This window comes from Suncus etruscus, chromosome 2 (genome assembly GCF_024139225.1).
Source record: "Suncus etruscus isolate mSunEtr1 chromosome 2, mSunEtr1.pri.cur, whole genome shotgun sequence".
Taxonomy (NCBI): Eukaryota; Metazoa; Chordata; class Mammalia; order Eulipotyphla; family Soricidae; genus Suncus; species Suncus etruscus.
The window spans coordinates 49669233-49730418 of NC_064849.1; the positions used below are offsets into that span (position 1 = coordinate 49669233).

At 43.5% G+C, this 61186-nt stretch overlaps 3 protein-coding genes and 3 non-coding genes across 6 annotated transcripts in view; 2 read left to right on the forward strand and 4 right to left on the reverse strand.

Annotated features, from left to right (window-relative positions):
* Positions 1-828: 828 nt before the first annotated feature.
* Positions 829-11502, reverse strand: PNN (pinin, desmosome associated protein). Its single transcript, XM_049766583.1, has 9 exons — positions 11325-11502; positions 10604-10675; positions 9874-9942; positions 8482-8554; positions 7342-7436; positions 7101-7176; positions 5125-5280; positions 4910-5048; positions 829-3242 (listed from the first exon to the last, which is right to left on the reverse strand). Exons 1-9 carry the CDS (start codon positions 11435-11437, stop codon positions 1840-1842), a joined length of 2196 nt encoding a protein of 731 aa, XP_049622540.1. The 5' UTR covers positions 11438-11502; the 3' UTR covers positions 829-1839.
* Positions 11503-13867: 2365 nt separating this feature from the next.
* On the forward strand, positions 13868-31168 carry TRAPPC6B (trafficking protein particle complex subunit 6B). The gene is made up of 6 exons (XM_049766891.1): positions 13868-14061; positions 18001-18068; positions 19205-19322; positions 23482-23565; positions 30258-30351; positions 30860-31168. The coding sequence occupies exons 1-6, from the start codon at positions 13981-13983 to the stop codon at positions 30889-30891; spliced, it is 477 nt and encodes a 158-aa protein (XP_049622848.1). The 5' UTR covers positions 13868-13980; the 3' UTR covers positions 30892-31168.
* LOC126003157 (U6 spliceosomal RNA) lies at positions 17577-17683 on the reverse strand. Its single transcript, XR_007493694.1, has one exon. It is a non-coding gene; the product is annotated as a U6 spliceosomal RNA (small nuclear RNA).
* Positions 31169-38591: 7423 nt separating the features above from the next.
* On the forward strand, positions 38592-38698 carry LOC126003178 (U6 spliceosomal RNA). Its single transcript, XR_007493713.1, has one exon. It is a non-coding gene; the product is annotated as a U6 spliceosomal RNA (small nuclear RNA).
* Positions 38699-45991: 7293 nt separating this feature from the next.
* On the reverse strand, positions 45992-46098 carry LOC126003125 (U6 spliceosomal RNA). Its single transcript, XR_007493666.1, has one exon. It is a non-coding gene; the product is annotated as a U6 spliceosomal RNA (small nuclear RNA).
* Positions 46099-54473: 8375 nt separating this feature from the next.
* Positions 54474-61186, reverse strand: part of GEMIN2 (gem nuclear organelle associated protein 2) — a 19444-nt gene continuing 12731 nt past the window's right edge. The window contains exons 8-10 of the mRNA XM_049766809.1: positions 60810-60920; positions 58096-58154; positions 54474-54783 (exon numbers count right to left, since the gene is read on the reverse strand). Coding sequence (XP_049622766.1) covers positions 54744-54783; positions 58096-58154; positions 60810-60920 — 210 coding nt within the window. The 3' untranslated portion in view covers positions 54474-54743. The remainder of the gene's footprint in view (positions 54784-58095; positions 58155-60809; positions 60921-61186) is intronic.

Below are 61186 nucleotides of genomic sequence, written 5' to 3' on the forward strand. Positions count from 1 at the left end.
GGTCCCCCGTGCCTGCCAGGAGCAATTTCTGAGCATGGAGCCAGGAATAACCCCTGAGCACTGCCGGGTGTGACCCAAAAACCACAAAAAAAAAAAAAAAAAAAAAATTTGTGATCATCCTTTCAAGTATTTGTCAACTTTCCCCATCATGGCACAAAAGCTAAAATGTGCAGCACTGGGGAAATAGATGAGAGGCCAGCGGTACATACTCTGTATACAAAAGGACCAGATTTTGGTTCTTGGCATTGCGTATTTTCCTTCCCCTTCACTACTAGTTATAAGGCCCTAGCACTAAACTGTTTGAACCCATTACTGGGAGTGTCTCACAGCCCTCTAAACACTGCTCAATAAGGTCCTCCCTAAAGTAGAATTTCCAATAGAGTACTAAAATCCCTAAATGAAGCTCTGAAAATAAATTGGCCCAGGGATGGAGGCAGATACTTCCTATAGTCTATTAAGTTTTGCTCATTTACTACAATTGTTTCAAGAAACCATTTTTAAAATGTCTAAACAATGTTGAAAATGCTTTTCAGTCACCATTTACTGGTCAAGGGAAGGTATAATGAATATCCAAAGCCAAACCTAAAGCTAGAGTAAATGCTAAATTATGAGGTAAAAAGGGGTGTTTCCAATTAATGCATTCTGAGGTTTGGGTAGAAAGCTTAAAGGGTTACAATACAGGCCTTGCATGTAGGAGACCCATATTCATCCCTGGCATCTGATGGTCCCCTGGGAAGGAGCTGTGAGCAGCACCCTCAATACTGCCAGGTATCCCTCCCCGCAAAGAAAAAAAGTGCTCAGTACAAAGCATCAAAAAGTTAATACAAATTCTTAAGCAGTCACAAGTCTAAGCCACATTTATTTGCACACAGTAATGGGCAACAGATACTCCAAATTTGTACAAATTTATAAAACAACAATGTTAATCACTTAATACACTTGCATATTACCTTGCTTACAGATTCAAGTGTAGATGAGTCTCCTTCATTTTGTAAACTTCCATACAATATTTAAACAAATAGTTTTGAAAACACACTGGCATGTTTCAGTTTGAGCCAACACAAAACTTAAGACAAGACCACAAACTTAACCAAATTTAGAATACACTTTTCTATCTCCCTCCCCTAGGAAGTGATTATTTTAACAGATGTATATGCTTTATCACACAAATAACCATGAAAACAAGTGATGCTGCATCATGAAGGAAATGATAACCAAAACATTGTTTTAATTAACCTAATATATGGTTCAAGAGAAACTGCTTAAAATAACAAGCTCAGAAAAATAGTAAATGATTTTAAGAATGCTCCTCAAAGTTGCAAAGATCTGACTTTGACAACTCAGTAATTCATCTAAGGCAAATGAAAGTGAGGAAACCTTCAAAGACATTCTAATTATGTTCAGTATCTAGTGATAAAAGCTGAAAATGTTATCAAGAGGGTATTTATTGTACAAGTGTCAACGAGAACATCCCAAAGCTAATCAAAGAAATGCACATTTATTTCTACAAAAGCAATATGATACAGACACTTATTAAAATATACAGATTCTTACTGAAGAATGCAGGGCATTTAAAAAAGATGACAAGGGATGTTAATCTTTTTTTATTATTATTATTTTTACATATTTTGGAACCTCACATAATTTTGATAAATAACTCTTACAAAATTATGCAAAAAGTACAAGAATGTCTGGTAAACAAACAGTTTGTATTTTCCAAAAAGACTTTTTACAACATGCAATTCTTAAGGCAGCATCCTCCTTACAAGGAAAGGTTATCCTTTTACTCAAGAAATCTTCTGCTGCAAAGAATAGGCAAAGAAAGCCTGGCTTCTTCCATTAACGCCTTTTGTCTTTCCTGTCTGATTTTCGGTCTCTTTCACTTCTTGAAGATCTTTTGCCTGATCGACTACTCTCTGAAATAGACCTCTTTCTGTCGGATCTGGAATTCTTATCCTTTGATCCTTTCGTATCTCTACTACTACCGCCTTTTGAAGATTTGTGACTTCTTTCTAGTCCTGAAGTATCCCTTCTCTTCCGATCAACACTCCTTCTGTGCTTTCTGTCTCTGTTATGTCCCCGGCCCCTACTCCGACTTCTACTCTCACTACTACTAGTGCTGCTGCTGCTACTATCTCTGCTACTACTTCCACTTGTACTGGAGCTGCTACTGGAACTACTTCGACTGCTGCTACTAGCACTGCTGGAACTGCTTCCACTGCTGCTACTGGTTGTACTACTACTAGAACTACTACTACTGCTGCTTCGACTTCTACTCTTGCTTGTTTTATTTCTAGCTCGACCTCTACTTCTACTCCTAGTTTTGGTTTTGTTCTTGCTCTCTGGATGTGACGTCAAGCCCGGTTCTACTTTCACCTCAGTGGGTTTTAGAGACTCTACAGGAAACTCTTTCCTCTCAGGCAATAAATGCCCTGGCTCCTGAATAACCTGAGGTGGTGGCTGTAAAACAGCTAATGGCAAAGTCTCAGGTTGGGTAACAGGCTGGGGCTGGAGGACTGTGTGGGACTGAGACTGAGACTGGGGCTGTGCCTGTGCCTGAGGTTGAGGCTGAGGTGGAGTTTGGGACTGGGGCTGAGCCAGAGGCTGCGACTGAGCCAGAGGCTCAGGTTGGGGCTCAGATTCTTTCTCTTCTTTGTCCTCAGGCTCCGTTTCCATTTCCAGAGCACTGGCATTCTCTTTCGCAGGAGAAAGAGATTTACATTCTTTATCTGGCTCAACTTCAAATTCCATTTCTGGCTCCAATTCTTTACTAGTTTCATTTTCTGAAGGCTCTACACTTTCAACTTGATTGGTTTCCATTACCTCTTGCTCAGCAATTACATTTTTGACACTCTCCACCATCTCTAGTACATCCATAACTTCTTCAGGCTGACTATCCTGTTGCTTCTCACTTTCCCTTACCTCAGTTTCCTCTTCCATCTTAACCTCCATTTCCTGTTTTTGCTCCTCCTCCTCCTGTTCTTTCTCTGCATCACTATGAATCATACCTATTTCCTTCTCCTCTTCCTCTCCTGCTTCCTCTATTTCTACATCATTGTGCTGATTACCTGTCTCCTCCAACTCTTCCTCTCGCTGAGCCACCTTACCCTCTTCTTGTTCCGCCTTCTGTTCTTCATTACGCACCACCTGATGCTCTTTTTCCTTCATTGTTTGTCTTCTAGGCCTAGCCTCCATTTTATTTATTTGTTCTGCAAATTCGATGCGTCTACCTTCAAATAAAGCTAAAGAATAAAAATTCACATTTGTTAAATATTACAATTAAGAACACTCAAAGACTAATATAAGTGGTTACAAAACACCACTGAATTTATGTAAATATTCTTGGGTAAAAAGATAACAAAAATTTATAGAAATGTTTACAAACTGACAAAAGAGTCAAGTTCTGCTGGAAAACTACATATCCAAGAAATTTAGTAAAATAAAGCTAAGCCACATTTCTTAACTCTGAAAAATCAGGACAGTTTTCTGTATGCTAGTTCAAAAAAAATAAAGTTCTTAAAAAAGAACAGCTTAATGGGCCCGGAGAGATAGCACAGTGGCGTTTGCCTTGCAAGCAGCCAATCCAGCACCAAAAGTGGTTGGTTCGAATCCCGGTGTCCCATGTGGTCCCCCGGGCCTGCCAGGAGCTATTTCTGAGCAGACAGCCAGGAGTAACCCCTGAGCAATGCCGGGTGTGGCCCAAAAACCAAAAATCAAACAAAAAAAAAAAACAAAAAAAAAAACAGCTTTATGGTACTGAACCATACTTTTTATTTGAGCCCAAGTAGACAAATCACCTCTATGTTACTATATGTTCATTATTTCTGTATTTAATTAACCTTTTAGACCCGACTAGAAATACCAGACAAAATAAGTAATCCCACTTAAATATAAGAGCCAAAGCAAAATACAGAAGGTAGGAAGCTTGCCTTGTACATGGCCAACTCAAATTCAATGTTCAGCATTCCATGATTTCCTGAGCCTGATAAAAGTAATCTGAGCTCAGAGCCAGGAGTATGAACCTGAGCAAAGCTGGGTATGGACCCCCCCCCCAAAACAAAACAAAACAACTGAAGGAACACAAAAGCAGAGCAGGAGAGACAGTATTGAGGGTAAAATGCTCAGCTTTCATAAGGCCAACTATAGCTGATGCCTGTATACCACCAGGGGTCACTTGTGAGCACAAAGCCAGGAGGAGTCTGAGCACAGCATGGCTTGATCGAGTAACCTGTGCATCACTTTCCCCTGTCATAAAAACATTAAGAACTTTCTATATTTTGGACCAGAGAGAATGCACAATGGGAATTGGCCTGCCAGGATTCAATTCACACTACATATGGTCTTCTGGGCCCTGTCAGGAGTGATTGCTGAACAGAACGAGGAATAAAATAAGCCCTGAGCACTACACTGATGGGGCCCTAAAACCTAACAAATTATTTCTTTTAAGTTTTAAGTTGAAGCTAGAGTGAAAGTACTGTACATTTGCTTTGCAAGCTAGACTCAGATTAAATCCCTAGTACCACATATGGTCCTGCTATGAGTAACTAACTGAGTGCAGAGTCAGGAGAAAGTCTTGAGCACTGCCAGGTGTGGTCCAAACCAAAAACAAACACTATATTTGATTAAGTCACAATGGTAGGAAACAAATGTGTATTAGTTTATTCATTTAGAAAAAATTCAGGCCCGGAGAGATAGCACAGCGGCGTTTGCCTTGCAAGCAGCCGATCCAGGACTAAAGGTGGTTGGTTCGAATCCCAGTGTCCCATATGGTCCCCCGTGCCTGCCAGGAGCTATTTCTGAGCAGACAGACAGGAGTAACCCCTGAGCACCACCGGGTGTGACCCAAAAACCAAAAAAAAAAAAAAAGAAAAGAAAAGAAAAAATTCAATGTCTCTTTATATACACTTACCATTCATTTTTCTCTGTGATTCTTCTATTAGTTTTTGGGTAGCCGGGCACATTCTTCCAGGAATATAAAATAAATGGGGCTTTGTCTTAGTTCTTATATATTTAATTATTTTGGCATTATGCTCATTCCATTCTTCTTGCTAAAAAAAGGTAAAATGTCAGTGTTTTTGTAAACAAAAAAGATCACCAATTTTAGAATTCTAAAACACTACTTACTAGCTGTGCAAGCTCAACCTTCTGTTCCAAGAGCCGCAACTCTGTCTGTTTAGCACGCCTTTCCTCAAATAGTTCTCTCCTCTCATTTTCAACCTGCTTTCTTTCTTCTTCTGCCTGCACTTCAAGTTTCTGTTCGATTTCCTGGCGCCTCTTTTGCTGTAGAAAAGAAAAAAAACCTTAATTTTCAAAAATAAATAACTTTAGTTGCATTATCTTACATTATAATTCTAGATTCCAGTAAATTTAACACTTAAGGCTGATTCTAATTTTTCAGAAACTGGAGACCAAATCTTTTTCTGTAAAATCTAAAACTCAATGCTAATTAGCCACATTACCAAAAATGGTTCTATTCTAATACAACTTAGGAAAACCTCTGTGAGGAGAGCAGGCCACTTATAGTAATGCTCAGGATTTATTCTGGACTCTGAACTCAGGAATCAGCTCTGTACTAAGGACCACATGCGATGCTGGAGATGGAACCTGGGCTGCCCATGTGTAAACACATGACTGGCTATACTCTATCTGTTACTAGGAAATACTCTTTTTATTTATAAACCTAATAAAAGAAAGCACTGACTTTCTTAACTGCTTATCTTCAGCCCCACTAAAGTAACCAATGAGGTAGTCATGTATTTTTGTTTTTTGGGCCACACCCATTGATGCTCAGGGGTTACTCCTGGCTATACACTCAGAAATCGCTCCTGGCTTGGGGAGACCAGATGAGACGCCGGGGGACCAAACCGTGGCCCATCTTAGGCTAGTGCTTGCAAGTAGATGCCTCTAGTCATGTATTTTTATAAACTTTCAACTGCTTTATGTTAAACGTTTTGTACGTTACCTTGTAGAGCTAATATGCAATAGCAGATACAAAATACTGCCTACAAATAAGAAGCAATTAACTTGCTCAACTCCAGAGACACATTTTCCCTTTTATTTTTCTTTTTTGTTTATTTTTTTTCGGGCCACACCATTTGATGCTCAGTGGTTATTCCTTGGCTAAGCGCTCAGAAATTGCCCCTGGCTTGGGGGGACCATATGGGACGCCAGGGGAACGAACCACAGTTGCAATCTTTCCTTGGCTAGGGCTTACAAGGCAGACACCTTACCTCTAAGCACCACCTCGCCGGCCCCCACGTTTTCCCTTTTAGTCAAACAAAATGGGGAAACTGGAAGATGGAATGCTTTTGGTTAAACATGGCCAGAGTTCCAGAACTTAGTAAGTTGTCTAGAGCCAGATAGTTGTAGCATATAGCATATAGATTAACGTTAGTCTATTACTTCACAGGACTTCAAAAAGAACTAGTCAAGCTTTATCACTTTTCCCTTGCCTTCATGTTAGTATTGCAAGGCTTTTAAAGTACATTTCAATTCTTTTTTTTGGTTTTGGTTTTTCAGCCACACCCAGTGACGCTCAGAGGCTACTCCTGGCTTGGGTGACCGTATGGGATGCAGGGGGATCGAACTGTGGTCCATTCTAGGCTAGCACGGGCAAGGCAGATGCCTTACCATGTGGACCACTGCTCCGGCCCCTCAATTCATTTTTTAAAAAAGTAACAACTGGGCTGGTTCCATAGGACAGATAAGTTGATATGGTGTTGCATGCATTGAACTTTGGTTCAGTCCCCAGCATCCCACATGGTCCCTTGAATCTGCCAGGAGTAATTTCTGAGCACAGAGCCAAGAGTAACCCCTAAGCACTGCCAGTTGTGGCCCCCTCCCATTAACAACTACTTTGATAACCTAAAAGAAGCAAAAGTTTGGGGGCCGCAGAGATAGTATGGAGAAGTATGCAGAAGGACGGTGGTTCGAATCCCAGCATCCCATAAGGTCCCCTGAGCCTACCAGGAGCTATTTCTGAGCATAGAGCCAGGAGTAACCCGAGCGCTGCCAGGTATGACCCAAAAGCCAAAAAAAAAGGAAGCAAAAGTTAAACTGCATAAATATAGCTATATATGTATATATAAATATATATATACCCTTTCAGTAGCAACAGTAGACTCTTGTTTAAACTTTTGGAGAGTGCCCATCAACAAGCCAAATATTCTCCGGTTTCTAAAAAATAGAAAAAAGAAAATTAAATTCAATAGGATACACATCATTCCAAAACTATCATTTCCTATAAGTACACACTAAAAATACTTGAAGAATTTCTAAAATTTTCTTAAAACTGCATTATTAAACACACACACACATCCAACCCACGAATCAGAAAGATACCTTTGCTTTCCCTTTTCATCCATATTTTGATCCTGGATAAGGTCTCGACGTGTGCGTTCTTTGGAGGTAGCTACAACTGAAGATTGCAAAGCTGGCTGCAAGAGAAAAGAAACTCAGTAATTTAACACATGGTAGTTACTATTAAATGTATAAAAATGTAGATTATCTGGAAAATGTAGTTTCAGTCACAAATTACCCTTTTTTCTTGTTTTAGAGCCACATCTCATGTGTTTGGGCTACTCTTGACAGGGCTGGTGGGAGACCAGGTACTGTTGGGGATTAAAACCTGTGCCCTCTGCATGCAAATGTTCCTTTTGAAATATCTCCCTCTGCTAAAGATTTTCTTTTCTTTTCTTTTCTTTTTTTTTTGGGGGGGGGGCCCACACCCGGCGGTGCTCAGGGGTTACTCCTCAGTAACCCCTTACTGCTCAGAAATAGCTCCTGGCAGGCATGGGGGACCATATGAGACACGGGGATTCGAACCAACCACCTTTGGTCCTGGATCAGCTGCTTGCAAGGCAAACGCCACTGTGCTATCTCTCCGGGCCCCAGATTTTCTTTTCTTAAGGGGTGCTGTGCTCAAGGCTTACTCCTGACTAAATGCAGGATCACTTCTGTTGGAGCTCTGTGGGATTATATGTAGTGCTCTGCCTAGAACCCAGATCAGTTGTATGCAAGTATCTTAACTGTTGGGTTAACTGGTCTTCACCCTAAACAAAGATGGCTTCCTATTTACATGTCAAAGACCCACCTAGATTGGAAGAGAAAGTTTCTAGATTGGTCCTTTGCTTGGTTCCCCCTCCCAAAGGTGGGGATGGTCTTAATTTACCAATCTGCCAGCCTCTTCTGAAACGTCCCTGGACATGTATGTTTTATCCCCACCAAGATGGGAAGAAGTTTGTACATAGGTCTATGTCTTCTGCTTGGTTCCCCCTGCCTATGGGGTAATTTCCCAATACTGTGGTCAGGACAATCTCTCTGGAAAGGTCCCTTGACACGTATGTTTCATTCTTATCAGGCTGGTTTGGATTATTTCCTGTGGCAACACCCCACCCAAGATCCATTCTCCTTGGAATTTGGGTACAGCCTGTGGTGCCTTTACACTTAACCATTATATTATCTTTCTGGACCCCTAATTACCTTTTTAACATCATCATCTTCTGGGTCGCTTTCTTGGCGTGATTCTCTCCGAGTCCGACGCTCCCCACCCAGCCTATCATAAGAAAAATAACTTAAGAACAGGAGAACTGGGGCCAGAGTGATAACACAGTGGGTAAGGCATTTGCCTTGCACACTGTCAACTGGGGCTGGATCCCTGGAATCCCGTATGGTCCCCAAGCCTGCCAGAAGCGATTTCTGAGTACAGAGCCAATAATAACCCATGAACATTGCTGGGTGTGCCCCCATCCAAGAGAACAAGAGAAATAAGAGGTTCAGAAGTAAATGGTAACATTTTCTAGCATTCATTTTAAGTTTTATTCTTTCAGTTTCCATCCTATTATACTCCTTCCCCTAAAAAAGAGGGTAAAAATGTATTCATTACACACTGATATGTATTTGCCATGCTAGTTAGGTTATTCTTAAAACTAAAAACAAGGGCCCGGAGAGATAGCACAGCGGCGTTTGCCTTGCAAGCAGCCAATCCAGGACCAAAGGTGGTTGGTTCGAATCCCGGTGTCCCATATGGTCCCCCGTGCCTGCCAGGAGCTATTTCTGAGGAGACAGCCAGGAGTAACCCCTGAGCAATGCCGGGTGTGGCCCAAAAGCCAAAAAAAAAAAAACCCCAAAAACTAAAAACAAGTCAGGGCTGGAGAGATAGCACAGCGGTAGGGTGTTTGCCTTGCAGCGGCTGACCTGGGAAGGACCCAGGTTTGATTCCCAGCATCCTGCCAGGAGTGACTGCTGAGCGCAGAGCCAGAAGTAACCTTGAGTGCTGCTGGGCATGACCCAAAAACCAAAAAACCCCTAAAAACAAGTAGCACCTGTTTCCAGAAAAAGCGTTTTCTCGGTTGTTTTCATGACCTTTGCTAAAATTTGTTATTTACTCCACTACTACAATTTCATACTGTTGCAAAGTAAGGTAAATAAAATGAAAATCTGATGACTATTAATTTATTTATTTGGTTTTGGGGCCACATCCGGTGATGCTCAGGGGTTACTCCTGGCTATGTGCTCAGAAATCGCCTCTGGCTTAGGGGACCACATGGGATGCACGGTCTGTCCTTGGTTAGCGTGTGCAAGGCAGACCCCCTACCGCTAGTACCACCACTCCGGCATCCCATGTTACCATTAAATAATACATTTTATTATTTAAAATAATAAGACTGTTATTTTAAAACTCGTAATTTTCACAAAACTAATTTGTAAGGAAACCAGCTGTTTTAAAAGACTTGAGAAGAGTTAACATTGAGAAGCATCAGACTACTGAATTCCAATGAAGTTCTAGCCCACAATATTTATTGAGCTTTTGCCTGTAATATTTCAGGAAGTAAATATACCCAAGCCTATCTTCAGAATCCTTTCACCACGTACCTATTGACTGCCCCTTCAAGGTCTCTCTGTTTGGCTGGGGGTCCTCCTCCACTATCTGAGAATCCACGCCTGTAATGAAACTCCAGCATAAATACTTGAAATTGAAGATGTTATGTCTTTTTATCACGAGTTAAAACAAATGAGGAAAAAAAAATCTTCGTGGAGCTTGACGATATAGCGGGTAAGGTGCTGCCTTGCAAGCAGCCAACAGTTTTCCTCTCCAACATCCCCACAGGGTCTCCACAATATCACCGGGCGTGGTCCAACCCCTCTCCTTCCCCAAATAAAGTCACTTTAAATTGGGCACTCATTCTTAGATGCTTCTACAAGCCATTAAAAAAAAAAAATTCCTGCCCCTCCCAAAACGCATCGAGTTAACGATTTTTTAATTGAATCAAATTTCTAGTTTTGCATCCTAACAAGAGGATCAGGAAGACAACAGAGGAAATCTGTTTCCACGGGCTGAGCTTACTCATCAAGTTAACGATGTTGAATCTATCCAAATTTCTAATTTTGCATCCTAACAAGGGGATCGGGAGGAAAAGAGAGAAAAAATCTGTTTCCCCGGGGCTGAGCCTAAGCAAATTTCAAACTCTGCCTAGCGTGTCTCCGATTCGCGCGATCTAGGCTCTAGGATCTCAGATCTCGGATCTAGGACGGAGCTGGCCCAACGCCACCCATGCTTTGCCACGTGAGTCCGGGTCCAAAGGCCCCTTCCCTTCTGTCTTACCTCAGCAATAAACTCCCACGTCCTCGACCTCCACCAGGACCAGAAAGGGCCAGCAACCGGGCTTGGATGGGCCTGGAAGAAAAAAAAGACAGGGCGATGAGAGATCCGGCATGCAAAAGCAAAGGCAGGCAGGTGGAAGGGAAGGACGCGTAGAGCGCGCTGCAGAAATGGACTGCGGCGTGGCGCCAAGCCCCGGCCGGCCAGTGCCCGCTTGGCCCGCGGCTCGTGCAGCCCGTGCAGAAGCGGCCGCGGCCCGCCCAGCCCGCCGGCTCGTCTCCCCGAGCCACCTGGCTTAGCTTAGCTTAGCTTAGCCCGCACGTGGCCTCAGTCCGGGCGCCGGGGCCCAGCCGGGCAGAGGCGCTTTGTGCTGCAGTTCCGGGTCCGCAGAGCGAGCGAGGCGAAGGCGGGAAGCGGCCGCCGGGCCCCCGGGAAAGCCAGGCGGGGATGAGCCGAAGCAAAGCCCCTTCCGTGCGCGCCTCATTCATCTCTTCGTGGCACGCGCCAGACGCGGCGAGCGAGCTGGGAGGTTCTGCCTTCCTCGCCTTCACGGTCGCGCCGTGTCGCCGCCCGCGGTGGCACCCACAGGCCTCCGCCTCTCTGCAGCCCGCGGGTTTCTCTCCGAGGGTCACCCTCCCCGCCCCCAATTCACCTCCGCCGGAGGGCGGGAGGCTGCGCCCCGCCGGTGGCGCCAGCAGCCATTTCCATCCTGCCTTTTCCTCACCTCACATCGTTAGGATCCCGCCCGGTGAGCTTGCGAATATTCTCATCGACGTTCTTGAGGCTCTCTTTGGCCTTCTCCAGCTGCTCCTGCAAAGTTCGCACCGCGACCGCCATCTTCTCCCCGCTGCAGGCTTCGAGACGAGACTGCGCTCCAGGCCGCGCCTGCTGTCGCGCCGCGCGAGGAAGGGGGTGGGGAAACGACGAGAGATGATGGACAGCTCCGTCCAGCCAATGAAGATCGGCTTTGGCGCTTCCGGATTCGACCATTCTGCGACTGGAAAAGGGGGATTTGGGCGTCTGAGCCAATGAGAAGCCGGTTGGGTGGGGTTCCGCCCCCTCCGAGGAGCCGCTGGGTGGCGGGACTGCAGAGACTGGGCGGGATCGAGAGTGAGGCTCAGGGTTTAAGCGGACTTAGGCTGGCTCTAGGGACTGGCGTTCTTCAGCGGTGGAGGCCGGCTTTTTCGTTCTTTTAAGCTGTAGGATGACGTCATCTCAGCTAATTCCTTTGGCGTGGTGACGGAGGCGGGTTTAATCCTGTCTCCCGGATAAATTAAGAGAGGAGGAGAGGGTGCGGCTAGGCTGTTGGTGCGCATGCCCAGAGAGGAGGGGGTTGAGCATCTTATTAGATCAAATGTCAATACGCAGAAGAAAGCCACGAATGAAGCTATTGGAAGATAACTTATTCATCTAATCCATTTTTTCATGTTTTTTTTTTTTTTTGTTTTATGGACAAAGCAATTTGCACTGGATATAATTGGAGTCAACATGTGCCAGGCAAATTGACTTAATGCATGGAGTGGATTTTGCTTTCTGGGTTATACCCTGCGGCCCTCAGGAGTTACGGCTAGCTCTGCGCTCAGAAGTCGCTCCTGGCAGGCTCTGGGGACCAATGGGATGCCGGGATTCGAACCCGGGTTTGTCCTATGTTTGCAAGGACGAACTTTCGCTCCGGCCACTCTAGTCAATTATTTGCTTCTATGTGGAAGCCAAATCTCACATCCACCATCAGTGTGTGTGTGTGTGTGTGTGTGTGTGTGTGTGTGTGTGTGTGTGTAAAGCTTTTATCATAACATGTCATGTGAGGGAGACTTCTATGTTCAAAAGAAAACAGGCTTCTCCAGATGGAAGCAGGCAAGCAAAGAAATAGAGATAAGCAAATGAAATACATGTGCCAGGGCTTGAAGAACAAGCCCACACCGTTGAGATAGGTTCTTAAGCACTTCAAGCATTGGGGGTGTGTGGTGTAGAGTGATAGCATAGCAGATTGGCCGTTCGCCTTGCACGCAGCTGACCTGGGTTCCACCCCTAGCATCCCATATGGTCCCTGGAGCCTGCCAGGAGTGATTTCTGAGAGCAGAGCCAGGAGTAACCTCTGAGCACCTCTGGGTGTGAACCAGAAAGCAAAATCACTCCATGCATTAAGTCAATTTGCCTGGCACATGTTGATTCCAGTTGAATCCAGGGCACCCTGTAGTGTTCATTGACCAGCCTGGAGTGATCCGCTAACACTGAGCTGGTGTCAACGCTGAATACCGCCTTGTGTTGGGAGAAAACACACACACACACACACACACACACACACACAAACAATCTCTAGCACAGTGAAATCACGCGCTTTAGTCATTCAGTATATTTTGTACTTAATAGATTGTTTCCTGTTTAATAACTCTTGTAGGCCATTCACAATAAACACCCAGATTCTTTTGGGGAATTATGGACGGGGGACACAGATGGCCTTGCTTAGGATTTACTCCTAGTTCTGTGCTTGGGGATCAGTCTTGGCTGGTTTGGGGATGGTACTGGGTGATGGGTCCCATACACCTTGTGCAAGATAGACAGATGCTCTGTCTGCTGTACTCTTTCTCTCCAAGCCCGGATCATTTTTTTTTTTTGTTTGTTTTGGGGCCACACCCTGTGACTCTCAGGGGTTTCTCCTGGCTCTGCACTCAGAAATCACTCCTGGTAGGCTCTGGAGACCAAATGGGATGCCGGGGATTGAACTCGTATCCGTCCGGGGTCAGCCGTGTGCAAATGCAAACGTCCTAACGCTGTGCTATCTCTCCGGCCCCTCGATCTATTTCTTTTTTAATCTATCCATTTGTATATTCAGGCTTAATCCAATATGGGTTGGAATAATTTCTCAATACCTCTACCATTTATATAGCATGGATTTGTTCACTCAACAAATGTTCACTTTGAGGAACATAAAGTAGCAAGTGGACTGGTTTGAAAAAGCGAATATATTTTTCATTTTTTTTCTAACTCAGAGCTAATGAGCAAGAAATGTCAGAGGAGAACCTTAGCCTTTGCCTACTGCTTCCTGCCTTGAGAGTTTCCCTCCAACCTGGAAGCCAGTTCACCTGGGAGCCAGGGAAGAAGTCTCTCTAGCCATAGAGTTGGCGAAATGCCGGGCTAGAGCGGGCCGGAAGTTGCCTTTGGTCCCACCCACCCAGGGGCCGACTGTGGTTCTCGGGCCCGTCGGATCAGGTCAGGTTTTCCTTCCGCGCTACGGTGTCCCAGAAGCGTTCCGGAAGCCGAGGGAGCTCCTGGGTCTCCTAGCAACGCGGGGCCCAGCTGCGCCTTGAAGGAGCGAGCGGCGGCGCAAGTCTTAAATCGTCGGGCGCTGACCGGAACCCTGAGAAAGCCCGAACTTGGAAATGGCGGACGAGGCCTTGTTCTTGCTGCTCCACAACGAGATGGTGTCTGGCGTGTACAAGTCCGCCGAACACGGGGAAGTGGTGAGTGCTGCCTCACGCTCATCCTGCCCTTTTTCGGGGACACTCCACATCGCCCCCCACCTCAATTTTCCAACCCTCTGGCCCTGCGCCCCAAAAGCCTTCAGAGGTGGAGACGAGCGGGTCCACCTCCTGGTATCTTAGAACCTGTCGGGCCGTTTGCAGATTTTCATGCTTTTTCACTTTCTCATAGATTTTAACTTTGCAGGGGATTCTTTTGACTCTGCAGGCCACAGATTTTTTTTTTCTTCACTTTTATTTTTTTGCTTTCCTGACCGTGATTTATGGTGCACCTCTGACTTTGGCTCTCCTGCTTCATTTTGCTGTCATTTTCCGCAGTGTCGATCAGTATAGATTTGTCCCAGCCTGAGGATTTTTGTCCATTTCTTTCCTTATGTTATCACTCAGTACACAACTCGAAGGCAGAAACCTAATGAGGTTTGAGGTCCAAGTCAAGGAACATTTGTAGACATGGTATTTAGGAGAGGCAATTTTGATTTAAAAATGCATTTAGGAAAAAAGATGCATTTAGAGATCTTTACACGACCACCTGTAGGCGTCGGGAGGGGCTGATACAGCAAGTAACGATGGCCTCTTCCTCCACAAAGTTATTTCTAGTATAGAGGAGCTCAGAAAATTCGTCCAGAATATATCGGTGTGTTTTGTGGGCCTGACACGTATGCTAGTTGAATAAGATGATATAATTGCCGGGGACTCATGGAGTTCAGATCATAATGTTAGTAGGTGGTAATTGGGTAGAGAACCATAGAATTGTAATGAATGTTTTAAGGTATTCCCGATTCATGTTAAAGTCAGAAGCCTGTTTTGTAATGCGATTGATAAAGGAGATTGGAAAATCCATACAGGAAAGGCAACATAGCTAAAAGTAAAGGCATAGAGATATGAAAAAAGAAATGGTTGGTTTAAAGATGTTTAAACATTTCACTATGCAGAGCTGAAATGGAAAGAGTGTGAAGAATTGAGAGCTGAAGCTAGAAATAATTTTGTTGGGGGTCCACACCTGGCAGATCTCAAGGCTTACTTACCTCTTGCTCTTTGTTCAGGAATCAGTCCTGGTAGTAGTCAGGGATCATTTTGGATGCTGGCAATGAAACCTCGGTTGCCAGAGTACAAGACAAACACCCCTATCTTCTGAAGTTAGGTTTGGGCTCCGGAAAGAATTTTGTATGACTAAAGAAGAATGTGGACCTTTTTATATGGGAGAGGGAGAGGGAAAGGGGTAGAGAGAGAGAAGAAGAGGTGAGAAAAGAGAGAGCTCTTCCAAAATACAGATTATTAAGGATTATTTAGTTTCTGAATAAAGGTCTACAGTTGAGATGCTGGAGAGATGATCCAGTGGATAAAGTGTTTATCTGAACACATCTGACCTCTTTTCAGTTCCAGACCCCACACAAAGTCCCAAGTTCCACCTGGAGGGGTCTTTGAGCCCAGAGGCAGGGATAGCCCTGAGCATGGCTGGAATTCCCCCATCCTCAAATCAACTTGTTATATTTTTATTGATGTTCCACATTGATTTTTTTTGGGGGGGGTTTGGTTTTTGGGCCACACTCCGAGGTGCTCTGGTTACTCCTGGCTCTTTGCTCAGAAATTGCTCCTGGCAGGCACAGGGAATCAGATGGATGCTGGGATTTGAACCACCATCCTTATTCATGCAAGGCAAATACCCTACCTCCATGCTATCTCTCCAACCCCAGACAAATACAATCTTGATGGGCAGAGATGGAGAGATAATACAGCAGTAGGGCATTTACCTTGCATGCAGCCGATCCAAGACAGATGCTGGTTTGAATCCTGGCATCCCATATGGTCCTCCGTGCCTGCCAGGAGCGATTTCTGAGCATAGAGTCAGGAGTAACCCCTGAGCGCCATTGGGTGTGACCCCCCAACACAAACAAACAACTAAAAGCAATCTTGGGCAATTATTCATGTGTCTCTGTGGTAATCAACATCTTGTTGGTTGGTTTTAGGACAAGAATAGTTTGACCAAAAAATGTAATAAAGTGTACTCTATGTGAGACTGAACTATGTGGAAACACAGGAACACACAACAGTTTGCTTAAGACACTTGTGATTAGATTTTTCTGTTGTTTTTTTTTTTTGTTTTGTTTTGTTTTGGGGCCACACCCGGTGATGCTCAGGGGTTACTCCTGCTGTCTGCTCAGAAATAGCTCCTAGCAGGCACGGGGGACCATATGGGACGCTGCGATTCAAACCAACCACCTTAGGTCTTGGATCGGCTGCTTGCAAGGCAAACACCGCTGTGCTATCTCTCTGGGCCCAGATTTTTCTGGTTTGGTTTGGTTTGGTTTGGTGCCACACCTGGTGATACTCAGAGCCAGGTGGTGCTCTGGTGACCATATAGAATGTTGGGGATTGAACCTGGGTCTGCTGTACCAAGTTCCCTTAGACCCTATCACAGCTGTGGTCTCCTGAGCATAAAGCCAGGAGTCACCCCTGAGTGCTGCTGGGTGTGACCCAAAAACCAAAAAAAAAAAAAAAAAATCTTAAGAATGAGCAATAGAACAAAAACAAAAAAACAAAAACAAAAAAGGACAGACAAGCGCTAGCCAAGGAAAGGACCACGGTTCGATCCCCCGGCGTCCCATATGGTTCCCCCAAGCCAGGGGCAATTTCTGAGCCCGTAGCCAGGAGTAACCCCTGAGCATCTAATGGGTGTGGCCCAAAAAACAAAAACAAAAAAACAAAAACAAAAAAAGAATGAGCAATAGGGGGCCGGGCGGTGGCGCTAAAGGTAAGGTGCCTGCCTTGCCTGCGCTAGCCTTGGACGGACCGCAGTTCGATCCCCCGGTGTCCCATATGGTCTCCCAAGCCAGGAGCAACTTCTGAGCGCATAGCCAGGAGTAACCCCTGAGCGTTACCAGGTGTGGCCCAAAAACTGAAAAAAAAAAAAAAAAAAAAAGAATGAACAATAGGAATCATGAAGACAAAATCATCCACATACTGCTCAGAATCCATCTCTTTCCTTTATCCTCATAAAGTGAGTTTATAATTTTTCTCCTGGTTTTTATTTTATTTTATTTTGTTTTTTTAGGGGGCAGGGGTCACACCAGGCAGTGCTCAGGGGTGACTCCTGGCTCCACGCTCAGAAATCACTCCTGGCAGGCTTAGGGAACCATATGGGATACCAAGATTCGAACCACTGTCCTTCTGCATGCAAGGCAAAACCTGGCCGCTCTCCTGGTTTTTAGATGATATTGTATCTATTTGCTTTTCTTTTCTCTTTTTTTTCTTTCTTTTTTTGGTTTTTGGGCCACACCCGGCGGCAGGGCTCTGGGGTTACTCCTGGCTATCTGCACAGAAATAGCTCCTGGCAGGCATGGGGACCATATGGGACACCGGCATTCGAACCAACCACCTTAGGTCCTGGATCGGCTGCTTGCAAGGCAAATGCCACTGTGCTATCTCTCCAGCCCCTCTATTTGCTTTTTTTTTTTTTTTTTTTTTTTTTCACAAAAAGTGAAATTCACTTTTTTTTTTAAAATATGAAATGCTTCACGAATTTGCTTGTCATCCTTGTGCAGGGGCCATGCTAATTTTCTCTGTATCATTCCAATTTTAGTGTATGTGCTGCTGAAGTGAGCACAAATTCACTTTTTTCTAATGTTTTTATAAAAAATATATTTACATCAATATTTTTTGTGGGGGCCACACCGGTGATGCTCAGGGCTACTCCTGGCTAAGCGCTCAAATATTGCTCCTGGTTTGGGGGACCATATGGGACGCTGGGGATTGGACCGCGATCCGTCCTAGGCTAGCGCCAGCAAGGCAGACACCTTACCACTCTGTGCCACCGCTTTGGCCCCTACCTCAATAATTTTATCAATGTTTAAAAACAATTTTAGGATGTAAACATTCTAAACATATTTAAACTAATATATGTATATATATTTTTTTGAATAGGAAAATGGACGCTGTATTACTAAGTTGGAAAACATGGGGTTTCGAGTGGGACAAGGATTGATAGAAAGGTGAGCAGTATGGATTTGAAAATTTTCTCCCAGGTAGGTTATGACCAAAAATCTATTTTGAAAGATTGAGAAAAACTTGAGATATTTCTTCTTTACTCTTTAATTAATAAATTAGAATTTCTATATAGTTATTAACTCACTTTTTTATGTCAACATTTGAAGAAAATATTTTATATTTTAAGCATATGTGAAAACTATCTAAAATCATGTATTTTTGTGTTTTTTTTTGTGGTTTTTGGGTCACACCCGGCAGCACTCAGGGGTTACTCCTGGTTCTATGCTCAGAAATATCTCCTGGCAGGCTCAGGGGACCATATGGGATGCTGGAATTCGAACCACTATCCTTCTGCACGCAAGGCAAATTCCCTACCTCCATGCTATCTTGCTGGCCCCATGTTGTATTTTTTAGGTTTTGTAGGATGTTTAATCTAGTGGAATCTTTTTTTTTGGGGGGGGGGGGGTCACACCCAGCAGCGCTCAGGGGTTTTCCTGGTTCTATGCTCAGAAATCGCTCCTGAAAGGCTCAGGGGACCATGTGGAATTCTGGAATTTGAACCACCATCTTTCTGCATGCAAGGCAAATGCCCTACCTCCATGCTATCTCTGTGTCCCCATCTAGTGGAATCTTAATGCATAGGGATGAAAATACTTTTAAGTCTTCCATATATGGAATCATGGAGATAGCTCAAGTTACTGAAGCAATATTTCTTTGCTGGGCCACTGGGTTTGATTTTCTCCATTGCATAGTGCCATTAGCACTGCTGGAGTGATCTCCAAGCATTGGCAGATGTTGGATACCCCACAAAATACATATATAGATTTAGGTAGTGTTTAATTTATAGACAATATTTTTAGTATTTCTATTATCACTACCTGGATTGTTGATCTCTTATAGTTAATATGATAATACTGTGATAGGTTTAGCTAGAATGAATGATACTAAACTTGCAATTTTCTATTAGATTAATACCTATTAGATTCATTTTAACCCTATAATTATATAACATATAAATTTATAAAGATGAGGTCTATTTTACTTGGTGTCTATCGTATCATAACTGTCAATAAATGCTTCAGTTGGAAATCCGATCTTGAAGAAAAAAAATACTCTTATTACTTCTAGTTCTTCTTTTTAGGTTTACAAAAGATACTGCAAGATTCAAGGATGAGTTAGATATCATGAAATTTGTTTGCAAAGATTTTTGGACTACAGTATTCAAGAAACAAATTGACAATCTTAGGACAAATCATCAGGTATTTATGTAGTCTTATCTTTTTATTTTAAGTCTTTTCAACTGAATAAGTGATTTATTTAAAACTTAAAAAAACTTTTGGTCAATTTTGGAATCTTTGTGAATATTACTGATAGTTGTGACTGGGACTGAGGTGTAGTGTAGTGTAGTGTAGTGTAGTGTAGTATAGTATAAGTCCAGTTCTGGCCTTGCACATGACTTGAATTTGATTTCCAGCATCTGGAGTTCTATCAGGAGAAGCGCTGAACACCAACCACTCAATGTGATCTAAAAACCAAAACCAAAAGGGTAGAGCCTGATCCCACCAGCCTCATGCACTTCAATGTGAGTGCCATCCTGACCTGCTGCTGTCTCTGGCACCTGCCTTTCCCTGAAGAGCCTGTCCAATGCATGTAAGTGGAGGTGAGCTGAACCCTCTACCCACCAGCTGTGCACACTTCAACTCAGGTGCCAAACCAACTCACCGCCAGTGCTAGGATCCACCCTGCCCTAAAGAATCGTGAAATATATGTCAACAGAGATGAGCTGACCTGCCCCAGAAGGACAGAGACAGAAGAGCCTGGCTATTCCTTTCAGGACCGTGCACATCTCATAGTTAGTGAACCCCAGCACAACACATAGAAAACACTACACTACAAGAGTGACAATGGGGAAACAACAAAGGCCTCCACCATGCATAGAGAATGAAGATGGCAGCTCTGATGACTAGGAAAGTGCCAACCACCTATATTTAGCCTCTCAGATAAGAACTTTAGAGAAGTATGAAAGATGTTGATAGAACTCAAAGAAAGCATGGAATGAACTGATCGAACCACAAATAAGAATCAAGAGGATATGAAAATAGAAATGAAAAACTCCAAACTGAAATAACAGGATGGAAAAACTTAGTAAGCAAAATGAAAACCTCACTGGAAAGCCTCTCCAACAGAGTTAACAGCTAGAATCAAAAAAGAGCTGGAAGGGCCCGGAGAGATAGCACAGCGGCGTTTGCCTTGCAAGCAGCGATCCAGGACCTAAGGTGGTTGGTTCGAATCCCGGTGTCTCATATGGTCCCCCGTGCCTGCCAGGAGCTATTTCTGAGCAGACAGCCAGGAGTAACCCCTGAGCACCGCTGGGTGTGGCCCCCCCCCCCAAAAAAAAAAAAAAGAGCTGGAAGATGAGATACATGACAGATTCATACAACAGAAGAGGCTGGAAAGAGCCTTAAAACAAATAATTAGGCAATGGAAAAAAAATCCTCAAAGTATGTGACCAAAAGTCACATAATAGAACTCTTTGGGCCAGAGCAGTGGCGTAGCAGTAGGGCATTTGCCTTGCATGCAGCTGACCTTGGACAGACTGTGGTTTGATCCCTAGCACCCCAATTGGTCCCCCAAGCCAGGAGCAATATCTGAGCACAGAACCAGGAGTAACCCCTGAGTGTCACAGGGTGTGCCCAAGAAGAAAAAAAAAAATAGAAGTCTTTGATAAAGTCAATAGAAACAACAGAAGATGATTGGAGTCCCAGAGACCTAGGAAGAAAATCCCCACAAAGAATCAACAGTCAAGGACATCATTAAAGAGAAACTCTCAGTGCTAAAGACTGTATACAACTGAATCCTATATGCCCAAAGAGTACCAGCTAAAAGAGATCTGAAGATTTCTTTATATCTCCAAGACATATGCTAGTTATAAAGATGAATCCCACAGATAGGGATAGAATACTGAAAGCAGCAAGATCAAAAGGGGAAATTACAGTCAAAGGAGCATCCTTAAGATTTATAGCAGACCTGTCATTAGAAACCCTCAAGGCCAGAAAGCAGTGGTGGGATATAGTGACAAAACTCAACAAAATGAATGCTTTGCCTAGAATACTGCATCCATCCAGACTCAACTTCAGATTTGAAAGAAGTATACATAGCTTCATGGATAAAATGTACAATTCAGAAAATTTACAGACTCAAAACCAGCCTTAAAAGAAAAATGGACCGGCTCATGCACCAAAAAAAAAAAAAAAAAAAGGAAAGGTCTACTTTAAGGTAAGACAGACCAACAGATACACAAACTTCTACACAAAGATGATATTAAATTCCATAACAATGATCTCTCTCTACATCAATGGACTAAATTCACCAGTTAAGAGACACATAGTGGCAAATGGATCAAAAAGCTGAATCCAACATTCCGCTGCCTACAAGAAACACATCTGAAAAGTCAGAACAAATATACACTCAAAATCAAAGGTTGAAGGACAATCATCCAAGCAAAAAATTTCCTTAAAAAAGCTGGAAAGAGACTTTATTGTAATAATACTCATAGACAATAGAGATGAGAGCTGGAAGGACTGGCCCACTATATGAAGCTTACCACAAAGAGTGGTGAGTACAGTTAGAGAAATAACTACACTGACGACTATCATGACAATGATAGTGAGAGAAATAGAATGCCTATCTCAACTACAGGGAAGGGGTAAGGGATATGGAGGGCATTGGTGGTGGGAATATTACACTGATGAAGGAAAGTGTTCTTTTTGTATAACTGAAACCGAACTATAAACATGTTTGTAATCATGACCTTTAATAAAGATACATTTTATAAAAAGCTGGAGTAGACATATAAATATCAGAAGACACAAACTTTAGACTTAAAAATGTTATAAGGGGTAAAGATGGACATTTTGCAATAATCAAGGGATATGTGCAACAGGAAGAAATCACACTCCTAAATATATACACATCCAAAAAGGGATCAGCAAAATATTTAAAACAATTGTTGACAAATTTGAAAGAAGACATTAATAGCAACACAGTAATAATGGGAAACCTAAACACTGCCCTGACACCCCTTTATAGGAAAACCAGGATGAAACCTAACAAGAATATAGTAGCTCTGAAAGGCGAAGTGGAAGAAAGTGGGCTATTAGATATATTTAGGGCTCTCCATCCCAGGAAAACTGGATACACAATGCACATGGGTCATTCTCCAGGGTAGATCACATGTTGGCCCATAAAACATACCTCCGTAAAATCAAGACGGTAGAAATTGGGGCCGGAGAGATATCATGGAGGCAAAGTGCTTATCTTGCAGGCAGAAGATCGGTGGTTCAAATCCCAGCATCCCATATGGTCCCCTGAGCCTGCCAGGAGTGATTTCTGAGCATAGAGCCAGGAGTGACCCCCGAATACTGCTGGGTGTGACAAAAACAAAACAAAACAAAAACAAACAAAAAAGAAGATAGAAATTGTATGAACTACCTTCTCAGATCATAATGCACTGAATTTAGAAGTGAATTACAGACACAGAAGAAAAATTTTAAACCTGGATATTGAATAGCTCACTACTTAACAACCAGTGAGTCAGAGATGAAATCAAAGAGGAAGTCAAAAAGATTCCTGGAAACAAATGCAAACGCAGACACAAATGATCAGAATTTGTGGGACACAACAAAAGTGGTACTAAGAAGAAAATGTATAGATTGCAAGTACTCATCAGAAAAAGAAGAGGCCTACATAAATAACAATGACACTGCTTATAAAATTAAAAAGTATTCAACAAAATGAACCAATAATATGTATGCAGAAAAAAAAACTTAGAACAGAAATTAATAAATGGAAATTCAAAAAACAATCCAAAGATAAATTAAAGCAAAAGTTGGTTTTTTGAAAAAGTAAACAGGAGGGGCCGGAGCAGTGGCGCAAGTGGTAGTGCATTTGCCTTGCACATGCTAACCTAGGACGACAGTGGTCCGATCCGCCGGTGTCCAGTATGGTCCCCCAAGCCAGGAGTAACCCCTGAGCACTGCTGTGAGTAGCCCAAAAACAAAAAACAAAAAAAAGAAAATTTATGTTTTTAAAGGTTAACAAGTGTTAGGATAACGAACTTTTAGGATTTGGTTATTTAACTTATTATTGATGTTTATATGCAGAATCAAATGTTATATTTATGTTTAATTAATGGAGCACATTGAACTTAAAAAGAACTCATGTTGCTTAATTGCTATTATAGTTTCTCTTCCTAAAAATTTTGTTAACATAAAAAGTTAACAACCAGGCATAAAATTCTCTGAGCACAGAGTCAGGAATAAGCCCTCAACACCATTAGATATGACCCCAAGTGGGGAGGAAATGGTAAAAAGAAAAGAAATACAAACCATTAATATTTTTTTTCTGTTTTTGGAACAGGGCATCTATGTGCTCCAAGACAACAAATTTCGTCTGCTTACTCAAATGTCTGCAGGAAAACAATATTTAGAACATGCATCTAAGGTATTTAAATGGGGAAAATACAGTATCATAATAGAATTTTGAATTTAAATAGCTTTTGATGGGCCAGGAGGAAGCTTACGTGGTAGAACATGCCTAATAGTTGTAAAGCTTGTATTTGATCTCAGGCGCCATATGTCTCCCTCCTAGTTCCCTAGCCCCACTGAGTGTGGCCCTGAGCATTTCTGAACAAGCATTGCTATGTGTGGTTCCCTAAAACAAAAACAAACATAATTTTAAAAAAATAGAGATCCATATGCAGAAGTGCTTGAGAGACTCGACACTTAAAAGAAGTTTTAGCTAGCATTTTACATTTCTGTTTACCATTTATCACATTTGCCTAAAATAATTTTGGGTACAGAGACCTAAAGGTCTTTTTGATATTAAGGTATTAGAGCACTAGTCTTGCATGCAGCAGACTCAAGTTCATCCTCAGCATCATATATGATCCCCCTAAACACAGCTAAGAACATTCCCTCCCACACCATAACTTAAAATACCATGAGAAAATTATGAATACCAATTAAAAACACTACAATGAAATGCCTATGAAATATAAATTGATGGGTCCTGAATATAGCCTGGGTGCATCAGAAAATGTGTTCTAGCTCATAAAACAGGTACTGTTTATTCAGATTTACTTACTTTGTGGTGCTCAGGGCTTACTCCAGGCTCTGCATTTAGGAATAACTCCTGGGGATTAGGGAAGTATAAGGGATTCAAGAAATCAAATCCAGGTGTTTAAGGCAAATGCCCTACCCACTTCCTTTTGTTATGGCAATTTATTTTTTACTTCTGATTGTATATATGCAGTCTTTAGTATATTAATTACCTTAATTATTTTTTTTTTTTTTTTTTTGGTTTTTGGGTTACACCTGGCAGCGTTCAGGAGTTACTCCTGGCTCTGCACTTAGAAGCTCTGGGGACCATATGGGATGCTGGGATTCGAACCAGGGTTTGTCCTGTGTTGGCCACATGCAAGGCAAACACCTTACCGCTCTGCTATTGCTCTGGCCCTCAATTACCATTTCCTTTAAGAATACTTTTAAAATTAACTTTTTCTGTCTTGTATAATTTTCTTTTGAGGGTTTTTTTTTTTTTTTGGGGGGGGGGTGACTGGGGAGGTTTGGGTCATGCCCGGCAGCACTTAGGAATTACTCCTGGCTCTGCACTCAGAAATCACTCCTGGTAGGCTCGGGATCCATGTGAGGTGCGGGGGGTGGCCTGTATGAAAGGCAAATGCCCTGCTGCTGTACTATCGCTCTAGCCTTTTTTCAGTCTTAATGTGAAAGGAAGTCTTTCACATAGTCTTAATGTAGTCTTAAAATAGTCTTAATGTAGAAAAGAAGTATATATATATTTGGGGTTTTGGGCCCACCCAACGGTGCTCAGGGGTTACTCCTGGCTGTCTGCTCAGAAATAGCTCCTGGCAGGCACGGGAGACCATATGGGACACCGGGATTCGAACCAACCACTTTTGGTCCTGGATCGGCTGCTTGCAAGGCAAACACCACTGTGCTATCTCTCCAGGCCCAGAAGTAGATATATTAAAGAAAGCTTAGTTTTAATATAAGGATTCTTTTTAAATGATTAAAATATCATCATGGGGGGCCGGGCAGTGGTGCTAAAGGTAAGGTGCCTGCCGTGCCTGCGCTAGCCTTGGACGGACTGCAGTTCGATCCCCCGGTGTCCCATATGGTCCCCCAAGCCAGGAGCAACTTCTGAGCACATAGCCAGGAGTAACCCCTGAGCGTTACCGGGTGTGGCCCAAAAACAAAAACAAACAAAAAAAAATCATCATGGGGCTGGATAGATAGTACAGTGGGTATGGTGCTTGCCTTGGATGCAGCTGATCTGGGTTCAATCCTTAGCATTCCATATGGTCCTCCAAGCACTGCCAGGTGTAATTCCTGAGTGCAGAGCCAGTAATAACCCCCGAGTATTGCCAGATGTGGCAAAATCAGAATATCTGAGCAATATAAAGTACTAATTATAAAAATTTGTCTGTACTTAAGGCAATGTAAATATAATGGAAAGAGAGTATGTAGATTTAGGAACAAATTAATCTACATCATAAGCTAAACTTGAGACTTTAAGGTTTGTAACATTGGGTGTGTTATATAATTTCTTTAATTCTTTAGTAATAAAGTGGTTTATAATAAAAACTATGTATTAAACAATCTCAAAGGACTTTTCTAGCCAAAAATGTTAATTTTAGTTCTAATTATTTGTTACTTATGTGTACTATATAATAATCTATTATTCACCACATAATTATTGCAATCTGTGCCATATATTTTTGCAAAATGGGGTGCAGCCATTATGTAAAACTTTTTTGTAAAATTAAAATTATTTTATCACTAAACTTTAAACATTTACATTTAAACATCTCAGTTATAAGGTGTTCATAGTAAAGCTTTTTTTCACAGATAAAGTTATAGTCATTTAATGTACTTCACAAGTGCACATTTCCCACTATTAATGTTTCTCTATATTCCTCACATCCACTCTCCCTCCTGTCTCTGATTCATACATTGTTCTCTCTCTCTCTCTCTCTCTTTCTCTCTCTCCCCCCTCTCTCACTCTCTCACGCTCACTTTTCTTTCCTTTTAGATAATTTGATTTGCTGTGCAGTACACATTTCCTGCTACCATTGTCTTCAGTTTCCCTAGCACCCACCATCCCTCACCTGTTTTGGGGTCAGGCATTTTACCTCTCTCTCTCTCTCTCTCTCTCTCTCTCTCTCTCTCTCTCTCTCTCTCTCTCTCTCGCCCTCTCTCTCTCTCTGTCTCTCTCTCTCTGTCTCTCTCTCTCTGTCTCTCTCTCTGTCTCTCTCTCTGTCTCTCTCTCTCTCTCTCTCTCTCTCTCTCTCTCTCCCCCTCTCCCTTTCTCTCTTTCTCCCTCTCTTTCTCTCTCCTCTTTTTCTTTTTTTTTTTCGGGGGAGGGGCAGACCCAGTGGCGCTCAGGGTTACTCCTGGCTCGGGAGACCATAAGGGATGCTGGGGATCGAACCCAGGTTTGTCCTGTTCAGCAGCGTGCAAGACAAATGCCCTACCACTGTGCTATTACTCTGTGCCTTTTCTTTTTTTTTTTTTCTTTTTCTTTTTGGGCCACACATGGCAGTGCTCAGAGTTACTCTTGGGGCCGGTGAGATGGCGCTAGAGGTAAGGTGTCTGCCTTGCAAGCTCTAGCCAAGGAAGGACCGAGGTTCAATCCCCCAGCGTCCCATATGGTCCCCCCAAGCCAGGGGCAATTTCTGGGCGCTTAGCCAGGAGTAATCCCTGAGCATCAAACGGGTGTGACCCAAAAAACCAAAAACCAAAACAAAACACATTACTCTTTACTTTGTTACTCTTTACTTTGTGCTTAGAAATCACTCCTAGCAGACTCAGGGGACCATGTGGGATGCTGGGGATCAAATCAGCCATGTGCAAGACAAAATCTACCTGCTATGCTCTCACTCCAGCCCCAGAACCCAGTTCTTACTCAGAGTAATTAGTTCTATCACTGTCATATAGACCCTTCTCTAATCTAACTGCACTCTCCGCTTAGTGACAAGCTTCTTGCCATGGACTGGTCCTCCTAATCCTCATTTCTATTGTCTCTGGATATAATTACTATACTGTCTTTTCTTTTTCTTTTTCTTTTTTTTGGTGGGGGAGGTTTGGGTCACACCCGGCAGCACTTAGGGGTTATTCCTGGCTCTATGCTCAGAAATTGCTCCTGGCAGGCTTGGTGGACCATATAGGATTCTGGGATTTGAACCACCGTCCTTCTTGTTTTTTTTTTTTTTCTGGCCACACCCATTTGATGCTCAGGGGTTACTCCTAGCTAAGCGCTCAGAAATTACCCCAGGCTTGGGGAGACCATATGGGACACTGGGGGATCAAACCACGGTCCTTCCTTGGCTAGCGCTTGCAAGGCAGACACCTTACCTCTAGCACCACCTCGCCGACCCCGAACCACCATCCTCCTGCATGAAAGGCAAACACTTACCTCCATGCTATCTCTCCAGCCCCACCATAACTTTCTTATCTGCTACAACAGTTCTTACCTTTTCATGCTATCTCTCCAGCCCCTTTTATTTCTCTTATATCCCACAGATGAACGAGATTAATCTGTTTGTCCCTTAACCTCTGAGTCATTTCACTTAGCATAATATTTTCCATGTCCATCCATGTATAAGCAAATATCTTGACTTCATTTTCCATAATAGCTGCATAGTATTCCATTGTGTATATGTACCACAGTTTCTTTTCTTTTTCTTTTTTTAGAATAAAGAGGGAATTTAATTCTTCCCAGAACAGGTTTCTGAGGTAGGAGACATTTATAACATTGCTTTAGAACATTAAAATTTTACATTGAAAGTGACTCACCAGAGAAAACCATCCAAAGGAAAATGCAAATAGAAACTCATGAGGACAAACAGCACACTCAAAAAATATACAGAAAAATAAAAGATATAATTATATTAATTAATCTCTAGATGTCAGCAATCAACTTAAATATGAATAGTTTGAATTTGCTAATTAAAAGACACACAGTGATAGAATTGATAATAAAACATGAAACATTTTTATGGTGCATCTAAAGGAATCATATTAAATAGTAAACATTTAAAGTCAAAGACTGGTAAAAGTAAAGTATTTCAAGCCAATAAATGGGAAAAGGTAAGAACTGTTGTAGCAGATAAGAAAGTTATGGTGGGGCTGGAGAGATAGCATGGAGGTAAGGCATTTGCCTTTCATGCAGGAGGTCATCGGTTCGAATCCCGGTGCCCCATATGGTCCCCTGTGCCTGCCAGGAGCAATTTCTGAGCCTGGAGCCAGGAATAACCCCTGAGCACTGCCGAGTGTGACCCAAAAACCACCAAAAAAAAAAAAAAAAGAAAGAAAGTTATGGTGTATACACTGAAGGCAATAATGTGTTACAAAAAGTAGGAAAATGTGCTTTCAAAAGAACATAAATGGAACTTGAAGGTAAGGTGGTAGGCAAAAAAAATCAAAAGTAATAATAACAATAAATAAAAAAAATCAAAAGTAGAAAGCAATTACTGCTTATTTCACTTAATTGTTGAGTACGAATAACCAAAGCATACAAATTTGCAAAACACATACTAACACTCTCTCTTGCATTATTTGAAAATAATAGTGGATAAAGGGGAAAAGAAGTGAGTAACATGCTCAAGAGAGAGCATGTACACAACCTAGCATGAAAGTAGGAAAGTCTACATCTCAGGAGGAGAGATGTGGGCAACATGTAGTCAGGCACCATGTACCCAGGCAACACATGTATTGTCTATTAGCTCTCTTTTTTTTTTGTTTGTTTTAATAGTAATTTTTTAACTACCCCGCTTAAATAATACTTTTTATTTTGACCAAAGTGGATTACAAATCTTTCACAGTAATATTTTAGGTACATATTTTGTACCACGATTTCTTTAGCCACTCACCTGTTGTTGGGCACCTGGGTTGCTTCCAATTTTAGTGTATGTGCTGCTGAAGTGAGCACCTGGGTTGCTTCTAGATTCTGGATTTGTTTAGGTTTTCAGGCCATACCTGACAGCGCTCAGGGGTTACTCCTGGTTCTGTGCTCAGAAATCACTCTTGGCTCAGGGGACCATATGGGATGCTGGGAATTGTACCCGGGTTCATCCTGGGTTGGTTGCGTGTAAGGCAAACAAACACCCTACTGTTGTGCTATCACCCCGACCTCTACTTGTGAATAAATTAAAAAAAAAACGTGGAAACAGGAATTGAAGATAGTACAGCAGTAATGTTTTTGCCTTGCATTTGTCAGCCCTGGGTTAGATTACATCTGGTCCCTGGTGCAATGCTAGAATGATCCCAGAGCTCAGAGTAAGTTCTGAGCATCACTGGTGTGTCCCCAAAACAAAACAAAAAATAAACAACTCAAAAACCCCTAATGATTCCACAGGGAGGTGTCTAGTTAGAATCCTTCAGGTAAGACTGATATTAAGTCCAGTTCTTTTTGCTGACTCCAGAACATTTTCTAACTTGTTCCCAGCTTCCTTTATTACTCTAGTTTCAGAATTATGGTCTGGAGTGAACAATTGACGAGGTTACATGTTTATGGGCTAGTAGTGGTCCTCAAAACTTCTTAAGCAGGGGGTCAGTTCACTGTCCCTCAGACCGTTGGAGGACCGAACTATAGTAAAAACAAAAATTATGAACAAATTCCTATGTACACTGCATACATCTTATTTTGAAGTGAAGAAACAAAACGGGAACACATACAATATGTGGCCCGCAGGCTGTAGTTTGAGGACCACTGGTGCTAGAGAGTCAGGCAAGGTGCTTGGCTTGTAAGATGTGGTCCCCTGAGCACCTGAATGCAAAGCTATGAGGAACCCTTAAGTATTGTCAGGTTTGGACTCAAAACAAAACCAATAAAAGTTTAGGTATTTGTATTAATTGCCAAAGAGCTGGGAAATCTGATGCTTACTGATAGATTTAACTAATGTTTGTTGTTTTGGTTTTTGGACCATATCCTACAGTACTCAGGACTTGCTCCTGGTTTTGTGCTTAGGGATTGCTCTTAGTGGGGCATAGGGGACTATATGGGATGTCCAGAAATTGAACCTGATTGGCCACATGCAAGCAAGTGCTCTACCCACTTACTATTTCTCTGACCCCATCTTAGTTTTTTTTTTTTAATATTTTTATTTCTTTTAGTATTTAGCATTTACATGTGGCTTAATCAGAGGTGGCCTATCAAATCTGGGAATAAAAAGTATTGTAACAGCCGAAGTATCTTCAATGCCTGCATGTAAGTTGAATTCATGTTTCTTATACATCTTTTTAATGATTGTTTAATGGTGGTTTTTGGGTCACACTCGGCAGTGCTCAGGGGTTATTCCTGGCTCCAGGCTCAGAAATTGCTCCTGGCAGGCACAGGGGACCATATGGGGCACCGGGATTCGAACCGATGACCTCCTGCATGGAAGGCAAACGCCTTACCTTCATGCTATCTCTCCGGCCCCGACATAGCAGCTTCTTATTAAAAACAATTCCTAAATAGAGCAGAAAAGTGATGATTAAGTTTGTGTTTTTCTGGGGCCAGAATAACAGCACAACAGGTAGAGTGTTTGCGTTGCACTTGGCCGACCCAGATTGGATCTCCCATATGATCCCTTATAGTCATCCATATTGTCCCCCGAGCCTGCCAGGGCTGACCCCTGAGCATCACTGGATGTAGCCCAAAAACCAAAAAAAAATTGTGTCTTTCTTTTAGCTACAATCAAAGTATGATTTTTTTTCATTGTTTTCTTTTTTAGGTAAATTTCAGGTGATGATACAGAAGTTGTAGAATGTACTGAAAAGCAAGGCATCAGCAGTTTAAAAAGATAAATTATTCACATATAAAGTATTTCAAGTAGCAGTGACTTAATTTCATCTTTGAACATTTATATTGCTATAAGCTACTTGCCAATTTATATAATGAAAGCTGCATTCATAAGCAGAGGTAAGGTATTTGATACCGTAATACTAACCCAGGTCAAAACAGTTAAGATTCTACCATAACATATACTTGTCTGAAACTATTCAGAATGAATACCTTATTTAAAATAAAATTAAAGCAAAGGGTCCTTATGTAAACTTTCTTTACTGCTTTGAGTGATGTGCATTTAATTACAGATGGAGAAGTAAAATCAGGGTTTGGTAAATTAGTATTTAAAAAAATGCATCAGTAGAATAATTTGTATGAGAATAAACTATTTTGCTTGTGTTTTGTAAATTTATTTTAGTTATTTAAACAAAGGCATTGTACACTAAAACTTAATTTTAAAATGTTATTGCTTATAATTTATTTCTATTAAGAATTTTTGTGCCTGTATAAGGATTTCATTATATGAATTGTATTTGTGTGCAGTGCATATCTAATAATCGCCTAAATTACTTAAAAATTAAAAACTTTTTTTTAGTAATTTGAGTCACAATGAAATAACACTGTCATCTGTAATTGAGCTGCAAGCATCAATATTTCAACATTAATCTTTTTTTTTTTTTTTGGTTTTTGGTTTTTGGGCCACACCCGGCAGTGCTCAGGGGTTACTCCTGGCTATCTGCTCAGAAATAGCTCCTGGCAGGCACGGGGGACCATATGGGACACTGGGATTCGAACCAACCACCTTTGATCCTGAATCGGCTGCTTGCAAGGCAAATGCCATTGTGCTATCTCTCTGGGCCCAACATTAATCTTTTTATTAGTGTCCACTTTCCTTCAACCAATGTTCCCTCAACCCTTATTTGCCTCCCTCTTACCAGTCTGTTTCTACTGGTGATACTTTTTTCTTTTCTTTTCTTTTTTTTTTTTTTTTTTTTGGCCACATTCAGCTATGCTAAGGGTCTTGCAGAGTAAATACCCTACCTGCTATACTATAGCTCTGGTCCTCACTTTTTTTTTTTTTTTTTTAATTAAAAAAAAGGGCCAGAGATAGCATAGCAGTAGGGCAGTTTGCCTTGCATGCACCCGATCCAGGATGGATGGTGGTTCGAATCCAGTATCCCTATGGTCCACCATGCCTGCCAGAAGGAATAATTTCTGAGTGCAGAGCTAGGAGTAACTCCTAAGCATTGCCAGGTATGACCCAAAAACAAAAAAAAATTTTTGTTTTGTTTTGTTTTGTTTTTAAGCCACACCTGGCAGAGCATCAGGGTTACTTCTGGCTCTGAGCACAGGAATCACTTCTGGCAGGATGCAGGGAACCATATGGGATGCTGAAGATCAAACCCAGATTGGCCTTCAGAGCAGCTGTGCAAGCATCCTACCTCACTATACTATTGCTCCAGGCCCAATGTTTGTTTTGTTTTGTTTTGTTTTTGTGGTTTTTGGGTCACACCCAGCAGCACTCAGGGGTTACTCCCGGCTCTACACTCAGGAATCACCCCCGGCAGGTTCAGGGGGCCATATGGGATGCTGGGATTCAAACCAACGTCCTTCTGTATGCAAGGCAAATGCCTTACCGCTGTGTTATCTCCCAGCCCTCAATTTTTTATTTATTTTTTTTTAATTTTGGGTCACCCCTGGCAGCGCTCAGGAGTTAGTCCTGGCTCCACACTCAGAAATCACTCCTGGCAGGCACAGGGAACCATAAGGGATGCCGGGATTCAAACCACCGTCCTTCTGCATGAAAGGCAAAGGCCTTACCTCCATGCTATCTCTCCGGTCCCCCAATTATTTTTTTTAATCGTAAATTTTTCACTGTGGTTTACAGTGCTATTGCTGATAGGATTTTATACATAATACTTTACCACTTTTTGGTACCACAACTGCCTCGTGGTTGAACGTTTTCCTCTACCATAGACATGTCAATCTTTTATGCAACTCCTCCCATCCTCTACCCTCTCAGGGTGCTTGTTTCCTTTTTACTGAGTATCAGTTCTCATGGTCTTTTTTTTTTATTATTTTCTTGGGTGTTTGTATTCCACCGTTACAAAAAAACTTGCTTTTATTTGAATAGACTTAAGTTCTTAAGTGAAATATAGATTATGCTCGAGTGTAAGCTGACCTGAATATAAGCCGACCCCCTAATTTTACTCTAAAAACTGGGAAAACTTGGTGACTCGAGTATAAGCCAAGGTGGAAAATGCAGCAGCTGCTGGTAAATTTCGAAAATAAAAATATATACCCAAAACAATTACAATAATTGAGGAATCAGTAGGTCAAATGTTTTTCAATATTTGTTGCTAACAAAAAACTGTAAACTAGTAACAATAACTTTAAAATTTTTCGGGCCCGGAGAGATAGCACAGCGGCGTTTGCCTTGCAAGCAGCCGACCCAGGACCAAAGGTGGTTGGTTCGAATCCCGGTGTCCCATATGGTCCCCCATGCCTGCCAAGAGCTATTTCTGAGCAGACAGCCAGGAGTAACCCCTGAGCACGGCAGGTGTGGCCCAAAAAAAAAAAAAAAAAAAAAAAAAAAAAAAAATTAAATAAAGTGCAGAAAACTGTAGCTTAAGAGGTAATCAGGCTAAATCATTATGGTTAAAATCTTTCAAAACTGGATTTCTCCTCCTCCTCATCTGTATGTCCAAACAGAGTCTGTATCTGATGTGAGGGTATCAGCATAGACATTGTCATCATCACTGAGTTCACAGATATCATCACTGCTGTCTATCTCATACAAAGCACAGGATATTGTGGGTTAAATAGTTCAGTGGCATACAGTGCAGTTCAGCCGCTTACCTCTTCAGTCAGCCTCGACTTGTAGACTGAGCTGAAGCACCGCCCCTCTAGCAGACGGCAGAAGACGATTGGAGACTACATGCATTTGATTTGGTGCGTGCGTGCGTACTGACTCAAATAACCTGTATGACCTGAGCATAAACCGAGTTTGGGTTTTTTTTCGGCACAAATTTTGTGCGGAGAGGGGGGGACTCAGCTTATAATCGAGCATATATGGTACTTTATTTTTTTGTTTTTGGGCCACACCCGGTGAGCATGGGTTACTCCTGGCTATAGCTCAGAAATTGCTCCTGCCTTGGGGGACCATATGGGACTCCAGGGGATCGAACCACGGTCCTTCCTAGGCCAGCGCTTACAAGGAAAACACCTTACCTCTAGCGCCACTACTCCAGCCCCATATATGGCACTTTAAATGTGAATACTGAGAACGTACAAGGTTAAAGGGCTTGCTTTGCATGTGATCCACCTATTTGATCCCTGCTACCACATCACTACGGGGAGGACACCTAACCACAGAATAACATCAGAAATAACCCCTGTGCATCACTGTTGATGTTCCCCCAAACCCCCTCAAAAATGTGAATATAATAACTTCATAGAGAATATTAGGTCTTTTAAGAAGAAATGTTTATTTCTGTTACAGTCTGCTTTTCAGCTTCTTCCCTATGGTTAGAAGTGCTAGTGATTGTTCTAACATTTTAATTTTCTTACTTAGTTTCCCCTAAGGGTAGGATGTGAATAATTGGCTTATTTACAGAAAAATTTAGTGGGCTGTACTTTATCAGTGGTTGGGCTCAATGCTCATTTGAATATGTATTTCATTTTGATTGTGAATGGATTAGCATGAAGATGAAAATATGCCAGGGCCTCTTTGTCCGGACACTTCAGGGAGTTCTTGGGGTCCCCAGGAAAGTGGGTGCAGGTTTTGGGGAAGGAAGGAAACACACTCAGTTATTGTGGTGGATCATAATTGTGTGTATGTTTATTGAATGCTACAGAGGTATATTTAAACATGAATTTTACGTGTAAGAGACTGCTTACACCTGCTTTCTTGCAAGATTAAAAAAATTGTACTTGTTAGCAATAAGCTTATCTCAGTACATATAGTTTGATCTATACGTTTCTTCAAAACAGATAATTCACAGGCTGTTACTGTGGGTTACAAACCTTCTGAATGATAAGTTCCAATTAAAACACAAAGGCTTATCTGGTATATAAGGCAAACTTATTTTATTTTATTTTTGGTTTTTGGTTTTTGGGCCACACCCGGTGACCCTCAGGGGTTACTCCTGGCTATGTGCTCAGAAATTGCTCCTGCTTGGGGGACTGTACGGGACACAGGGGGAATCAAACCTCGGTCCATCCTAGGCTAGCGCCAGCAAGGCATACACCTTACCTCTTGTACCACCGCTCCGGCCCCTACAAAAATTTTTATATTAGAGTTTCAGTTATAGAATGTACACCAGCCTTCACCAGTGCATAATCTTCCCACCAATGTCCGCACACTTTTCTCCCCATCTCAACCCCCTGCCTGCCTCTCAGACATTCTGCTTCTCTCCCTCACTATTTTTTTTTTTTTTTTTTTTTTTGGTTTTTGGGCCACACCCTGTGACGCTCAGGGGTTACTCCTGGCTATGCGCTCAGAAGTTGCTCCTGGCTTCTTGGGGGACCATATGGGACGCCGGGGGATCGAACCGCGGTCCGTCCTAGGGTAGCGCAGGCAAGGCAGGCACCTTACCTCCAGCGCCACCGCCCGGCCCCCCTCACTATTATTTTCATGTTAGTTGTCATTGTGGTTAGTGCTCTAGCTGCATTTCACTGTACTTGTGGTATGCTTCATGTCATGAGCTGGTCCTCCTGCTGTTCAGCTCTTTTGTCTCTGTATTCAGGGGTCTCAAACTCGCAGCCCGCTGGCCTCAGTACAACATTTTGTGGTCCTGCCCTAGAGAATCTTGTTTTGTTTTAGTTGTTTGGGTCACACCCCCCCAGTGTTCAAGGCTTACTACTGACTTTGCACTCAAGGATCACCCCAACTTTGCCTCCTGCGGCCCCCAGATAAATTGAGTTTGAGACCCCTGCTATGTCATGCTGTCTTATTTTTCTTATATCCTACAGATGAGTGAGACTATTCTATGTCTATCCCTTTCTCTCTGGCTCATTTCACTCAGCATAATAGTCTATCTGCCATCATATAAAGGCAAATTTCATGACTTCATTTTTTTTTTTTTTTTTGGTTTTTGGGCCACACCCGGTAATGCTCAGGGGTTACTCCTGGCTATGCGCTCAGAAGTTGCTCCTGGCTTGGGGGACCATATGGGACACCGGGGGATCGAACCGCGGTCCGTCCAAGGCTAGCGCTGGCAAGGCAGGCACCTTACCTTTAGCGCCACTGCCCGGCCCCATGACTTCATTTTTTATAATAGCTGCATAGTAAGTTGTGTCCATTGTGTAAATGTGTAAATTGGTGGTGTCGGGACAAAAAATGTGCACTGTGAAGAGATGGGTGTTTGATGTTAAATAACTGAAACTCAATCATGAGCAACTTTGTAACTGTGAATCTCACAATGAGGCAATTAAAAATTTTATTAAAAATAATCTATTTTGGGGGGCCGGAGAGAGAGCACAGAGGTGGGGCATTTGCCTTGCATTCAGAAGGACGGTGGTTCGCATCCCAGCATCCCACCCATATGGTCCCCAGAGCCTGCCAGGAGTGATTTCTGAGCGTAGAGCCAGGAGTAACCCCTGAGTGCTGCTGGTGTGACCCAAAAACCAAAGTATTTTGGTTAAATTTTAAAAAAGAGGGGGTTTGGAAAGAGTACAGCAGGTAGAGTGCTTGCCTAGCACATGACCAACCTGGCACTCCACATGACCTTCTGAGCCTGACAAGATTAAGCCCAGAGCACTATCAGGTGTGGCCAAGATTTTTTTTTAAAAAGTGGGGTTAGGGGCTGGAGCAATGGCGCAAGAGGTAAGGCATCTGTCTCGCGTGTTAGCATGGGATGGACCGTGGTTCCATCCCCTGGTGTCCCATATGATCCCCCAAGCAGGAGTGATTTCTGAGCACATAGCTAGGAGTAACCCCTGAGCCTCACAGGGTATGGCAGAAAAAAAAAGGGACTAGAGCAATATAGCAGATAAGGCACTTGATTTGCATGTAAGTCACTTGAGTTCAATCTCTGGCATCCCATATGGTTCCCCAAGCACCGCAGGAGTAATTTTTGATTGCAGACCCAGGAGTAACCCCAAAACATCAATAGGTGTGTCCCCAAAGCAAACAAAGGGTCCTGCAATTATTCCCAATATTTCCCGATCACAGTGAAAGCCAAGTCCATCTTTCCCAAGGCCAAGGCCAAAACTAGAAGTGACCTTTTCACCTGGCTTTTCTATTGTGTCCTTGTACCCCATAGTCACTGTCATAAATCTCATTGGCTCTGTCTTCAAAATCAATTCATATTCCTTGCATGCAGGAATTTAGAAATACATGATTAACTGATTAACTAAGCACCACCCAGAGTGATTTTAGAGCATCAAGCCAGGCTCACCACCTGAGCACTGCCAGGTATGCCCCCAAAACAAGGGGAGGGGAAGAAGGCTAGTTAACTCCTTAGCTCAAAATTCTCTAGAAGCTTTTTATTTTTTTGCAATGTCAGAGACTGAACAGGGTTTCCATGTGCAAAGTATTCTGCCTCTAAGCTACATCCTTAGATCTCGACTTTATTCTAAATAAAATTACCTAGGTTTCCCCACTTTTTACTTTCTCTACTTTTCCTTTATTAAATAAATTGCAAGTTCTGTAAATGACATAGATTAGACTAAAATGCTCATGCCTTTATAGTGTCTAGTCCAAATACCTTCTCAAAACTTTTTTTTTTTTTTTTGGATCACACCACAGCGCTCAGTGGTTACTCCTGTCCCTATGCTCAGAAATCACTCCTGGCAGGGTTGGGGGAACATATGGGATGCCAGGATTCGAACCACTGTCCTTTTGCATGCAAGGCAAACACCCTACCTCCATGTTACTTTTCCGGCCCAACTCAACTTTTGATCATTCCTCTGTGTCCAAGAAATAATTACCTGTGCCAGTAATTTCATAAAATCCACCGTACTTGAGAAATTCATCATAATCTTTCATAGTCCTTCTGAAGTTTAATCAAGATATTAAAAAGAACCTATAAGGGGCCGGGAAGGTGGCGCTAGAGGTAAGGTGTCTGCCTTACAAGCGCTAGCCAAGGAACGGACTGCGGTTCGATCCCCCGGCGTCCCATATGGTCCCCCCAAGCCAGGGGCGATTTCTGAGCACATAGCCAGGAGTAACCCCTGAGTGTCAAACGGGTATGGCCCAAAAACCAAAAAAAAAAAAAAAAAAAAAAAAAAAGAACCTATAAGACAGAAATATGTGACCAATTACAGAAATCCTTAGATGATCTCTTATAAAAAGCAAATAAGACTTGACGTGTTACTAAAAAAACAACTCCTACCTGACACCATAATCCCACACAATGTATTAAATTAATTCTATTTTATAGTTAAGACAAATACAAAAGATAAAACTAAAAGTGTAGTCATATTTCAAAATAAAAGAGGATTTTTTTGGGAGGGGCCAAACCCGGCGGCGCTCAGGGTTTACTCCTGGCTATCTACTCAAAAATAGCTCCTGGCAGGCACGGGGGACCATATGGGACTCCGGGATTCGAACCAACCACCTGAGGTCCTGGATCTTCTGCTTGCAAGGCAAACACTGCTATGCTATCTCTCCAGCCCCAAAAGAGGATCTTTTAAACTTAGAGCTAGGCTTTCAAAAAATTAAACAGTAAAATTGTGTGCTCGCTTCGGCAGCATATATACTAAAATTGGAACGATACAGAGAAGATTAGCATGGCCCCTACGCAAGGATGACACGCAAATTCGTGAAGCGTTCCATATTAAAAAAAAAAACAGTAAAATTGTTTAAACATGTCTAAACATATTACTGGAAAAGAAATCAACGTGGTGCTGGTACTGGAAAGATAGTCCAGGGATATAAGGATTACGGTGCTTTTCTTTCATGAAGCCCAGCATTGCTTATGCATTTGCCCCAGCACCACCAGGAGGAAGAGTAACTCAGAACAGAGACAGTACTCAAGGCAACCGCCCTAACACCCAGGAGTCCCACACAGTGTTTTTGCAAGGCAAGCAGATGACATAAAAAGGCATTGCACAGGGACCAGAGATAGGACAGCAGGACTTTCTCTGTAGTATCAGAATAACATAGGCGAACCTGGGTCTGATCTCCTGAGCAAACAGCCTAGAGTCAGCACCGAGTCCTGCCAGGGGTCCAACTCCAAAAACAGAAAGGTGAGAGGGCATTTCCCAAAGAAGCAAATGGCCAATAGAACGAGAAAAACGACTCCACTTCATTCGTCATGGCAACGGAAATGATGCTTCTTGTGACCCCCAATCTCCGCTTCTGCTCAGGCTCAGCCGCGCAGTCTGAGCTCGCGCCTTGGCTCCCGACGAGGGCCACGCGGAGAACCAGGCCCCCATCTGTGCAGCGGGTTGGGCCACTGTCGCCCGCTAAGGGAATCAAACGTCCCGGGCGTGCGCGAGATTGGGAGCGCAGTGGACACTTGGACCGGGACGGGAGCGCGCGGGCGGTACCAAAGTGCTGACCGGGGAGCTGCATGCCGCAGCAGGTGGAGTTCCCCGAATTCCGCCAGCAGTCAGATGGGGCACACCTAAAAACCCAAAAATGTTGTAAGTGGCATGCATATTAAAAATTCTACTCAGAATGATCACTGTAGTCATAGTTATTTACTTTTCCTGCCAAATGAACTTTGTCCCATCTCTCCCCCCCCAAAATCACTTTTTCCTCTTCTAGTCTTCCAGTCTTAAAAAAAATAAGTTGTCAAAGGGAATAAAATCACCTAGGCCTATGTAGGGTTTAATTGCAATTTTGGAATTGCAATCAGAATAAATTTTATCCAGAAAAAAACAAAAAATCTACATAAGTGGGGGGGGGGCTAGAAATTCACGTGAGTTTAAACCATGGAGAAATAGGACAGGGATTAAGGCTCTTGTCTTGCATATAGGGCTCCAAATACCAACAGAAGCAATCCCTGAACTGCACCAAGTGTGGTACTCTCCCAACAAAACACCTATTGGGCTAAGGAGATGATTCAGTCCGCTAGAGCATATACTTTGCATGCAGCAGCCTCTGTTTGATCTCTAGTACTGCCTGGTTCTCCAGTATCATCAGATATGTCACAAGAAAAAAAAAAGTAACCTCTTAAATAGCACAAAAAGATGCTATTTACTGAGGTTGGTGAAATCAAGATATTCAAGGAAAAGTTGGATGTCCAGGGAACAGAATACAGGGCAGCTATGAAAGCCTGAGGCCTGATAGGCAAGAGGACTAAACTGAAGTCTGGGGAGAATCCACAGAAGGATCTTCTGGGGTGTCAATGTGGCCATTCAGTAATGTTGTAGTATAGAAGATATACCAAGTAGAATTCAGTAAGGAACATTGGAAAAAAAAAAAAAGAAACCATTGGAAGCTGGTCAGTCAGGCAGACTGGGGTGTGGAAGTACCTAAGCTAGACTGTTGGCCTAGCATCTTGGTACTTGAAAGATAGGTCAGGGTTAATGTTTATTTATTTATTGGGTGGGGGTACAGTTGGGCATTCTCAGGGGCTTTTCCTGACTCTGTGCTCAGGAGTGACCCCTAGTGGTACTCACCAGGCCATATGTGGTGCCAGGGATCAAAGTCTAGTCTAAGCACTTTTTTTTGTTTGAATTTTTTTTTCTTCTTTTGGGGCTACACCTGGTGGTGCTCGGGGTTACTCCTGGCTATGCGCACAGAAATCACTCCTGGCTTGGGGGACCATATGGGATGAAGCGGGATCGAACCGTGGTCCTCCTAGGCTGGCGTGCGCAAGGCAAACACCTTACCGCTTGTGCCACCGCTCCAGGCCCCCTACCCATTTTTTGTTTTTTTGGGCCACACCCGGCAGCGCTCAGGGATTACTCCTTGCTCTGTTCTCAGAAATCTCTCCTGGCAGGCACCAGGGACCAAATGGGATGCCGGAATTCGAACCAACATCTGTCCTCAGACAGCCACTTGCAAGGCAAACACCCTACTGCAGTGCTATCTCTCTGGTACCCCCCCCCCCTTTATTTTTTTAGTTTTGGGACCACAACTGGCAGTGCTTACCTGCTGGCTCTGCAATACTTATGAATTATTCCTGGCTGGCTGGGGGTAGGGTGGAGGATAGGGGAATATGCTGGGGTTGATCCCAAGTCGGCCACGTGTAAGGCAAGAGCCCTACCTGCTATACTGTCTCTCCAGCCCAGCATTTGTTTAAGAACAGCTTTGAGATGAAGAATCCTGGTGATTTCAGGTAGCTTCCTTGAAGAGGACGGGTCCTGCCTTCTGTTTCTTTTCCTGCTATGACTATGAATATTTTTGCCACCTGATGGCAGTATACTGCAGTATACTGCAATCATGAGTTTTCATTGCCACAAAGACTAATGACTATGCACAGAAAGACAAGGAGCCTGGAGTACCTCTTTTTTTTGGGGGGGGTGGGGTGGGGTGGGGCACACCCGGGGCTGCTCAGAGGTTACTCCTGGCTCTGTGCTCAGAAATCGCCCAAAGAGCCTTTTTCAACGGTGACACACTTTGCACAGAGTCTTTACTACACACCCTATCAGAATAATTGTTTCATTGACAGAAAGTTGATAGGGTGTCTTCAGGGGTGTCTTGCAGTTACTCTCAGGAGAAAGAACTTGAACTTGTGGATGCAAAGCCAGCACAGAGTCACTAGATCCTCCTTCCTGGCCCTTCTGGACAATTTTAAATAAAAATCAAGAGAGATTCCCTGGCCTGTTGCAAGTTAGCCCTAAATGGGGCTGGATGATGGTGGGATGGAGAATGAGGTCTTTCTCCTCCAGCTCGGACCACTCGTCTGCCACCCTGTTCAGCCAGAGGGTCTGAGACTTCAGGGTAGTGCAGGTAGAAAACTCACAGGCAGTCAAGCTTCCGGGGATATTAGCTTTATTCAGTGGATAAGGCTGAAGAATCCTCTGAAAGAGCCCCAGCCTTCCTCAGACCCTTGCTTTTATAGACAAGAATCAGGTACCGGGGGCCGAGCGGTGGAGCTAAAGGTAAGGTGCCTGCCTTGCCTGCGCTAGCCTTGGACGGACCGCGGTTCGATCCCCCGGTGTCCCATATGGTCCCCCAAGCCAGGAGCAACTTCTGAGCACATAGCCAGGAGTAACCCCTGAGCGTTACCGGGTGCGGCCCAAAAACCAAAAAAAAAAAAAAAAAAAAAAAAAAAGAATCAGGTACCACCCTAGGGTGGGAGCAGATTACCAAGTAAGGAATAACCCAATATACTATCACCAGGTCACACTGTAGGGTGGGTACATAATTGATTAGGGTAGGATCAGTAAGATAATAATCTTATGGAAATGTTTTCGTACATAAAAATTCCCCCATTTTTGTAAACAAGCATTAATAATATACAAAAGTAATATTTTCTATAATTATAAAAGAACTAAGCAATAAGAAAAGAGGGGCTGGGGCTGGAGAGATAGCACAGAGGTGTTTGCTTTGCAAAGCAGCTGATCCAGGACCGAAGGTGGTTGGTTCGAAACCCGGCTTCCCATATGGTCCCCTGTGCCTGCCAGGAGCTATTTCTGAGCACTGCCGGGTGTGACCCAAAAACAAAAAACAAAACAAACAAACAAACAAAAAAAGCGGCTGTTTGCATCACAGGGAAATGTAAAGAAAGACTTCTAACCTAAACACAGGGTGTCTAAAACCAGAAACACTTAAATACTCATACTTTCACTATTTATACACATTTATACACACACTCATATACCCATATACTGACACACATACTCACATACACATATGACTCTCACCTGGGCACCCCAGCATGTCAAATGTAGGGTTCCCACAAGTACCTGCGACAGGAGATACGATGGCGCCCACACAAACCTCCCTCTGGAGACAACGCGCAGGAAGGGGGCACTGAACTGCAGGGGGAGATGCCCTAGGCTGAGCACCGGCTTTGCACGTGGGAACCCTAGATTCCACCACACAATTACAGGGTGTCCAAGCACTGCCAGAATTGCCCCAAGAAAACCTGAACGCAGGGCCCCAATGATACTTCAATACCACTCATCTCTGCAGTGATTATTGGGGCGCAGCTGCAATGATGGGGATCCTGTAGAAGGATGAGACATCTGACATCAGCCCTCCTCTTTCCATCCAAAAAGTCATCACTAAAGCCCAGTGGTTGGGCCAGCTCCACGCCATAACACATACCCTTGGTGAAGTCCATTTCCCCACAGGAAGTGCAGCATGCTGGTATTCTTGCCACTGACCTTCCAGGGATGGGGAGAATGAGGTGAGGGCACCGCCCAAGGACCCTAGTACCCAGGGGTTGAAGTCCTGCCTTGGAACAGGAATCCTAGTAGAAATAATTGGCTTTAGCCGGAGCAATGTCACCCACCGGTTGTGCAGGAAATGGTAGAGGTGCTCAGGAAAGCACAGATGGACATATTTAAGTGCTCTTGACTTAGGCCTCACTATGTCACCATAAGAGAGCCCTCAGTGGTGAGGGACAGTAACATACTGTCAGCTGTGGTCTTGCCTACTGGTTCCCCCACCTCTATGAAACTCTGCCTCATTGGGGGATATCCAGCTATTGTGTCCCAGGTGGTCCCTGCTGGGCAAAATAGGTACAAACTGGGAGGGAGGGCAGGAGCAATAGTACAGAGGTAGGGCATTTGACTTACATTCAGCCAACCCAAATTCAATTCCCAGCATCCCATGTGATCCACCGAGCCTTCCAGGAGTGATTTCTGAGTGCAGAGCCATGAGTAACCCTGAGTGCCACCGGGTGTGGCCCAAAAACCAAAATAAAATAAAATAAAAACCTATACAAAGAAAACTACAAGAGCCTCAAGAAATAAGAGAGAACACAAGGAAATAGAGACACACACCCTGCTCATGAATTGGCAGGATTAACATCATTAAAATGGCAATACTCCCCAAAGCATTTACAGATTTAATCTAACACTCCTGAAATTCATTTAGAACAATAAACACCCTAGAATAGCTAAAGCAATCCTCAGGAAAGGGAATATGGGAGGCAATACTTTTCCCATTTTTAAATTGTATTACAAAGCAATAGTTATTAAAACAGAATGGTATTGGAATAAAGATAGATCCTCAAATCAGAGGAATAGACTTGAATAGTCAGAGAATGTTTTCCAGGCATACAATTAATTAATTTTTGATAAAGGGGAAAAATGGAGCCAAAATGGAGCAAGGGAAGTCTCTTCAACAAGTGGTGTTGGCACAACTGGTTAGCCACTTGCAAAAAAGCAAACTCAGCCCCCCATCTACCACCATGTAGAAAGGTCAAATCCAAATGGGTTAAAGACCTTGATATCAGGTCTTGATATCATAGGTATATAGAACAACACATAGGTAAAACACTCCAGAACATTGAGACTAAAGGTATCTTCAAGGAGAAAACAGCACTCTCCAAACAAGTTGAAGCAGAGATAAACAGATGGGAATATATTAAGCTGAGAAGCTTCTGCACCTCAAAGGAAATAGTGCTTAGGATACAAAAGCCACCCACAGAATAAGAGAAACTATTCACTCAATACCCATCAAATAAGAGGCTAATATCCAAAATATACAAGGCACTGACAGAACTTAAGAAAAAAAACATCTGGGACCGGGAAGGTGGCGCTAGAGTTAAGGTGTCTACCTTGCAAGCGCTAGCGTAGGATGGACCTCGGTTTGGTCCCCTGGCGTCCCATATGGTCTCCCCAAGCCAGGGGCGATTTCTGAGCGCATAGCCAGGAGTAACCCCTGAGCGTCAAACGGGTGTGGCCCAAAAATAAAAAAAGAAAAAGGAAAAAAACATCTGGGCCCGGAGAGATAGCACAGCGGCGTTTGCCTTGCAATCAGCCAATCCAGGACCTAAGGTGGTTGGTTCAAATCCTGGTGTCCCATATGGTCCCCCATGCCTGTCAGGAGCTATTTCTGAGCAGACAGCCAGGAGTAACCCCTGAGCACTACCTGGTGTGGCCCCAAAACAAAACAAAACAACAACAAAAAAAAAATAAAAAGAAAAAATTATTTAGGGCCCAGAGAGAGAGCACAGAGGTGTTTGCCTTCCAAGCAGCCGATCCAGGACCTAAGGTGGTTGATTCGAATCCCGATGTCCCATATGGTCCCCCGTGCCTGCCAGGAGCTATTTCTGAGCAGATAGCCAGGAGTAACCCCTGAGCACCGCCGGGTGTGGCCCAAAACCAAAAAAACAAGAAAAACCATACACACACACACACACAAACACACACACACACAAAAACACCTAACCTCATTAAAAAATGAGGGAGAAGAAGTGAACAGACACTTTGTCAAAGAAGAAATACAAATGGCCAAAAGACACATGAAAAAATGTTCCACATCACTAATCATAATGGAGATGCAAATTAAAACAACTATGAGATACCATCTCATGCTCAGAGACTGGCACACATCACAAAGAACAAGAACAATCAGTGCTGGGGGGATGTGGGGAAAAAGAACTCTTATTCACTGCTGGTGGGAATGCTGTCTAGTCCAGCCTTTATGAAAAACAATATGGAGATTCTGAAAAAAAAAAAACTGAAAATTAAGCTCCCATTTGATCCACTCCTAGGGATATACCTTACTTAGGAACACAAATATACAATTCAAAAATCCTTTTCTCACACCTATATTCATTGCAGCGCTATTTACAATAGTCAGACTCTGGAAACAACCAAGATGTGCTTCAACAGATGAATGGCTAAAAAAACTATGGTACATATATATATATATATATATATATATATATATATATATATATATAATGGAATATCATGCAGCTGTCAGAAGAGATGAAGTCATGACATTTTCCTATACATGGATGTACATGAATCTATTATGCTGAGTGAAATAAGTCAGAGGGAGATAGACAAAGAATAGTCTCACTCACCTGTGGGTTTTAAGGAAAATTAAAGACATTATTGTAATAATGCCCAGAGACAATAGAAATATGGGGCAGAAGGACCAGCTGACAATATGAAACTCACCACAAAGAGTGGTGAGTGCAGTTAGGGAAATAACTACATTAACAACTAGCATGACAATGTTTGTTTGTTTTTTTTTTTTGTCTGACTACAAATTAAAAATATGGAACGCTTCACGAATTTGTGTGTCACCCTTGCACAGGGGCCATGCTAATCTTCTCTGTATTGTTCCAATTTTAGTATATATGCTGCCAAAGCGAGCACCTAGCATGAAAATGTTAACGAGTGAGAGGAGTAGAATGTCTGTCTCGAATATAGGCAAAGGTGGGGGAGGCAGGTATAGTGGCATTAGTGGTGGGAATATTCCATTGGTGAAGGGAGAGGTATTGTGTTATCACTGAAACTCAACAACAATCATGTTTGTAATCATAGTGCTTAAATATATTTTTTTTAATTTATTTTTTGGTTTTTGGGCCACACCCACTGGTGCTCAGAGGTTATCTCCTGGCTATCTCCTGCTCAGAAATCACTCCTGGCTTGGGGGACCATATGGGATGCTGAGGGATTGAACCGTCATCTGTTCTAGGTTAGTAGCCCCTTAAAGATTTTATTAAAAAAAAAAAAAAACCGTGAAAGATGATTGAAGCTTTTTTTTTTTTTTTTTTTTTTTTTTTTTTTTTTTTGGTTTTTGGGCCACACCCTGTGACGCTCAGGGGTTACTCCTGGCTATGCGCTCAGAAGTTGCTCCTGGCTTCTTGGGGGACCATATGGGACGCCGGGGGATCGAACCGCGGTCCGTCCTAGGCTAGCGCAGGCAAGGCAGGCACCTTACCTCCAGCGCCACCGCCCGGCCCTGATTGAAGCTTTTGATCTGTGTATCTAAGTGTATTAAATATGGAATAACTTTGAAAATGTCTATTTTTGGACCAAAAAACAAAACAAACAAAAAGTAAGACAAAATAAAATAAAATAAAATAAAGAGAAGGTTCAAGTCTCTGCTGGAGACAAAATGAAACCAGAATCTCAGCTCAAGGAAAAGACTATTTTCTCTGTTTGGTTTGGTTTGTGTTTGAGTCACAGTGTATTTGGGTCATACCTCATGCTCAGATCACTCGTAACAGACTTGGAAGGGACCGTATGGGACAAGGGGATGGATCCTGGGTAGGACAGTGCAAGGCAAATGCTCTGTTTGCTATTCTGCCAAAAAAACAAAACACAACAAACACAACAAAAATACTCACAACGAGAACTTTCATTCATACATCTAAGTTGATTTTTTTTTTTTTTGGTTTTGGTTCACACATGGCAGTGCTCAGGGGTTACTCTTGGCTTTTTTTTTGTTTGTTTGTTTTTTTGTGCTCAGGGTCTACTCCTGGCTCTATGCTCCTCCGGCAGGCTGGAGGACCATATGGGATGCCAGAATTCGAACCACCATCCCTCTGCATGCAAGGCAAACACCCTACCGCTGTTCTATCTTTCTGACCTAGGAGGTTACTCTTGGCTCTGCAATCATAAATCGCTCCTGACAGGCTCAGGAGACCATATGGGATGCCGGGATTTGAACTACCATCCTTCTGCATGCAAGGCAAATACCCTACCTCTATGCTATCTCTCCAGCCCCTAAGTTGACTTCTAAACTAGTTTGATTTGGGGAGAGACAAAGCATACCTGGTGGTTGCTCAGGGATCACTGCTGCTCTCTGCTAGGGATCACTCTAGGAAAGTGCTCAGGAGACTAATAATGGGAATGGAACCAGGTCTGCAGAGAGCAGAGCAGATGACCACCCCACTGTACTCCAGACCCTGCTTTGGCTAAATTGGTCAAAGTGGAAGGAACCCTTTAAAGGGACGGTATGCTTTTCCATCCATAGCCCACAGAGTCAGCCCTTGAAACTGTCAGGGGATCCTACAGAGCTGACCTCGGTCCAGGTAACTGGGCACCTGTCTCTGCCACCCAGAGGGCTCAGGAATGGGGACGGGCTGGATCAGGGCCAGCCAAGCACTCATCAGCACTCAGTCTCCAATTCTGAGGTCTCACTTTCCTTTTTGAGCCAGCTGTCTTTAGAGAGGTTGGAGATGGGTCTACTGGCTATTTTTGTGCATTTGCTGCTGTGAGACTGTGTGGTGGTGGGCTGGGGCATCTTCTGGGGTCCAGAGGAGGAAAGCAGAGAAGCAAGTGCTCCCTGCCAGCCATTGACCTCATCCTTGGCCTGTAGCAAATGGCTGAGCTTGCCTGGTGAGTAAAGATGCCCTTCAGGGTCTCACACTGGAAATAGTGCTCACCTGCCACTGAGCCATCATTCTTGCCAATGGACTCATCCCAGAGGGTTCCAGCCCACTGACCAGGGGCAAATTGGGTCTTTCCAAGAAAATAGATGAATAAAAATAGATGAATCCAGGGTTCTGGCGGTTCACCCATACTTGCTTCCCGACACGAAATACATCTCCAGATTTGTCTTGTGACCTCATAGGTGGAGTGCTGAGGGCCTTCTCAATGGATTTGGTTGTCTTCAAAGGATCTGTGATTGCAAATGGAAGGACAGGATGAGCAGAAAAGGAACAGGCTCTGTGCAAGTGAGCTTAGGTTTGTGGGGAAGGGTTCACATTCAGCAGTGCTCAGGGGATACTCCTGGGGGATTGGGGAATATCCCACTTCCAGCAATTACCAGGGAGCCAGATAATACCAGACAGGGGTCTAAACCTGGTCCACTCCTCACAGTAGCACAAGCCCACCCTCTGTACCATGTTTATTTCTTATTTCTGTGGGGCAGGAGGGTCTTTGAGTCAGACCTGGTGATACTGAGATTTCAGGTGGGCTAGCTGCAAGACAAAGTCATAACCTAAGATACCACCAGCTGCATTCTTTCTTGTTTTTTGGAGAGAGAAGGCCACATCCAGTAGTCCTCAGGGATCACTCCTGACAGTCTTGGGAGACCATATGGGATGCTGGTGTTTGGAACTTCTTCAGCTTTGTAAAATAAACGTGCCCTTTCCACTGTGCTCTGGTTGTCACACTTTATATTCTTTTTTTTTTTTTTTTTTTTTTTTTGGCTTTTAGGTCACATTTGGCAAAATCAGGGCTTACTCCTGGCTCTGCACTCAGGAATCACTCCTGGCAGTGCTTGGGGACCCTTGGTACTTTAGGGCCATCACTAACAGCTATTTCTGTGGCAAGTTCACCTGAGGAACAGGCAGAGGACTAGTGGGGATGAGCTGTGCAGTAATGGGGGTGCTGGTTGCTCATGAGGATCAAGTGTGTGGCTCCACCCACCTATGCCTTCCTGCCCTTTAATCCAGACTGGTATCTCTTCCCTCGGCCTGTCCCTCCTATGCCTGTGGCATTGTGCTGATACTTGGTCGGGTGAGTGTGAACCTGAACCGTCTTATCTGTCTACTGTCATGTCACTCTGAAAACACAGAATTTGACAACCGCGTGGGCCGCACACACCCTACAACGTGGCCAACCCTTCTTGGGGAGGACTTTCAAAGGGCACAATTTGGGGGTTCCCAGTGACTGAAGGGATCATGGTCAAGATCAGGAAGTCCTCAGGATGTTCCACATCTCAAACACACCCAGTAGCCATGCTCCCCATACCAGTCTTGGGTGCCTTCAAGGTCAAGTTCCTGGAACTTGGGGCCAGGCGGTGGCGCTAAAGGTAAGGTGCCTGCCTTGCCTGCGCTAGCCTTGGACGGACCGCGGTTCGATCCCCCGGTGTCCCATATGGTCCCCCAAGCCAGGAGCAACTTCTGAGCACATAGCCAGGAGTAACCCCTGAGCATTACCGGGTGTGGCCTAAAAATCAAAAAAAAAAAAAAAAAGTTCCTGGAACTTGAGAATCCTGGGGAGACCTTGAGCCCTTGGGGCCTCAGTAGATTCATGGTTTTGCAGGTTGGAGGCCACTATCCTTCCTGAGCGTGGATGCCATGGCAGCAGTGGATAGGGTAAAGTCAGACTCTGGGTTAGATTCACAAAGAGTGAGAGACAGAGACAAAGACAGACAGTGAGATAGAGCAGAACTAGAGAGGCAGAAATGGAGAAGGAGAGAGAAAACAAGAGTTCAGGTCCTCGAAAGAGAGGAGACAACATAGTTGGGATCAGAGCAGCTTTCAGAGCTGATAGGACGATAAACCAGCAGAAAGCACCGCCAAGCATGGCTTAACTTCAGCCCAAATGTAGCTGATCGAGGCAGCATAGCCTCCGGGTTGAGGCACTTGTCCCGCTTGCAAACTTGTAGGGCCTTGGAGTCCAGGGATCTGCTATAGAGACGGATGAGAGTAACATCCTCCATCTCTGCTCCTGCGTTAACCAACACCAGCTCAGCATCGCCTAAGAACCACACATCAGGAAAATGGGCTTGGAAAAAACTACCAGAATGGTGATGGAAGTTTTCCATTTCTCCACCGTGTAATTATGATAACCACAACTCGATATTAACTCTATTTTTCACCCACAGATTCATTACCTAATACAAAAACCAGCAGAGAGTGAAATAGTAATAAAGATGGAGAGAGAGAGAGAGAGAGAGAGAGAGAGAGAGAGAGAGAGAGAGAGAGAGAGAGAGAGAGAGAGAGAGAGAGAGAGAGAGAGAGAGAGAAAATAATGGGTTTGGCTCATACCTTGTGTCCAGTAACACCTGGCTGGATATTGCCACCACCAGGGTCTTGATATGCTTAGAAGTGACGCCAGAGCACAAGAAGGGGTGACCCCCCAATGAAACAAATTACTATAAATCAATCGATAAAACTTTAAAAAACTGTTAAAAAAAGGGGGGGGGGGCAGAGAGCATGCACAGTGGTAGGGCATTTGCCTTGCAAGTGGCTGACCCAGGACCAACAGTAGTTCAAATCCCAGCATCTGTCCCCATATTGTCCCCCGTTGTCTGCCAGAAGCGATTTCTGAGCAGAGAGCCAGAAGTAACCCCTGAATATCACTGGGTGTGGGCCAAAAACAAAAACAAACAAACAAACAAAAGCCAAAAACTGTTAAAAAAAAAAACTATAGAAGACACGTGTACTGGGAGGAGCTTCGAGTTATGACTCTCCCAGTCTCCCAAAGAGCAAGAAATGGAAGTTGGAGTCTAGAATGTGGGGGACAGACAATCACAGGACTCTTAGAGTCCAGCAGGGACAAAGGAGCCCTCTTAAAGGGGAAGGCACCCAAGATGTCATGGATTTGGAGTCTGGCTAGGGCTCCTCACTGGCCTTACTTACAAAGCTGTTCAGCAAACAGCCCAGTGGTGGTGGCCAGAAGACCTGTCTGCTCCCTGCAGGAGTGTGAACAAGCTCCTGATTCAGAGGCCCTGGTTCCTGGGAAAGTGGCCGTACCCAGAAATTGAAGGGTTTGCTGTGGTGGTGGTGGGGTTTATCTCTGGAAACATCTCGCCAATGTCATGCCAGCCACTGGTCTCAACTTGAGGTCATCCCTGGAGTACCAGAGCACAAGAGGGGGATTCAATACTGCCAGGAGTGAGTTCATATCATGGAGCCAGAAGGTACCCCTGTGCACAGGGCTGGAGCCAGAGGACAGCAGGGAGATCTCTTGCCTTACACTTGTTTGACCCAGGTTCAATCCCTGCACCCCTTAGGCTCTAAGCACAGCCAGGAGTTATTCCTGAATGAAGAGCCAGAAGTAATCACTGAGGACTACTTGGAATAGCCTCAAACCAAATATAATCCAACCAAAAACCCACTCCCCAGGCTGGTCCCACAGCCTACTGTGTGCTCTGCAAGCAGGGAAGTGTGTGATCACATTGAGCGGGACAAGACTGGAGACTGGAAACACTTGGGAACAGCAAGTGTGACTGGGGCGGGGGGAAGCCAGCTCTTTCCTTCTTTCTTGGTTTCTTTTATTGGGCAACTCCCAGTGATGCTCAAGGTTTACTGAAAGCTCTGTGCTCTGGTGAGACTCTGGGGGCCAGATGTTGTGCCTGGGACCAAACCAAGGCTGACCATGTGCAAGGCAAGCACGCTAGCGCCGTGCTCGCTTTCTTTTCTTTTCTCTTCTTTTCTTTTTAGATTTTGGGTCACACCTGGCAGCGATCAGGGGTTATTCCTGGCTGTATGCTCAGAAATCGCTCCTGGCAGGCTCGGGAGATCATATGAAATGCCAGGATTCAAACCACAGTTCTTCTGCATGCAAGGCAAACACCCTACCTCCATGCTATCTCTCCGACCCAAGCTTGTTCTTTTCAAAGGAACTTTTGTTCCAGTTTTAACACAAACACCTGTCTGTATAGCATGTGCTGGATCCTGCTGTCAAATCTACTGCTTGGGGTCTAGACAGACAGGTCAAAGTGCTGAGGATGCATTGGCCATGTGAGAGATTTGTTTCAGTACCGGCACCTTCTGGTCCCGTGAGCTGTCTAGCCTGATCCCTGGCAAAGGGATAAAAGTGTTAAAAGCTTGAGCTTAACAAAAGCTTAATAAAAGCTCCTGAATCAGGGACAGTGGTACAGAAGGGAGGGTATTTGCCTTGTATGCAGCAGATGCAGGTTCAATTCCCATCATCTCATATAGGCCCCCGATACTGGGAGAAGTGATTCCTGTGTGTCGAGCTAGGAATAAGCCTGAGCAAGATCAGGCTTGACAAAAATAAAAAGAGATAAAAAATAAAGTACTCTTCATCATAGAATGTGGGAGAGAAAGTGATCCTGGCAAGAAAATGCTTGCCAGAGGTTTCAAAAGCCTCAGAGCCTCCAACCTTGCAGCCTGAAACACCATCCCGGAAACACCACGGAGTTTCAAGGCTGTGGATCTGAGCAGAGCAATGAAAGTGCAAAGTCAGGAAAACCCCACATGATAGCACCCTCAAATCGGAGGGGCAGCACACTCTTCAAGGGTTGATTCTCTCTCAGGGCCCCACAAAAAAACTGGTCAGTCCTGGGACCCTGGGCATAGCTGAGGGGTATGGAAAAGCTCAATGTCCCCTTGTTTTTCAATGTATCTTAAAGAATGTCTGACTTAGTAAAATGTGTGCCATGAAGAGGCCACGAGTTCTGCAAAACTTTTCCTCCTCCTGGAGAAGCCACCTTGACTCCCCTTCCAAAAACTCTGCTAAGATCCCCCCCGGTGTCTCACAGAAACACAAAGAAGTGGGAGATTGCTTAGCACCAGGCTTTGGGTCCTCCTGCACCAATGAAATGAAGCTCAGGATAGGGGAACAAGGGCTCATGAACTTGGAAGGAGACAAAATTTTTCCCTTGTGCTTTGGCTCAGGACTGAGGCCTGGGATTCCAGGGATTTCTGAAGAGAAGACAGAAATCAGAATGTGAAAGCCTCTTGGATTATATTGGCCCATCCTCTGGGCTGCAGTGAAATGTTTAGATATTTTCAGAGATTCTCTGTCAGGCTCAGGAAGGCCGCACCTTTGAAAACAATCACTTCTTAGATTTTTAAATCAAACTTATCACTTATCAGTGACATCTTAGTATGTAGCTGAGTGGTAAGGGCTATCCAAGTTTTGATCTAGCAACAGGAGATTACCACAAACAGGAAAGAATGAATTTTGTTTTTCTGTAAACTCTCTTTTCATCCTGCTTATCATATTGGTCACTTGCTGGAAACAAAGCACAGAATAGGAGGACCTCAGGGCAATTGGCAGACTATAAAATGAAGATGAAAACAGTACCATCAAATGAAGACCAGAGGGCCAGAGGTATAAATAGTGGGCAAGGTGCTTGGACCACATATGAAAGACCCAGATTCAATTTCCAATACCACATACAATCCCTCAAAAGCAGCCAGGACTGACCCCTGCACACTGCTGGGCATGGACCAAGGAAAGAAGGAAGAAAGAAAGGAAAGGAGGTAGGGAGTCAGGGGTGGAGGGAGGCATGAGGAAGGGAGGAGAGAGGAAAGGATAGAAAAAGGGGAGAGATGATGGGAGGGAGGAGAGAAGGAAGGAAGGAAGGAAAGAAAAGGGAAGAAAGGAAGGAAAAGAAACAAGAAAGAAATAAAGGAGGAAAGGATGGAAGAAGGAAAGGAAGTTAGGGGGGAAGGAGGGTAGGATATAGGGAAGGAAGAATGGAATGAAAGGAAGGTAACCACTGAGCGTCAATGGGTGTGGCCCCAAAAAATCAAAAATTAAAAAAGTTTAAAAAATAATCCAACATTATGATTTCCCCAGAACTATGAAAACTAATATTAAACCACTAAAGTTGGATACAAAATTTTGTTTGTAGTGGGGCATAGGACAAAACACTAGCTCTAAAATCTAATACAGATAGAATACACATTTAACCAGCAATATAGTGACCTATAAATAAAAACAGGGTCAAGAGATCAGCCTACAAGAAAAGTTAATTTTTTGGAGGTAACCCAGGTGCAGGAAATTCTGAAAGCAACTTCTCAGCTGGTCTTCAGCTGGTATTGGATCCTCAATCTTCTCCATCTTCACCTTCTGTTTTAGGCTGCTGGGGTCTCCTCAATAAGTTGCTGTAGGTTAGGGGTTCGAGGTCCTTGCAAAAGGCAGAGGAAAGATGGTAGACATTGACATCTGGGACGCTGCCCAGAGTCTTCAACTCTTTCCACTTCATTGCCTGCTTCTGTCCCACCTGAGGAGACCTTTGCCACCATAAGTGGTAGAGCAACTGAGTTAGGTAGTTAGGTAGGCGATGAATCGACAGAACCTATGGTGCTCTATTTGTTTTAAATTCATGTTTAATTACATACTTAATAACAAAATATCTTTTTAAACTATTCATCGAAAACTGGAATTCAGCAAAGACTTCAAATATTCAAGTCAATAAGTCAGTCCGTCTTCTGGATATTTTCTTGAGTCGCACAGGCAGAGATGAGTAACCTTCACGTTGTAGTATTGATGATGTAAGGCAATTTGTGCTCAATTCGCACTGCACTGCTCCCTTAAACTGCTTTCAATACAACTGTCTTTTGTCTCCAAGATCAGCTACATCAAGAAGGCTCATCAGCTAAATCACGTTGATCAAAATATCTAATAAAAAAGAATTTAATATATGCTTACAATATTAATTAAAAAATTAATTGCAACACTACTTAGTAACTACTTTGTAATACTGAAAGATGACAAAACCAAAGAGAGAGCACAAAGAATAAAACTTATATGGTCTGAACCAGCTTCAATCCTTGGCACCACATAATAAGCAACATGCCAGGAGTGATTCCTGAGCAAGCTTTGGATGTGGCCCAAATTAAAAAACTTTGAACAACCTAAAATGTCATCGTTAAAAGAGTTTAATCACGTATAATACATGTATACTGTAGAAAATCATGAAGCTTTTAAATGATAAGATAAGAATGAAGTAAATAACAATACTGCAACAGTGGAATTTCCAAGATAAAACAAAACAAGCAGAACAATGTTTTACAATAACTTTTGTGAGCAAATATATATATATATATATATATTTATACTTTTAAAAGATAACTGGAAGAACAAACCAAAAATTAATAACAAATTATTACAGAAAGCTGAAAGTTTGATAAAAGTAAATATAAACTCTAAAATATGCCAAATATATCCTGAAGTATAGTCTTAACTTTGAAGCAATAAAAATTTTGTCATTAAAAAACAAAAAAGCGGGGCCGGGAAGGTGGCGCTAGAGGTAAGGTGTCTGCCTTACAAGCGCTAGCCAAGGAATGGACCGTGGTTCGATCCCCCGGCGTCCCATATGGTCCCCCCAAGCCAGGGGCGATTTCTGGAGTAACCCCTGAGTGTCAAACGGGTGTGGCCCAAAAACCAAAAAAAAAAAAACCAAAAAAACAAAAAAAACAAAAAAGCGGGGCCAGAAGGTGGCGCTAGAGGTAAGGTGTCTACCTTGCAAGCGCTAGCGTAGGAAAGACTGAGGTTCCATCCCCCGGCGTCCCATATGGTCCCCCCAAGCCAGGAGCGATTTCTGAGCGCTTAGCCAGGAGTAACCCCTGAGTGTCAAATGGTGTGGCCCAAAAACCAAAAACCAAACCAAACAAAAAAAACCAACAACAACAAAAAAAAACCAACAAAAAAGCACGGGGCTGGAGAGAGAGCACAGCGGCAGGGTGGATGCCTCGTACTAGGCATCCAGGACGAATGGTGGTTCAAATCCTGGCATCCCATATGGTCCCCTGAGCCTGCCAGGACCAATTTCTGAGTGCAGAGCCAGGAGTAACCCGGAGCACTGCTGGGTGTAACCCCAAAACAAAAAACCAAAAAGCCAAAAAACATGAAAAGAGTTGGAGCACATGCTTGGTATGCAGGAATACCAGGTTCAATTCCCAGTACTGCCTAGTTCCCTGAACACTGCCAGAGCCTAAAACCAAACAAAAATTACTAATCAAATTCTACCAAATTTTATATTAAACAGCATAAACCATAGGGCTGGAGGGATAGCACAGCGGTAAAGCATTTGCCTTGCACGTGTCTGATCCAGGACGAACCTAGGGTTGATCCCCAGCATCCCATATGGTCTTCCGAGCCAGGAGCTATTTCTGAGCACAGAGCCAGGAGTAATCCCTGGCATCAACTGTTTTTATTCTAACACTGATTTTCTTTTGGGATTGGGGGGGTTAAACCCAGCAGAGTTCAGGGATTACTCCTGCTTTGTGCTCAGGGATCATGCCTAGTCTGATCCAAGGACAGTATGAGGTGTGCTGGGGATCATCAGTATCCAAGGCAAATGCCCTGTCTGCTGTATTATTGCTCTGATCCAACACAGATTTATTTGGAAACTCTTATGTACATACTACAGGATAAAAACAATAATTATTATGTTAATTTTAGAAACCATAATTAAAAATTTTTTTGTGCTAAACCGAACAGTGTTTAGGGCTTGTATCACTCAGGATCATTCCTGTCAGGGTTCGAGGGACCAGATGGGGAGCTGGGAATAAAATTTGGGAATTCTGCATGCAAGACTCAGTGCCCTACCTTTACTATCTCTCTAGCCCTTCTACTCTCGTATTTTTAAAAAGTCCTTATCAGACAGCTTCTAAAAGAGGAAAAACGACATGTCTGAGATTTGTTTAAAATATATTTCCAGGTAAGAATGATAGCACAGAGGGCAGGGCACTTGCTTTGTCTATGGTCGACTTGGGAATGATCCCCGGCATCCCATAAGGTCCCCTGAGCCTGCCAGGAATAACATCTGAGCACCTCTAGGTGTGTCCCCAAACTTAATATATAGGGATCAGAGAGAACTTAAAGTCTGCAGTGCATGCTTTGCAGATTTTGAATCCTGGTTTCAAGCCCTATTACAAGGTTTTCATAAGCATTGTGGGAGAAACCCTAGAGTACAATTAAGTAAGCCCCCCAAACATGTCCCACCTCAAAACCCAATATATATTAAAATGATGACAAATGAAATAAATGAAACATACTGGTGAAGGGCTAATAATTTTTGGAGGTGAATGATGGATTGCTAGGAGTATTATTCTTTTATATTTACACGTAAAGTATCTGTAGTAAGTTAAAAAATTTGTAAGATAATTGAAGTGTCTGGGACACTAAAACAGAATAAAAATACTTTTTATCAGCTGCAAATGTTTAATGTTAAGTAAGACAGCATTCTTCAAACATTTTTACATCTGTGGACTGGCACCTGTCCGTGGACCCACTAGTGGTAGAAGGCCAATGGACTGGGAGATGGGCACTCTCATAATATTTGAGGAGAAAACAGAATGGCATAAATTTTCTGGAAGGCAAACTGACAATGAATATCAAAAGTGCACAACCTTTGACTTACAGAACACAGAAATAAAAAACAATATAATAATTATGTCTAAGGAGCTTTATTACAGAATTACTTATAAAGACAGGAAAAAGAGCTGTGCTATATTTCCCAATTTCCTCTATTATAACGAGAACGATATTCTCCATGCCTGCTAACAACTCTTTTATTTTATTTATTTATTTTTTTTGTGGTTTTTGGGTCACACCCAGCATTGCTCAGGGGTTTTCCTGGCTCTGTGCTCAGAAATTGTTCCTGGCAGGCACGGGGGACCATATGGGATGCTGGGATTCGAACTGATGACCATCTGCATGAAAGGTAAATGCCTTACCTCCATGCTATCTCTCCGGCCCCAGATTTTTTTTTTGGGGGGGGGGCCACACCTGTTTGGTGCTCAGAGGTTACTCCTGGCTAAGCGCTCAGAAATTGCCCCTGGCTTGGGGGGACCATATGGGACACCGGGGGATCGAACCACGGTCCTTCCTTGGCTAGCACTTGCAAGGCAGACACCTTACCTTTAGCACCACCTCTCCGGCCCCCTAACGAATCTTATAAGGAAGAAACTACAGATTACTTCTTACCTGCTAACTAAGCAGATCAGTAAATTTAAAGCAGGGACCCTTTCATCATCTTTGCTGTCCTAAAAGAAAAAGCAACTTAATTTACTTTACTTTTTTTTATTAGTCACTGTGAAATTACAAAGTTATTTATAATTGGGTTTCAGGCATACAAAGTTTCAACACCAATCTCTTCACCAACGTCCACTTTCCTCCACCAATACCTCCTCTTCCTGCCTTTGCCTCTAATCTACCAGTCTGCCTGTAGGTGGGATGTTTTTCTTTGGTCACACCCAGCGAAGCTCAGGGGTTACTCCTGGCTCTGTGCTTAGAAGTCACTCTTGGGGCCAGAGAGACAGCAAGGAGGTGAAGTGTTTGCCTTGCATGCAAAGGACAGTGGTTCGAATCCTGGCATCCCATATGGTCCCCAGAGCCTGTCAGGAGCGATTTCTGAGCATAGAAGAGCCAGGAATAACCCGAGTGATGCCGGGTATGACCCACCCCCATCAAAAAAAAAAAAAGTCACTCTTGGCAGGCACAGGGACCATATGGGATGCCGGGATTTGAACCACTGTACTGGATCAACTGCTTGCATGGCAAACATCCTACTGCTATGCTATCTCTCTGGCCCTTAGGAGGGACTTTTTTAAAAATAAGTTTTTGCACTGTTTTACAATATTGTTGCTGATAAGATTTCATACACAATACTTTACCATCTTTCAGCACCACTTCCTCCTCCCAGTTGTTTTACGTTTTTCTTTTGTTTTTGGGCCACACCCAGCAGTGTTCGGGGTTGCTCCCGGCTCTATGCTCAGAAATCACTCTTGGCAGACTCAGGGGACCACATGGGATGCTGAAGATCAAACTCAGATCTGTCCCGTGTTAGCAACTTGCAAGGCAAATGCCCTACTAGTACAAAATATGCCACTTGAGGGGACTGGGAGACAGGCCAGGGAGGGACAATGACTATGGTGAGGTGGGGAAGTGTTCAACTGGAAGAAGGAAGAGCTGTTTGTTTAGGGGTCACACCAGGTGCTGCTCAGGAGCTCCTCCTGGTTCTGTACTAAGAAGTGGCTCTGGCAGGCTCGGGGGACCATCGGGAATGTGGGGATTTGAACTTCGGTCTGTTTGGGTCCACTGCATACAAGACAGGTGTCTTACCCTTTAGACCAGGGGTCTCAAACTAGCGGCCTGCGGGCCGTTTGCGGCCCTCTGTACAACATTTGTGGCTCGCGGCGGGCCTTCAAATATCGCAGTATTCGCTTACCGAATAATCACAATAAAAATCACATTAGTAAGAAAAAAATCGCATTAAACATTCGCATACCTGGGGCCGGGCGGTGGCGCTGGAGGTAAGGTGCCTTGCCTGCGCTAGCCTAGGACGGACCGCAGTTCGATCCCCCGGCGTCCCATATGGTCCCCCAAGAAGCCAGGAGCAACTTCTGAGTGCATAGCCAGGAGTAACCCCTGAGCGTCACAGGGTGTGGCCCAAAAACAAACAAACAAAAAAAAAACATTCGCATACCTCAAGCAGTTCCGTTTGGGGTATGCAAATGTTTAATGCGATTTTTTTTCTTACTAATGCAATTTTTTATTGCGAATATTCGGTAAGCAAAATCCCTTATGCAGCCCTGCCTCACCCCGACTTTGCCTCCTGCGGCCCCCAGGTAAATTGAGTTTGAGACCCCTGCTTTAGACCATTTCCACTCTTCCTTCAATATATATATATTTTGGTTTTTGGGCCACACCTGGCGATGCTCAGGGGTTACTCCTGGCTGCCTGCTCAGAAATAGCTCCTGGCAGGCACGGGGGACCATATGGGACACCGGGATTCGAACCAACCACTTTTTTGGTCCTGGATCAGCTGCTTGCAAGGCAAACGCCGCTGTGCTATCTCTCTGGGCCCTCCTTCAATATTTTTTTTTTTTTTTTTTTTTTGGTTTTTGGGTCACACCCGGCGGTGCTCAGGGGTTACTCCTGGCTGTCTGCTCAGAAATAGCTCCTGGCAGGCTCGGGGGACCGTATGGGACACCGGGATTGGAACCAACCACCTTAGGTCCTGGATCGGCTGCTTGCAAGGCAAACGCCACTGTGCTATCTTTCCGCCACTGTGCTATCTTTCCGGGCTCAACAATTCTAATTCTTTTTTTTTTTTTTTTTTTGGTTTTTGGGCCACACCCAGTAATGCTCAGGGGTTACTCCTGGCTATGTGCTCAGAAGTTGCTCCTGGCTTGGGGGACCATATGGGACACCGGGGGATCGAACCGTGGTCCGTCCAAGGCTAGCGCAGGCAAGGCAGGCACCTTACCTTTAGCGCCACTGCCCGGCCCCTCAATATTTTTTAAATAAGTTCTGCAATAGGAAACTTCAAAGGAAAATCGTATAGTGATCTTTTGAGAAACATCTAAGATCATACTTCTGTACGTAGTACGAGAAATCAAATCTAAGGGTTTGCATATACAAGGCATGTTCATTTTTGTATATATGTATTCTCAAATTTTATGTTTATTTATTTATGGAAGGGTGGAGTCAAAGCATAGCGGGTAGCATTTGCCTTGCAAGTGGCTGAGTTGGCTTAGATACCTGCCATTCCATATGGTCCCGCAAGCCTGCCAGGAGTGATTTCTGAGCACAGAACCAGGAATAACCTGAGCACTGCCGATGTAGCCCCAAAACAAAACAACAACAACAACAAAAAACCCAACCAACCAAACAAAAATTATTAAATTGCAACTCACCACCAAGAGTCTGACTTCGGAGCACCTTCTTGCAAGCTGCCTTATTAGTGAATGAGCCTCAGGCAATAAAGGTTTTTCGAGACAAGCCAATAGAGCATAAAACCACCTTCCCTAAACAGAATTTTTAAAAGTAATAAATAGCAAATATTATGTCATAAATTCAACTTATTTTTAAAATACCAAATGTTGTATTTTTTATGAACCAATTCATAAAACATGTAACTTTACTGATCATTGTCTAGATAACCAGATGATATTTTTTTTTTACTGGTTTATGATAAGCAAGCTTCTTACGATACTTTAGGTTTTAGTTCATACTTTAACCAATGATACTCTCACTAATAGACTTCTGATAGACTGCTGCTTGGATAGCCTTT

Coding starts and splice junctions, on each gene's coding strand:
- PNN (XM_049766583.1), bottom strand. CDS start 11,437: ATGGCGGTCGCGGTGCGAACTTTGCAGGAGCAGCTGGAGAAGGCCAAA. Junction 8,555..9,873: donor CTTGAAGGGGCAGTCAATAG/GTACGTGGTGAA, acceptor TTCTTATGATAG/GCTGGGTGGGGAGCGTCGGA. Junction 3,243..4,909: donor ATCACAGAGAAAAATGAATG/GTAAGTGTATAT, acceptor TTTATTCTTTAG/CTTTATTTGAAGGTAGACGC.
- TRAPPC6B (XM_049766891.1), top strand. CDS start 13,981: ATGGCGGACGAGGCCTTGTTCTTGCTGCTCCACAACGAGATGGTGTCT. Junction 14,062..18,000: donor CCGCCGAACACGGGGAAGTG/GTGAGTGCTGCC, acceptor TTTTTTGAATAG/GAAAATGGACGCTGTATTAC. Junction 19,323..23,481: donor ATCTTAGGACAAATCATCAG/GTATTTATGTAG, acceptor TTTTTGGAACAG/GGCATCTATGTGCTCCAAGA.